The 72,089-nt window shown below is 40.0% G+C and overlaps 1 protein-coding gene across 2 annotated transcripts; it reads right to left on the reverse strand.

The window, feature by feature from the left end:
* Window positions 1-35,014: 35,014 nt before the first annotated feature.
* On the reverse strand, window positions 35,015-48,402 carry INHBA (inhibin subunit beta A). Of its 2 annotated transcripts, none has more exons than XM_033088048.1 (3): window positions 48,313-48,402; window positions 45,295-45,807; window positions 35,015-36,019 (listed from the first exon to the last, which is right to left on the reverse strand). In XM_033088048.1, the coding sequence occupies exons 2-3, from the start codon at window positions 45,680-45,682 to the stop codon at window positions 35,127-35,129; spliced, it is 1,281 nt and encodes a 426-aa protein (XP_032943939.1). In that variant the 5' UTR covers window positions 45,683-45,807; window positions 48,313-48,402; the 3' UTR covers window positions 35,015-35,126. The 2 variants fall into 2 exon arrangements, with proteins under 2 accessions (XP_032943939.1, XP_032943940.1); XM_033088049.1 differs by lacking the exon at window positions 48,313-48,402 and adding an exon at window positions 46,273-46,306.
* Window positions 48,403-72,089: the final 23,687 nt, after the last annotated feature.

Consider the following 72,089-nt stretch of genomic DNA (forward strand, 5'->3'; position numbering starts at 1 on the left):
GAGAATCGTCACCAGTGTCCTCTTTCCTGGCAGCACACTTCCCTGGGGCATGATCACATGCCCAGTACTACTATAGAGGCCTCTCTGGGTTTGTGGATCTCCCAGCTTGGTCAGGAGGGCCATTGGCCTTCACTTCATACCACATCCCAAATGTACAAGTAGGTCACCGGAAGTGGCCCCTCATGGATAAAAGCAAAAGCATTAATTAGAGAAGAAAAGTGGAGAGGGTAGGCAGCCAACTGGTGCTTCTCTGTCTCCCATATCCTGAATCCCTTCCCCAATGTCTAGCATTGAAGTTGACATTTCAAATATCAATAATATGAAAAGTTTATTGGAACACCCAGAAGATATGTAACAGGCTTCAAACACCAAATGTAAATCAAACCAAAGAATAAGATATACACTGTATTGCTGTGTTTTTGCAAAGTTGGGTTGTTTTCATTTTGTTTTGTTTCTTTCCAACTCTCATTGATTCAACAAAAAGAGTCCTCTATTTTACTCCAACTATTCAGCATTTGTGTTGGTTTCTTTTTGTTTCTGCTTTATTTGATATAGTTTTCTAATGTGTTTATAGATGTTGACAATACTTGTGACCATATCAGTAGAAGCACACACATTTCAAATTTAATTTGAAATTAAATTCACCATATAAAATAAAACTGCTGAAATAGATTTTTTTTTTTTTTAAATCAAAAGAACTTCTGTGCTTTTGAATGAATTTCAGTGTACTCCATATCTAGATAGTTACAAGAGGGTTGGTAAGTGCTTGTCATAGAAGTTTACATCTCTAGAGTTTCAAGAGTCACTTATAGTTATATAATATCTCATGAACATTCCTATTATTGTACAAACAAAAATAAATTAATACCCTGTCCTATAGAAGATTGAATTTTAAAATGCATACATAACTTGAAAAATTCAGAACCTTCACTAGGAAAAAAAGTAAAAAACACGTATCCACCCATAATTTAGAAAGTCTAAATTCCATTTCTATTGGTCTTTGCTTTCACTGAACTCACCAATCCAAAGGGTATGTACATATCTACATTTTATTGTGGGGAGGGTAATAAATATAGAGTGTTTGCAGATTAAGATTTCCAGACCCAAAAGAATTAAACTCTAATGGTGCTGCTTTTAAAACTGGGGTTGGCAGTTGGGTGGAGATGCTGGCAGCTGGTACATCTGCCCCCCACTGGAAATGTCAGCCATGTCTGTTCCTTGGCAGAACAGACTGTGGCTTTTTCCCTACCCTCACCTCCATACCGTGGAACCAGAGCCAGTTCCTAGGCACTTAATGAACAATTTCTCCATTATTCTTTCAGGAGGGCACTAGCACAAATCTAAGAAGTTTGGTGGAGAATTTTCTTTGGATGTATTTTAATCCTTCCACACTTAAATGTACACAGACAAGAGGGTCCCAATTCAGCCAGGCATGCATGTCAAGCCACAGTGAAGCACCAGCGTTTCATTCTTTCCTACAGGGGAACACAGGTTGGAAGAAAAATTCATACAGGCAGAGACGATCCTGCCCAAGGGAGGCCTGATGAAGATCTCTACCTTCCAGGCTAGATTCATAGGGGTGACTGCTTTCTTGACTCCTGGCACGTACTCAGCAGCATAACCAATCTCAGGTTATATGATGAAGAAAAAGAATCACAAGGTCAGTCTTAATTTATGAATATGTCCATGTAAAATGAAGATGACAAGTCTATACAGAAAGAAAACGATTCTGAGGTTCTCTACAAGTAGCAAGAGTGTGCTTTTTCCATCTCTAGAGACTGACACAATAATGAGGTACAGCATGGTAATTATCCAGAGCTCAGTTTCCAGTGAGAGCCTGGTAGGGATCTGGCTCAACACATGCCAGGATTCAATCATGCTAAACATTAAAAGCTTAGGTGCACATAGCAGAATATACTAATTGTTGACTGTCCAAAATAACTCTCCAGAAAATACACAAAAAAAGTGGTTTATTTGGGAAAAGAAAAAGAAATGAGACCACCCCAGCAGTGTGTGAACGCACACCTCCGGCCGGGGCTCCAACCAGCTACACACATGCAAAACATATATATATAGAAGTTACCACAAAATTTAACAGGAAGTAAAGACTAGAGACTTAACAAGATGCTCAGCTCCATTCATAGTCCTCGCATCTCTATGGTTAATCATCTTAAGATGCCAGTTCACTTTTATCATAATGAAACATTTCTAGACTCCCTGCTCTTGAGAAACAAACTTTCTGTGGAGACATAGTAGGCAAACTTCTCTTCTATGATTTACCATTTCAATTTAATTTGCTGTTGTAGTGACTGAGAGCAAAAGAGATAAGTGAAGGAAAACATTAATCATGAAAGCTACTTGTTAACATCTTACATTTATTTAGGGTTAGGTTTCTCAACCACTCCTCACTTTATGTCATAAGAATTTTGATTTTGAAAAAATTAACTAATCAGTATTAACCACTAAGATTTCTGCATCAGATTCTCTCAATCATTAGGGAAAGAGAAGAGAGTGAGATCTCTAGAATAATCACAATCAAATGGAAAATGTTCTCCTCCATCAAAGTTCTCTTCCCACAATAAATGTCCTCCAACCATGATGTTATGGACAAGTTGGGGTGGGCAGATGTGTGGACAATCTTCATGGTGTAATGTGTACTCCATCAAGTGTCAGAATTCATTTATCTGCTCTGGTCAGCCAGGCAGGTGTCCTCATCATTTCAGGATGGAGGGCTGCAAAAGTTTGACCCTTCTAGAGAGAGAAGCCTGCACCTTAGAAAAGGGGTCCAAGTGGCACAAGCACTTCCTCTGGGTTTTAACTTCTGTAAGACAGAGAGGAAAGACTACCTTATGTAAATGCGCTAGGAAGCCTTCATCATCAAGGCAACAGAAAACTGATTTTACGGATGACAAAAATGAGGTTGAAGAGGTGATAAACTATTGGGCAAGCTCTTTGATGACATAAATTGTGGGTGGGTATACAACAAAAATACAAAACTATTTCTCCCAAGGGTGAGAATGAGCTAACCTTAATAGTAGAGTCATTAAAATTATGAAATTTAAGGGAAATTACACACCAAACCTGAAAAATAAAAATATGAAAAGGAGAGAGAGAGAGAGAGAGAGAGAGAGAGAGAGAGAGAGAGAGAGAGAGAGGGCGTGACAGTGGAACAAAAGAAAAATAGGCTACGAAATAATTTCCTGGGTCTAAGGCAGTGTTTCCCTGATCCTCATGGTAGAAGATGAGTGATTTTTCAAGCAACGTTTCAAACAATTGTTTCATGTGGTGTTAAAATTCTGCTTCAGTGGCCCCCAAGAGAGGTGGAGGTGGGGTGAAGGATGAGTGGAATGAGTTTCCAGGTCCTGGACTCCACTGCCTTCCAAAGACAGTTTCCACTTTATATATAAATGGTTCTCACAAAATTATTTGACTTCCGGAATATAAAACAGTTTGAAAACAACCTTCTAAATTATCATACCTTGTTGTGGCCGTTTAACCCAATTCTTGAGATGATATCCCTGATGGGGCCTCCTTGGCATTCCTTCAAGTCAAGCGAAAAAAATTAGAAGGCTTACGTCACCAGTCAACTTGTCTCTCTCATCCCCCATAACACCCAGTTACCAGTTACAAGAGTCTATTAACCCAAACAACCAGCATGGTGTCAATTTCTTTGCTTATCTTGGAGGTGCATAACTGTCAGTGGAAATTATTTTAGTGATGTCAATTTTGCAGAGAAAAGTACAAGAACCAGTGAATCCATACTTCTGGAGTCTTACCCTATCTCAGCCTTCAACTTTCTCCCTCAAGAGACGGTCTATGTGTTGTTTTTATATGCCTGGTTTCTAAAGGAAACCTGCACCACCACCAACTTGCATCTTTGCAATATCTTCGCCCAGCCCCATAGAGCAACCACTTGTTATCTAAATTCTAAAATAAAAAGAAAACTGGTATCTTTCTTTTTTACTTGCATGCCACAGGGATTCAGTTACTAAACTTGGTTTAAATAAAAACATTTTCCCTTGTAACTCAGACCTAAATCAGTATGATGTAGAGGACGTGTCAATAATATTGGTCAGAATTAACTCATGTGGTTGAAAAGGGAGTACTACAATTCTTGTTTCTTGAACTAGATAGCGTTCTAGTCCCTTGTAGAACATTCCTAATCCACTATACTTAAGTGTGATTGAGATGTCTCAAAATTTTATGCATTCTGCCATTTCTAATTCATAATAGATTCATAACGTGTTTCTGCCCTATAATTAGAGTATTATAATTCTAAATCAAAAACATTCATCCATTTTCATGTCCTTGTACCAAAATGTCTTCATGTAATTGAATTGCCTAGAAACCCCTAGATCTTTGGTAATCACATTAGTAAATTCTTCCTTGGTACCCTATCTTATTGTGGCAACAACATATGCTTCAAATTTTGGCCACTCACAAGTTATTTCTTACAGGAGAAGGAGTTCATTGCACATGTCTAAATGATGAGCATATGTTAGCACACAGCACACACTTGAACATTCTTTGAGTCAAAGTCTGCTAAAGAGACCATAACACATCTGGCCAATGAAAGTTATAAATGTGCATTTGAGGGCTGGCTGTACTAATTCACATAATTAATAAAGCTTGTTCAAATGGCAAGCTCATAGTGCTAGATTTACTTCTGGTAACTCTATCTTAACTCATAGAGTCATTTACTGTTCCTCAAGTGAAGTTGTGGCTTTCTGTTCCTTGGAAGTTTTCAATCTGAGTCGATTGCAATTTATGGTCACCATGCCTTTGCATGCTGCAGCCATCATGTGCCTAGTTACTATCTTTCTTTGAACTATTGAAGACATCTTGCCAGAAAATGTTTACCTTCAAATAAATTTCACCATTCCTTCAGATATCTGCTAAATTTGACCATCTGTTACATAATGTTGAAATTTCAAGTATTTTCTGCTTTTAAAAATAGGACATGTTAAAAAAGGTGACTAAGTTCTAATCACTTGGTATCATTCTAAAGTGAGCTATTTAGCACATTCTATGCCTTGGCTATAATTTACAGTGAAGAAGGAATATTTGAGTTTGGCTTAGGATGGTTTAAGTGCTGAAGAGCAGACTCTTACCACACTGCTCATCCTGGAACCCAGTGAAGTCTGTTTCTTCCTGAAATTCACATTGACAACATCACATTTGATAACCTACAACTACTGTGGTAACAAGGACCTCTGAGTAGAGAATATACCTCACTGTGGGGACCAAGTGTAATAACTTGAATTGTGGACCCCAAAGAGATATGTCCATGCCTTAATCCCTGAAACCTGTGAATATGACTTTATTAAAAAGGGGGGTGGAGGGATCTTTGCAAACCTAATTAAGTTAAGGACCTTGCGATGAGTTGATCCTGGATTATCTGGTTGGTCCTTAAATCCAATGACAAATATCCTTATAAGAGACAGGCAGACAGAAAAGAAGACACAGAGCAGAAAGTTATGTGAAGATGGAGCCAAAGACTGGAGAAATGTACCACACATCAAGCCACCAGGAGCTGCCAGAGACAAGAAGGATTCCCCTCTTGTGTCTTCAGAGGGAGCATAGGCCTGTTGACACCTTGATTTTGGACATCTGGCCTCCAGAACTGTGAGTAAATATATTTCTGTTGTTTTAAGCTGCCAACTTTTTGGTAAATTGTTATGGCAGCCTTAAGAAGCTAATACACCATGACTTGCTATCCCTCTGAAACATCAGATAAAAAATATAGGCTTATTGAGTGCCAATAAATGTTACCTTTCAGTGTAGAAGAGGAAACGCAAAGCCTGCGTACAGGTGTAAGACTGGAAAGTGGAAATGTTTTTGTTGAATAATATAGAATTGATGGTATGGTAGACTGTTCCATTTCCAAATAGGAGGAAATGACATACTGAGGCCTCAAGAGTAAAGCAGGAGCTTCCAGGTTCGTCAAATAGAGGTGCTGGGAGAGTGGAGCTCCTTGAGTGCATGGAATCTCCTTGTTCTTTCCTCATATGTTGCCCTATGCATCCTTTCCATCTGGCTATTCCTGAGTTATATCTTTTTAAAATAAACTGGTGATATAGTATGTAAAATGTTTCTCTGAGCTCTGTGAGCCATTCTAGCAAATTAATTGAATTCAAGGAAGGGATCATGGGAACCTCTGACTTATAGCCACTCAGTCAAAAGTATAAGTACAGCCTGGACTTGCAACTTGCAACTGAAGTTGGCAGAGGTGGGTGAGGGTGGGGGTGCTGGGGGAGTGCCAGTCTTGTAGGACTCAACCATTAACCTGTGGAATCTGATGCTATCTTTAGGTTGTGTCAGAAATGAGTTCAATTCTCAGAGACCCTGCTGATGTCTGAGAATTGCTTGGTGGTATGTGGGGAAGCTTACCCCCCAATTAGAATTGGGTCCAGGAACCATTTTAATGACACCATTTTCCTCTCACCTCCAGCATCTCATCAAATACCTAAATGTTTCCTGAGTCCATTCACTCTCTCCATCTCCCACTGCTTCCTCGGCACTTGTCCTCTTGGGATAAGGCCACAGACCCTGAACTGAACCGCCTGTCCCTTCTTATTCCCCTCTAAATGATATTCCATGTTGAGGACATGGGGTACAAATATGACCACTTGATCACTTAGCTTAACACTCTTCAGTAATTACCAATATTTCTCAAAAGTAAGTCCAAATTCTACCCCTTATCACATCTTTTATTATCTGACTCCTATTTATCATTTTATTGTCAAATGTCACACTGTCATGTTTTATTTTCCAACTACCCTGAATTGTTTTCATTTCCCTGAATGGTACACATTCTCTTTTACTTCTAGTGTTTTCAAATAGTACCCCCTTCATGAAGCTTCCATATACTCCTCTGTCCCTAGCTTTTACTTATATTTTAAAGTAAAGCTTAGCAAACCTCTATGGCAACGCTTTGAGCTTCCATAAATAGCCTCAACCCTGTACACTATCATTTTCAAACACTCTCTTAAATTATTCCTTAATCTCTTTTGTTCCTCGTTTACTCATATCCAAGAAAATTCCTGGCCTCAATCAATGCAACACTTTGAATTCTCTGCTCCTGTCCTAAAAAAAAAGAAAAAAAAAAGAGTAAAGCCAAAGAAAGATAACTGATTTGGAAGGAAGTTTAACATAATAACTCAGACATATTTAATCATCAGGATAGAAGTTTATATACATGAGCTATAACAATTAAGTTTGTGAACTTGTTGCAACAATGCTAACTAACCTTTCTTTGATATCACAGGGAATATTCATTACAAATGTGTACCAACTGAACAAACACTTAACCAAGTTTGCTATTTGGAAGTGCTGAAAAGGCTGCATGAAAAAGTTAGAAGGCCTGAACTTATCGCCAACAATTCATGGCTCTTACATCACGACAATGCACCAACTCACACGGAACTGTCTGTGAGGGAGTTTTTAACCAATACACAAATAACTGTATTTTTTGTGTGTATTGTGGAACACCACCCCTACTCACCTGGCCTGGCCCCCAATGACTTCTTTCTTTACCTGAAGATACAGGAAATATTGAAAGGAAGACATTTTGGTGACATTCAGGACAACAAGGGTGATACGACGACAGTTCTGATGGTCATTCCAGAAAAAGAGTTTCAAAATTGCTTTGAAGGGTGGATTAGGCACTGGCGTCAGTGCATAGTTTCCCAAGGGAAGCACTTCGTAGTCACCATAGTGATATTCACCGTAGTCACCATAGTGATATTCAGCAATGGGATATGTAGCACCCTTTCTAGGATGAGTTTACAAACTTTATTGTATGAATGCACACGTCCCCTCGAGGTAGTGTATTAGATTTCTTCAGATAAATACCCAGAAGTAGGATTACCGGTCCTTCTTTGTCTCTCATTGTAGTCTTTGTTTTAAAGTCTGTTTTGTCTGGTATAAGTATTGCTACCCCAGATTTTTGTTTGTTTGTTTCCATTTTCATGTAATAACTTTTTCCATCCCTTTACTTTAAGTCTGAGTGTGTCTTTCAATTTGAAGTCAGTCTCTTGTAGGCAGCATGTTTAAGGGTTTTGTTTTTTTACCTGTTCAACCCTCCTATGTCTTTTGAGTGGAGCATTTAATCCATTTACATTGAAAGTAATTGTTGATAGATATGTACTTATTGATATTTTATGATTCATATTTTTTATCTTTTTTGTTTGTTTGTTTTCCATCTTAAGGAAGTCCCTTTAACATTCTTTATAATACTGGTTTGGTGGTGATGAACTCCTTTAGTGTTTTCTTGTCTGGGAAGCTCTTTATCTGTCCTTCAACTCTAAATGATAGCTTTGCTGGGTAGAGTAATCTTGTTGTAGGTCCTTGCTTTTCATCACTTTGAATATTTCCTGCCAATCCCTTTGGCCTGCAAAGTATATGTTGAGAAATCAGCTGACAGCGTTATGGGAGCTCCTTTGTAGGTACTAATTGCTTTTCTCTTGCTACTTTTAAGATTCTCTCTTTGTCTTTAACTTTTGCCATTTAGTTATAATGTGTCTTGGTCTCAGCCTCTTTGGGTTCACTTTTTGGGGACTCTCTGAGCTTCCTGGGCTGTATGTCTATTTCCTTCACCAGGATAGGAAATACATACTCAGTCCCTTGATTTCTCTTTTCTCCTTCTGGTTCCTCTATGATGTGAATTTTGTTATGCTTGATATTGTCCCAGAGGTCTCTTAAACTATCTGCATTTTTTATTATTATTCTTTTTTTCTTTTTGCTGTTCTGATTGGGTGTTTTCTGCGATCTTGTCTTCCAAATCTCTGATTCAACCTTCTGCTTCATCTAGTCTGCTGGTGATTCCTTCTAGTGCATTCTTCATTTCAGTTATTGTATTCTTCATTTATGACTGGTTCTTTTTTATGGTTTCTATGTCCTTTTGTATGTTTGCTATCTCTTTGTTGAGGTTCTCACTAAGTTCCTTGAGCATCCTTAGAACCATTGTTTAGAATTCTGTATCTGGTAGGTTGCTTGCCTCCATTTGTTTAATTCATTTTCTGGAGTTTCCTCCTGTTCTTTCATTTGGGATGTATTTCATTTTGGCTGCCTCTCTGTATTTGTTTCTATGTATTAGGTAGATCTGCTATGTCTCCCAGTCCTGCCAAATGGCCTTATGTAATAGGTGTCCTGTGGGACCCAGTGACACGGTCTCACTGGCCACCTGAGCTGGGTACTCCAGCAGTGTTCCTTGTTGGTGTGTCCCTACTGCTACAGTTGAGCCTTGATTGTTCAACTTGATTTCATGTGAGTGGCTGGGATTGACCCTCAGCCTGGCTGGCTCTGTGGTTTGGCCATGCCCACATTTAAAATACTGCTGTACAGAGGCCTTACTCCATGGAGCAGGATTTGCCCCAGTGGGCTCTGGTGCCTGTTGATCCACGCTTTGGGTGTGCCAATTGTGGAACTAATTACATGGTTCTCTGCTGTGATCTGAAGCCAACTTCCAAGTATGTTTGTTCTGTAGCTTCTTAGGAGAGGGCTCCAGTGCAGGCTCAGGTCACCCACTGCCTGTGACTGGCTGGGGACTACCTAGTAAGAGCTACAAAGCGATCCATGGCTGGCCGCTGCCTGTGCTGGACCTGGAGGTTTGTGGGAGAGGCTACGCTGTGAACTGAGAATGGCTGGCACCGATACTGGGTCTGGGGTAGTTCCACAAAAAGCCAGGACCCTTCGAGGCCTGCTGCCACCTGCCAGCTTGTATAAGGTTCAGTTGCTGATAAAGCCTCCAGCAGTACAGAGCTGGGTGTGGCAGGGTGTCGGTGAGTCCTCTGGATGGAGCAAGTGGAGCTCACCGGACCAATTCAAATTCATATTTAGCCATGGGCAAGGAGGAGGGCTCAACACAGGAAAGATGGCACCCACCTGTCGGCTGCATGGGAGGGTAGCCCAACACAAGAAAATGGCAACTCTCCCTCCAGTCCTTGCCCAGAAGTTACACAACTCAGTCTCTCCCCATGTCATTGTCCCCCTTCCAGAGCCCACAGTGAATGCCTGCAGGCGAGTCTGTGCAGGCCTTTTAAGAGAACATCTGGATTTCCCACAGCCTCCCAATCCATCCAGACAGTCAGAATCCCCACTGTTTTTCACAGATGTTGTGCAAAAAAACATCTAGATGTTGTGAGGGCTCCTCTTCATGGCACCGGTACTCTGGGCTGAGGAGCCTGCTGTGGAGGCATGGGGAACATCTTGGCTGAGATATCTCTCTCAATTTTCAACCACCCTTTGTTTGGGACCAGCCTGTTTCATGTCTCCGCCCCTTCTATCAGTCTCAATGTGGCTTCTTCTTTATATCCTTGGTTATAAAAATTCTGTTCAGCTAAACTTCAGACGGTTCTCCAGTTGATTGTTCTATAATTTAGTTGTAATTTTGATGTGTTTACAGGATGAACACAGCAGTGTTTATCTACTCTACCATCTTTGATCAACTCCCAGGTATTTCTTGCCTGGGAATGTCTTAATTCTTTTTGTTCAGTGGAAAAGAGGAATTTGTAATTCTATTGAACTTAACCACTGTATATGAGGTCTGAGAATCAAGTTTGCAAACTTGTTGCAATGATGTTGCTAACAATTTGTTTGATATCAGTAGGATTATTCATTATAAATTTGTACCAAATAGACAAGCAGTTAACCAAGTTTACTATTTGGAAGTGTTGAAAAGGCTGTGTAAAAAAGTTACACGAAAACAACCTGAACTTTTTGCCAACAATTCATGGCTCTTGCATCCCGACAATGCACCAGTTCACATGGCACTGTCTGTGAGGGAGTTTTTAGCCAGTAAACAAATCACCGTTTTGGAATACCCTCCCTCCTCACCTGATCTGGCCCCCAATGACTTCATTCTTTACCCAAAGATAAAGGAAATATTGAAAGGAAAACATTTTAATGACATTCAGGGCATCCAGGGTAATATGATGACAGCTCTGATGGCCATTCCAGAAAAAGAGTTCCAAAATTGCTTGGAAGGGAGAACTAGGTGCTGGCATTGGTGCATAGCTTCCCAAGGGGAGTATTTCGAAGGAGACCATAGTGATATTCAGCAATGAGGAATATAGCACTTTTCCTAGGATGAGATCATGAACTTAATTGTCAGACCTCATATACAATATGAAGAACGTTGATGAATTGATTCTAAACAAAATAGCAATGTGGCTTTGAGTGAATTTTTTCTGTATGTCTAATATTATGCTTCAGTCACAGGGGAATAATCTTTTTTTTTTTTACCTGGCCTCATTGGGCAGTTGAAAGGATGCAATGAGGTAGGTGATGAGAAAATATTTTCAAAAACCTGATAATAAATTTATTGAATGATATCATAGTAAGAAATGATAGAACACAAAAATCAGTTTGGACATGTTCTTTTCAATGGACTGGATCTGTCAACCAGTCCCCTATTACTTATGCTGCTACTGCCTGTAGGAACACAATGGTCATAAATAAGCATAGAACTTCCTCAATCAATCCTCACAAAAACACTGAGAATCCAATATCATTTCTATTTTCCAGGTAAGAGAAGTAAAGGCCAGAAATTTGAAATAACTCATTTAAGATCATCTAAGTGAGATTCAGTTTTCTATCGCCTAATTTCTGTATGCTTGTTTTTCCATACCGTACAGTAACTCTGGAGATGACAGGAGTTTATTCCACAAATTTATGCATAGAAGTCCTCACCTAAGTGATAGGGTTTGGAGAATGCTCCAGACTGGGAGATCACCCTCCACAGCAGTCATGCGTTAGATGTAGAGACCTCAAGGGGCCTGGAAAAGGAATTCCTTTCATATGGAAGAGATAACACATTAAACCTCAGGCCTTATTTGCTTAACTTAAATTGGTTTATCTCATTAGCTAGTTGCTTCCCACTGTCTCAAAGGAAATAAAATGAACCATTCTGTTTTTAATCAGCAAGGAGTTCAAAAAGGGCAGAATTTGGAATCAGCACTGAGCTCACCCAACCCTTTCAGTTAATATGAGAGTACATTCACTCCTAAGCTTATTAGTTCACGATTGTGATGGATAAATTTATAGGAAGATCCATAGAGAAAGAGGACTATAGATTGGACACTTAACTGAGAATCACTTAGTGTATATTTTGAAGAAGTTTGAAAGTTGATTTGAATGAAATCAGCTTCAAGTGCCTCTTTCCTCTATTTTAACAAATAAATCACATGACTTAAAAAGGCTAGGATGTCTCTGGTCATATTGGATATGATGAAGCGTGATAAGACAAAAGATACTATAAGTTGAAAGAAAATGTTTTTCTGCTATAAAAAATATAGAAGAAAGGGTAATGAATGAAAAGCAGTTGTGGCCATTTGAAAATCTGTCTTTGTCTATAATGCTTGTGTGCATAGATCCACATTTTAAAATAAACCTGAACATTTACCCAAGCCTAAATTTAGGTCTTCTATTATTTTTTCTTGCCTGTCCTTATCATGATTTAAGCTTCATATTTCATTGTGTTGAAGGAGTATGTGGCAGGCTAATGGTCTAAATACCTAAGTCTCATTTTATAAATATTTATTGCCAACTGATGTGCTCCTATCTTTGAAGTCATATGCACGGCTCACTGTGAGCCTGTGCTTCCCTCCTCTGTCTGTGGAGAATAACTACCCAGAACTTTGTTTACACGAGGATCACTTCAACACAGAGTTAATTTTTTTTTTTTATCTACATCTTCTCACATCACTAATCTTTGCTTTGTTATATTTTCTTCCCTCTTGCACCTCACATCTCATGCAGTGAAGGCCAGAAGTAATAAACCAAACAACATGATCTGTACTGCTGTGGAACTAAAGCAGTGATATAGGCTGAGCTGATCATACCCTGCCTGGGGTTGCTGCAGGGGACCTACGAGAAAGAGAAATAAAACAAAACTCAGAGAAGAAACTCAGAATAATACAGGTGAGCATGGAAGATATTGAACACCAAACTAAAAACCCTGAACATTACAGTGGAAATAGATAGGAAGGTGGTGCTAAATGGAGAGATATCAGCACCATAGCATAGACAAAATTTGGAAGTCTTAGATATAGTGCAAAGGTGAGTTAAAAATATAATAAAGAATTTGACTATAGAGAATAGAAAAATGAGGGTGACATTAAAATTTAAATAAGGAAAAGAAGCATGATTAGAACAGAAGATGATATCTATTGTTCACTTTTAGACATTATAAATTTTAAGTGTTACAGGACCCTGAATAAAGAGACATCCACAGAGGTAATGTGTAAGAAAGGAAGGCATGAGTTACATATTTGGGCAAGTAAGACATAGCAGGTGAGGGAAAGAAAGGCATATAGGCATAGCTTCTGACTTCTGGCTTGGATGGTCATGTGGCCTTCATAACCAGAATAGAATGAAAAGAGGGGTGTTGAGGAACAGAGGAGAGAGCCAATACATTCATGTTGAATTTAGGTTTCTCATGGGATATACAGGTAAAAACATTCAGAAAGGTGAACTCAACTGCCTAGAGCTCAGTGGATGGTCTAGTTAAGCAATCTAGATTTGAGAATAACAAAAAGAAATTTAAAACATTGCTCAGGGGAGCAAAGTTCCACTCTGGGAAGATGGAGTAGACATACTTTTCCTAGTCTTCCCACTAATTAGAACTAAAAACCCTGAACACTATATATAAAACAAACCTAACAAGATTCTTAGAGGTGGGAAAAAATAGGACAGATTTATTAGGACCTCAGGATGAGAGGAACATGGTGAGGAGTCCCTAGGTTTTCTTTTTCTCATATATCTCAAACTTGGAGCAGAAGACCTTGGCAACCTGGAAACAACAGACACAGACAAAAAAGCCTGTTCTTCCTAGTCACAGTACAAGAAAAGTGGCAGCCTAGCAAGCCAGAAAACTTTTAGATAATTACTGTTCTATGCAGCCAAAAAATGTCCACAGGAAAAAAAGAAAGAAAACAACTGTAGCTCCACCCTACCCCCCAAACTATGTTACCGAAGGTCACGTGGGGGCGTCTAAGTTTTTACCTTACTGAGGTTGTAATAACGTGCCTTTTCTTGACAGGTTTGGGTCAGAGAAGGCTGAGTAGGGAGCCAGGACTCTCATCCCAACAGTCAGTAATGAGCTCCATCCAGGCTTATGGTGTCAGTGGACACCATATGGGGAGCCTGAACATCCAAACCCACCTGGCAATAATGAGGCATCGCCTCCCTCCCTGCTGGGGGGTGGTGTCAGAGGAAGCCCAATCGTGAGTAAGGACTGTCACCATCACCCAGTAGTAACGAGACCACCTGCCTTGCAGCATCAGTGGAGACTACTTGAGGAGCTGGAGCTCCCACCACACGCAGCAATAACAAGAAATTCCCACATGTCGACAAAGGCTGAGTGAGGAATCTGTACTCTCATCTCCCCGTGGTAGTACCAAGGTAGCTCCCCTTCCCTCCTGCAGAATGGGTATCGGTGGAAGCCAGCAAAAGGAGGAGGTTTAAATAAGCTCCAAAGTCTCATAACAATATAAAAATGTCCACATTTCAATTGAAAACATCAAACTAAGAACCAGGAAGATCTCAAACTAAATGAAAAGAAAATCAATAAATGCCAACATCAAGATGGTAAAAGTGTTAGAGATATTCGAAAAAGAAGATTTTTTAAAAAGCCATGTCACTGTGGAGGACCCCCAGAAGAGTGAGGGGTTCCAGCCCCACACTTGCCCAGGTTTCCAGTACCTGGAAAAGAATTCCCCATATCTTCTGGTGGTGCAAACCAGCAGAAATTGTGGCTGAGTGAGACAGAGGGTGGCTCGAGTCCCAGGCATTTTTCTTAAACAGCCCATGCACAGACTTACTTGCTGACAGACTCACTCACTCTGAGCTCCAATGCTAGGGCAGCAGCTTGAAAGGTATCAGGGACATATATGGAAGAACTGAATTGTCTGGCATCAGATCGAGGATTGCAAGGGCAGTTTTGTCTCAGATAGATGTGAAGCAGAAGCCATTGTTCCTTTGTTGAGCCCTCCCTCCATCCAGCCTATGTGAGAAGATGGGTGCCATATCTGAGTCTCCATCACCCTGGCTAAAACTCTGTGCCCTGTCCTGGTGATTCCCTAAGACCCCATCCCACCCTACTTGCAGGCCCACCCAAGTCACTTCCAGTGGCTTTTCCATACAAACAGCCTGTGTTGGCTCATGCTGTGCACTTTCCTAAAATCTCTCAAAGGTTCACAAAACCCAGACAAGAAGTATCTGGTTTGAGTGTGTCCTATAACTCTTGCTTAAGCAGCCCCAAGCTGGCACTAGAGGCAGCTAGCCTCAGTTCATGGCTTAGCCTCTCGAGGAACCTCCAAGCCCCGCACAGGGGGTGGCTATCTGCAGACTGCTTTATGACACATACCTAGTGAGACCCAGGCAAGGCATAGGCTGTGGCTGATTTTGGCTTGTGCCAGGGTCTCTCCCAGGAAGCCATGGAGCCAACATGCCCAGTGGCCAACATGCCCAGTGACCATCTTCAGACCTAGCCGGAGCACCACCCAGGTGACTCTGCAGGAGACACATTCAAAGGGCAGAAAAGACAGGCACCAGAGTCCTGCTAAATTGAATCCTGTTCCATAGGGTCAGCCCCTGCACAATAGTTCATCCACTGTAGTCACAGCCAGTCCTCACAACCAATCAGGTTGAGAATCAATCCCTCCAATTAAAGAGCAAACAGAAACCAAGGTTCAACTACAACATGAGGGCACACACAGCCCACACTAGGGGCACACCTGGAGCATCCAGCTTAGGTGACCAGGGAGACTATGCTACTCGGCCCTACAGGACAGCTACTACATAAAGCCTCTCTACCAATACCAGGAGACATAGTAGCCCTACCTAACACACAAGGAAACAAACACAAGGAGACAGACAAAATGAGGAGAAAAAATATATGTCCCAAATGAGAGAACAGAACAAAGCTCAAGAAAAATAAACAAAATGAAGACCAGCAATCTACCAGACACAGAGTTCAAAACATTGGTTATAAGGATGCTCAGTGATCTTAGGGCAAGAGTAGATGAACTCAGTGAGAACTTCAACAAAGGGATAGGAAAAATAAAAATGGAGATGGAAAACTTAAAAAAGAACCAGTCAGAAATGAAAAATACAATAACTGAAATAAAGAATACATTAGAAGGAATCAACAGTAGATTAGATGAAGCCGGGGATTGGATCAGCAATTTAGAATATAAGGTAGCAGAGAACCCCAATTAGAATAACAAAAAAGAAAAAAGAATCCAAAACAATGAGAACAGTGGTCTCTGGGACAACATCAAGCATACTAACATTTGCATCATTGGGTATCAGAAGGAGAAGAAAGAGAGCAAGAAATTGAAAACCTATTTGAACAAATAATGACAGAAAACTTTTCTAACCTGGCAAGAAAAGAGGGATACAAGCCCGGGACAAGGTGAACCAAACTGGCCCACACCAAGACACATCATATTAAAATGCAAAAGTTTAAACACAAAGAGACAATCTTAAAAGCAGCAAGACAAAAGCAGTTAGTTACCTACAAGGGAGCTCCCCTTGTAGCTGATTTCTCAACAGAAACTTTGCAGGCCAGAAGTGATTGTCCAGAAATATTCAAAGCAATGGAAAGCAAGGACATACAACCAAGATTATTCTACCCCACAAGGCTATCATTTAGAATCAAAAAACAGATAAAGAGCTTCCCAGACAAGAAAAAAGCTAAAGGAGTTCATCACCACCAATCCAGTATTACCAGAAATATTAAGGGAACTTCTTTAAGAAGAAGAAATAAAAAACGATCAAAATTATGAATAATAAAATGAAAATAACTACATACCCATTAACAAGTACTTTCAATGTAAATGGATTAAATGCTCCAAACAAAAGAATGGATAAGAAAACAAGACCCTTATATATGCTGCATACAGTAAACTCACTTTATATCGAAGACACACAGAGACTGGCAGTGAATGTATTTAAAAAGATATTTAATGAAATTGGAAATAAAAAAAAAAATGCTACAGTAGCCATACTTATACCAGACACAATAGACTTTAAAATAAAGGCTATAATAAGAGAAAAGAGGGACCCAGTAATCCCATTTCTGGATATCTATCCAAAGAAACCCAAAATGCTACTTCAAAGGTACATGTGCATCTATAAGTTCATTACATACAGTAGCAATGAACACATGGACAATGAAATTAAAAATAAAAAGCATTTACAGTCACACACAAAAATGAAATACTTAGGTATTAAATATAACAAAACCTGTGCAGGACTTATGCAGAGGGAAAGACACATAGATCAATGAAACGTAACAAACAAACCAGGAATAGACACACAAAAATTAACTCAACTGATTTTTGACAAAGGTACAAAAGCAATTCAATGAAGGATAGATAAACTTTTCAACAAGTTGTTCTGGAGGACATTTATAGACACAATTCAACTTAAGTCTCATAACTTATACAACAGTTAATTCAAAATAGGTCACAGACCTAAGTGCACAAGACAAAATTAGAAAAATTTTAGGAAAAAAATGTAAGAGAAATCTTCAGGATCTAAGGCTAAGTACAAAGTTCTTAGACTTGACACTAAAAGCATGATTCATAAAAGGAAAAATTGATGTACTGGGCTTTACCAAAATTAAAATCTTTTGTTCTGTGAAAGATCCTATTAAGAGGGTGAAAAGACAAGATACAAGAGTGGGAGAAAATATTTGTAAGCCACATATCTGGCAAAGGACTCTCAAAACTCAAAAAAGCTAGCAATACAGTTAGAACACGGACAAAATACACGAAAAGATATTTCATTGAACATATATTGATATACACATTGAAAAATGTTCAAAATCATTAGCCATCAAAGAAATGCAAATTAAAATTACAATGTGATATAACTACAAACCTATCAGAATGGCTATAATAACATATAATGACAATAAATGCTAGTGGGGATGCGGGGAACCTGGATCACTCATATATAGCTAGTAGGAATGTAAAATGATACAGGTACTTTGGGAAATCAGCTTGGCAGTTTCTTATAAAACTAAACATGCAACAACCATGTGACCCAACAATTATACTCTAGGACATTAATTCCAGAGAAAGGAAGATTTATCTTCCCACAAAAACCTGTGCATGAACATTTATGGCAGGTTTATTCACAATAGCCAAAAACTAGCAACAATTCAGATGTGCTTCAGTGGGTGAATGATTAAACTGTGGTACATCATACAATGGAATACTATTCAGCAATAAAAAAGAATGGACTGTTGACACACACAACAAGCTGGATAAATCTCCAGAGGATAAGGCTGAGTGAAAAAAAAGCCAATTCCAAAAGGTTACATCCTGTATGATTCCACTCATACAACATTCTTGAAATGACAAAACAATACAAATGGAGATCAGACTAACGGTTGCTAGAGGATAAGGAGGGGTAGGAATGGAAGGGAAGTGGGTTTCACTATAAAAGAGCAACAAAGGGATCTTGCGAAATAAAGGTTCTGTGTCTTGACTGTATCCATGTCCATATTCTCATTGTGATATTACACATAGGTTTTTAATCCCCTGGGAGAAATTGGGTAAAGTGTACATGAGATCTCTGTGTAATTTCTTACAATAGCATGTGAATCTGCAAATTTCTCAAATTTAATAACTTTACATGAAAAAATAATGTGCAGGTCAAGAAAATTCATGAGCATTACCTGGATATGGCCTAGTGGGTGATGATTTACAAGTCTCTGGTAAGGAGTGTAACTCAGAAGGCCATCATGGGCAGAACCCTGAGAAACAAGAGGCTACCAGAAAAAGAGGATCCCCAAAGGTGACCGAACCAAGACTCTTTCTAATGTGCAGAGCCAAGAAACAGCCAAAGAGAGAGAGAGGGTCTTAGAAAGTGGAACTTAAGCTTATTTTGGAAGTATAAAATGGATAACAGCTTACATTCAGCAATACCCTTCAAGTGTCCCAAAATTGCCAAGATGTTTGGATTTTTAACAAACTTGAAGGGGGGCTGAGTTTCCAGTCTGGTCAATTCAGTGATAACTGAAGAGAAAGAATGAGATCAGAGCCAGAGGAGAGCATCGAATATAAGTGGTAAATACTCCACACTCCCCATAACAACCTGGGAACCATCTTCAACTGGATCTTATTTTGATCTCAAGAAGCTGGGAAGTTCAAGCTGAAATCTGGGTTAAAACTTCAAATTGCTGAAATCTCTCATGTAAAAAAAGTTACCCCTCCTTTTGTGCTCTTCTCTTGTACTGTCTTTCCCTGCCCTTTACAGTCAAGCTCACTGACTCGGACATATAGGAAACTGATGGTTGCTAGATAGGAGGGGAATGGAGATGGGGGAGAAAAGGAGGGGATTAGAAAGTACAAACTGGTAGTCACAATATAGTCATGGGGATATGAAAGACAGCATGGGGAATAGAATCAATAATGTTGTAAAGACTATGCAGGGTGCCAGATGGGTACTGGACTGATCAGGGAGATCACGTCATAGACTGTGTAGATGCCTGACCAATGCACTATATACCTGAAGCTGAAGTAGAATAATAGTGAATGTCAACTATAATTAAATACATATAGATAGATAGATAGATAGATACATAGATACATAGATAGTCACAGGATGTAAAATACAGCATAGGGAATATAGTCAATGGAATTGTAACAGCTACGTACGATGTCAGAGGGGTAGTAGGTTGGAGGGGGTATCAATTTATGAAGGGGATAAATGTCTAACGATTATGTTGCTTTTTACACCTGAAACTAAAAAAGAAAAAAAGAACGAAATGATATACCCACTGTATTCACCTCTTCATTTTCCATTAACGTCTTAATTCAGAATAATCTGATTTCTGCCTCCACTACTCCAATGAAATGGCTCCCCCAAAACTTACAGATGACCTCCTTCTAGCTAAATCCAACAGCTATTTTTCAGTCAATATCTTCCTTGGTCTTTTTATATTTGTGGCCTTTGCTACTTTTGAGCACTCCCTTCTTTATACACTTTCCTTCCATGATTTCTCTAACATTCTTTCTTACTGTGTTTCCCCGAAAATAAGACCCAGCCAGACCATCAGCTCTAATGCGGCTTTTGGAGCAAAAATTAATATAAGACCCGGTATTATATTATGTTATATTGTAGTACAGTATAGTATACCCAGTGTTATATTTATTACATTGTATTATATTATACCCAGTCTTTTATTATATTAAAACAAGACCGGGTCTTATATTAATTTTTGCTCCAAAAGACGCATTAGAGCTGATGGTCCAGCTAGGTCTCATTTTCGGGGAAAACAGGCAGCATTATTCCCCTTTCAATACCCATATCCTTAGATTTTTCTCTCCTTTTCTACTCACTCCTTGAATTTTCATACTTCCTTGGTTCCTCGTCTCTCAATCTCTCCTTGGAATTGTATACAAACTCTTGATTTAATTACTCCCACTTCTACACTGGCCAAAAACTCTATCTGTGGGTTCAGACCCACATAATCCAACTCCATAGTGGACGTCTTCCTAAGATGTGCCATTCATTCATTCATTTATTCAAGTATTTATTGGGTATTTTGTGTCACTCTTTGGTGTTACAGCCGGTGCTCTAAAGCAGCTAAACAGAGCCCCTGCCTTCAGGAAGATCACACTCTGGATGGTCTACGGCACTTATTGCTTGTCATTTCTGCTTCTCACTTGGGCTTAGGAAAGTTTCCCTCTTCTTCCTCAATACCTCATCCAGATACTTGCCAGGCCCTCCCAGAGAGGATCATCACCAACAGGTACAGGTGTCCTCACTGTGGGAGGTCTTCTCACCCTTGGGAAAGCAGAGCGAACCTTGATTTGGTGACCAAGAACAGGGAAGGAAAAAATGGTCCTCTCCCAAATTCTGTACTTCTGACATCAGATATCTCTGCCTCAAGTCCTGAGGGCTATCTCATCCTATCCAGCCCATCCAATAGTTGAAGTGCATAATTAACTTTTTCCACATTTTAGGGGATTTTTTTTTAACTGAAATAAACAACCAGTGTCCTGATATTCAACTCACAATGGCAAGTATAATCATGTAGCAGCTCCTCTTGGGCTCTCCGTGTCATTTCAATTCCTCCCCACCTGTCAGCCTTTTCTCTGATCCCTCACTGTCGGGGGTCACTTCCTGTCTTACTGGATCACTTTATTTCCACCTCACGGTCAAGCCGAGCCCTTACAACTTCTTACCAAGCCCTATCATGTGTTTTGGTTCAGTTTTAACAACTTTCTTAGCCCTAATTTACCTTGCTGTAAACCTGACAACCTCCCAGACTCTGGGTTCAAATCCACAAGAAGTCCCTGGTTGGTCTTTCTTCTAATGATATAAATCTAGATCTTTACCCATATTGTTAATCAGAACCACTCATCCATGCCAGCACATCTGGCTTCTCTCTCTTTGCAACCATCCTCCTGCTCCCATCCCTCTACCCCCTTCTTCTTTATTCAAAAGACTTTCTAGCATGGCATTTTCTCCATTGCTTTCATTCTAAGTTGATACGTGCTATATTTATTTTCTTCTCTCTCTCTTTTCCTGTAAGTATGCAATTCCACAGAGCTTGCCTTGTCCTTTGGTACTCTGTCTTATGTTGTTGTCATGCATCCCTTTGGCCCAGCTGGAGGTTCCTTCCTTGCAGGGATTACTGGAGGAGAATTACAGAGATTCCTATAATCCACACAAATGTATTACAAAAAGAAAGAAAATTTACCGAAATTTTCTATGGGCATCTGTTTACACTAGTGAACAGTGAACAAGCAATGGTTCTGATTTGTTGTAGTCAATCATAGCCTCCTGTCCTTGTGATTGGTCTATGACAATTTAGGCCAGAAAGTCACTAAGAAAGAATTAGTTGGTCACTTCTGTGAAATTTCTTAATTGCTTTTAAAAGAAAACCATGGGAAGCAATCTATGTTGGATGCAAATGAAGACAAAAAAATGTCCCAGTTTTTGCTAAGGGCTTAGCTGAGATCACAAGCCTGAGGGCAAAGTCAAAATACCGAGGAGGAGAGTGATCAGAGAATATTAAAGAAATAGAGCTGATGTCATGATTATACTGTGCCTGAAATCTCAGTTCCAAGTTATACGTGTAACAAATGTCTTTGTTATTTAAACCTGCTCAGATATATTTCTTTTTTCCATAGCCAAACAGACATTAATTTCTTTTTCAGTGTTTAAAAGATTCTTCTTCAGTTATGAAAAAAATAATTATTTATATTGGGACACTTCAGTTTCTATCAATTCAAGGAAGTTAGCTGCAACTTTAGTTTATACATTAAATGAATAGAATTTGTTACCTCACAAGAGGTGGATTAAGCTAAAAGGATAGCTATGACAGCTTCATTAAAGAAAGTTAAAAACAATAATCCTCTGTGATTGACATCATGGAGAGGAAGCAACAACATCTACTCTAAAAACATCCTTGGGGCCACCCTGACATCCAAAACATCCTAGAGAGTGCTAGAATGCATGGGCAAGGGTCTGATTGCAGAAAACGTTTCTGATAATTCTTGGGGCGTGGGCCATAAAAATATAATTAGATATTTCTAGCAGGGGCCGATGGTAAATTCACCATGTCAGACACTGAGTTTGGCATTTAGATGTCTTTTCACTTGAACATTTCCAAATAGTTCTATCAGACAGATACTATTTTTATACTAAGTTTAAAGAGGAGGAGAAAACATGGTTATTGAATTTAAATAATTTGCCCAGTGTTACAGGGCTTCTCAGTAGATGACCTAAAATTTGTATTACCTAACCGAGAAGCTATTCTCTTCAATACTGTTATACATTTAAATTAATTAATTTATTTTAATTTATAGGCTACAAAAGAAAGAAAAAAAGCTTGGAAGCTAAATATTAGAGACATGCATAACTCTAATGATTAGAAACATCTTCCAACACTTTCCTCTACTTACAGTTAACTCAGCTTCACTTGTTCTGATAACGTGTTCCCTCTCATTGAGCCAAAGGGGCCTTCTGCCTTTTCAAATCAAAGAGTTTTCTGTCATGGGTCTCCAGAAAGCGATAGCTTACAATAAATGCATGTCCGATGACTTTACATTGGCGTGAGATGGTAAATGTGCAGCACATCAATCCAAGGAGACTTTGAGATTGACTCTACTTGAAAATTTTATGGAGAAATACCTTTCAAGGTTTAAAAAAGTATCATCAAAAATACACCTTGACCTAGGTTGTATTTCATGGCCACTATAATTCTTTAAAACTATGTTCATACAGACTGTGCTTCTTTATCATTAACTCATTTCACAGTGGTGCACTGAGTGGTTTGGGTACACCATTAAATTACTGAATTAAAAAAAAGTAAAGGTTAGAAACAAATTAATGGCCTGGGAGATTATATTCATTGATTAAAGAAACTGGAAAAAGCACCCTCATGATTATTTTGATTCTTCAATCACTAAAGCACTTTGACATGAGCTCACTCTCATAGCACCTCAGGGACATAAGTAGAATCAGTATTTGCTCCCCCCTACAGAAGAATAAATCTAGAATCACAGCATCTAGTTCCAGGTCAGATCACCAAGTAAAATGACAGCTTGGATCAAGTACATTAGTACTTACTCCATGACCAACTCAGTTTCTTTATGCATACACAATTTCAAGTAAGGTTAGCACCGCACGTTAGCCATTCATGTGAAACCAAGTTGACTTTTCTCAGAGATGAATTTATATGATTACAAAAATTGTCTTCATATTAAATCTAAATGGAAGCCAAGGAGGTGGGAATATATTACTAAGCCCTATGCATGCAGTTTAATACCCTATCCATCTCTCTTTAGATCAAGGCTACTCATAATATTTCGATGAATGTATCTATATAGGCAGTCATTATACCATGTGCTCACATTTCCCACTCATGTTTCTGGAAAAAGACTACCTGAGTAGAGAAAAAACCCAGACTGGGCAGGTGGGACTTCTAGCCAATTTATGCTAATGAATCACCTACTTACTCCTAGAGAGGGATTCAGAGTCACCAATATGATATGGCATGTCCCAATTTTTCTAATTTGCCTGTCTCCATCCAATTGCAAAACAAAAACAAATAAAAAAAAAAAAACCTCAACCTCATGGAGCCCTTCCCCTGTATTCACTGTATTGACTTCAGTGATTTTAAAAGTGGGAAGCACCAGGCCGCTGTTCCAGAAAGTTTACAAGATATAAATTCCCAAGTCTTATTCCTGATCTGTTGTCTCAAAATTTCTGGTGAGCAAAGTATGGTGATGTATATTTGTAATAATTTTCCCAGGTGATTATGCACACTTAAGTTGAAGAATTTCTGGTTGAGGGCATGCAGCTCCATTTGAAGCTTTCTCTACCAAAATGTCTTACTCTTAAGGACCTCCCGCTCTGGTTTTCCGAAAAGGCCAGGAGAAGAATACAGAAAAGAAAAAGGATAGAAATAAAAACAGAGTAGCAAAAACACAGACTATCTTGGTAGAGAGTAAAAGAGAAAATGGGTATAAATCCAATGACATGCAGAGTAAGACACAGTCCAGAAATATAGAAATGTATGCAAAAAATAGCCAGATAGGTTAAAAACAATGATAAGATGCACATAACTCATCTCTTTGCTTTGACCTCTTCTTTAAAAGCAACACCAATAATTCTGAAGCGATTCTTCTAGCCAATTTGAGTGTTTTTGATTGTTTAATCCACAAGAAGTAATTAAGTCATGTTTTACTACTGTTGCTGTTATAACAAAAGCACTTACTGGAACATCGAAAACAGAATGACAATAATTAAAAAGTATTGTCTCGTGAGTAGGTAGGTCCTTGTGGTCATAGCTGTTATAAAGGGAGATGCAGGTACTTTGACTAAACAATACATGTCTAACCCATCCTGCCAGTTTGAATTTTAGAATCTTGAAACGCACCTGAGAGATTCTAACTCAGGCCTTCCTACAGACGGGGACAACGACACCCAAAGATGTAAATGTAACTTAACATGACAAAGTTATTTAATGACTGAGACAGCCTAAAACTTGGATTTTCTGACACCTGCAGCGTTCTTTCTTCTTCACTCCAGTGCCTCTGCTCCACAGGTTGCCAGCAGCAGTAGTTGGCTGCACCAGTTATAAGCACACAAACCATATGTAGAAGTAGAAGAAGGCAGTGATGTGATATCAGCAGAGTTATGAGGAACCATCAATTCTGTTCTTGGTGGAGAGGCAGTAGAACACATGGCTGAGGGTGCAATGGCTGCTGCGGGACTGTCCTGGGTGGGAACCCTACCTCTGTTGCATCCTAGGTGTTTACCTTGGACCAGTTATTTAACCGCCCTTTGCCACAGTTTTCTCATTCCTGTAATGGTGGCTATGGTCCATCTCCTAAAATGTGGGAGAAAAAGTTCTACCTCATAAAGTTCTTACGAGGCATAAAGCATTCAGAATGGTGCCCAGTAAATAATACCTATCTAGGAGTTTGTTAAATATTGTTAATAAATATGTGGTATACCATTCACATTGTAGGTAATTTCTCTCAGCCACCCTTGCCCAGGAGCAACTGTTTCTAAGTCTTCCATTCTAGTAATTCATGGATATTATTTCCTAGGCCTCATTTTTTTATTTAAAATCTACCTCAGATTGTCAAAAACTAAGTTGCTTTTAAATATTTTCTTTAGTAAGACAAATACTTTTGTGATTTGTTTGAATTTGGTTCAAGTAATATTTCCTGAGGACCTACCACACTTTTCTGTGTCACCATATACAGTTCTAACATAAATTGAATTTCTTCAACTTTTACAAATATGTAAAAGCAAAGAATGTTGTGCTAAATGAAATAGGCCAACGTTCATTAGCATTTGCCCCATCCTCTCAAAGATGGAACATAGTTGATTCCATAGCCTATCCCTAAATTCCATTTTGTTGTGCCTGGAGAAACCTCAGGTGTTTCACATATGTCCATTAACTTACCATTCAGCTTCAGTTCCCACGAGGCCTCTCTCAGATTATTTCAGACCTCCAATGGGGATTCATCAGACCTTGAAAATGCCAAAAATCTGGTGAAGGTTCTACCTTTCATGGCTCCCAAAATTGTTGGCCCATTTTCGATGGAACACCCATGATGCTTTTTTCAATTTATGATTTTTTATTTTTTTATTAGTTTCAAGTGTACAAAACAACATAGTGTTTAGACATTTATATACCTCACAAACTAATAACTCCAATAGGTCTGTTACCCATCTGACACTGCAAATAATTATTACAACATTATTGACTACATTCCTGGTGCTGTATTTCCTATCCCTGTGACTTCTTCTTTTTTTTTTTTTTTTTTTTTTTTTTTTAGTTAGAATTGAAATTTTTTTTCAATTTATAATCGGAGAAAATGGTCCTCTCTCCCATATAGTTACTTGAGAACCAAAAGAGTGCCTCCTTTTTACAGAATCCTTGATGTAAAGTTTCCTTCTTTCCATTGCTGCCAGCAGCTGCTTCTCTCCACTGTCCTGGACCAAAGTCCTTGAAGTCTAACAGGCGGAAGGTGCAATTTTTATCCTGAGAACCCTAATTCCCCTGGGCCCCCCAATTCCCCTGGGCACCCTAATTCCCCTAGTCACCCTAATTCCCCTGGGCACCTATTCTTCCTTCAGGAAAACAACAAAAAGAAACTTCTAGCAATTTGATTCCTAGAGGCCAGTACATGCATTTGTCAGATTACTCCCTGGTAAACCTATGTCACAGCTAAAGCTAGAGAGAAGTACCTGATTTCACCCTCACCATGCCTGGGTTTCATCTACTTTCCCCCCACTTTTGATCATCTGAAAGGTGATTTTTATAGTCATTTCTTTTCTACAGAATTTAATTCCAGTCCGTATGCATGTAGTTCCAATTCTGGGCTTACTACATACTTTGAAAATCAGTTTTCCAGATGATAAAAGGCAGGATCATAATTGGAGACTTGATCAATATAAAATGGATTAAGACTGCATTTTCTGTTTGGTGAAATGTTTAAAGCCCAAAGATAAAAGCTGTTCGCCATTGCCCTATGATACCTGGTAGCTGGAGGGAGCAGAAGTGGCCCCAGGTCCTGGGGTGAGAACTGGTTCTCTGAGGAAAAGAAAGGCACACTTGTTCTGCTTCTTTGTACCTGCTCACATCTGGTTTCCTGGGACATTGATGGGGCCACTTAACATTTCAAGGAGTCACAGGGCATTTCTACCCACTAGGAGCGTTGAGCTTGGAGAAAACTCTTTTGAGTCCTCTGCCAAGAGTGCTTTCATATAATGACTGAATGGATGATTAAATAAACCCAATTAGCTAGAGTTCTCGTTGTAATTCATATCGTATTATCCCAAGTCCAAAAGGAAGGGGCTTTATGTCCTCAATCTGAGGCCATTAATAGTAAGTTCATGGCAACATCAGGCCAGTCCATGATCTCATGGAGACGGGTAAAAATTCATCATTTTGAGAACATAAGGGTTAGTTGTAAACCCCATGATATTTGGCATAATAATAGCTACTAAATATATTATTGCATACCATAGCAAGCCATTTCATCTAGTTGGCAACTTGATCATGTTTAGAATGTGATTACTCAGATGAAAAGTTAGCTTTATCTTTTAAAAATACCCTGTTAAATGACAATCTTCCTTAGAATCTTTGAGGGAAAAATAGATTGACCATGAAACACAAACGTTTGTTGTTGAGATCAATGGTGAGAAGTCTCCCTGGTTCCATTTAGAAGGGTTTGATGAGTGTCATCAAAGTACTTGGAAGCTCTAGCACAATAAACACTTTGAAGAACAATGCTTTGTCATCCTCCTGCCTTAGGCCTGCCATTTCTGGCATAGATTAGCAGTGTTCAGTCTTGTTTTTTTTTTTTTTTCCTTTCTTTCACAATGGAAGAGTTTCCCCATAATGACTGCCTTTATCCCATGTGAGCACTAAGCTTTTCAAAGAGCCTAGGCTGTGGTACTCGACTGTGTTGGGACAAACTCATTAACGAAAGGTGAGTTCGATGGGGTCTCTGTTGCCACATTATAGTATTTGTCTTAGAACATCAGGTCCTCCAAATGACAGTAAGGCAGTCACTACCACTGCCATGACAGTAAGAATTATAACAACAAATTAACTCTTGCCCTGAGTGGTTTCTCCAGTGCTCTTCTGACAGTGGCTGAACCTTCTCTCAACACTACCTCTGACTTCCTCCTCAGCCGAAATCAGGTTAAAAAAAGAAGATTCTTCATTCAACCAGTCAGTCTAATATTTCCCAAAACTACTTTCAGATTTTAACTGCCATGTTTTCTGCGAGAAAAGTACTTGTCTCGTGTCCCTCCTGTGAATCGAAGTCATGGTGGAACTCCCAGGGTTACAGGCTCTTCTCCAAAGTCGGCATAGTCAAGTGGAGCAATTGTCTATTTCTAAGAAGTCTTGAAACAGCTCTGTGGTTCTTTGCTTTTGGATAAACAATTTGCCTTCCTTATTTTAATTACTGGAGGCACTAATTACATGTCATTTAAAGCCTGAAAGGGTGTAATGAGGAATTTCTAATGAATCCTGTCTTTTCATGAACCAAAGAGAAAATTCAAAATTGGATTAATGCAGAAACACCAGAATTCTTTTAAAGGAAATGGTACTTGATTTGATGCAAGGAAGAATTTTTGCACTACTCTGGTCCCTTTTGTTTGGACACATCCTCAGACAACTATTTTTTGAGAAAGGATTAACCCTCTACTTGAACTGGCTTTAGATGTTCCCTTTAAATGATGGCACATTCTCTCTCTCTCTCTCTCTCTCTCTCTATATATATATATATATATATATATATATATATATGTGTGTGTGTGTGTGTGTGTGTATGTGTGTGTGTGTATATATACATGTGTGAGTGTATATACACACACACATATATGTTAGATGTGTAATATATATAACATATACATATTGTATGTTAATATACATAGATACACATATTCAATATACTTTTCTCTACCTGACTTGTTATTTTTGCCTTAGTTATAACAACCATATAAATTTCATAATAATATTACTCATTTGTAATTCAGTAGCCTTTTTATGATTTCCTGACATGCATTCATTATTAAACTTGGCAGGAAATGAAGGCTGATGTGCGTGCTCATGCAACACAAACACACACACACACACACACACACACACACACACACACCACACCACACAATATCACTGGGCCCATAAAGTAAAATATTTTAGACAAAAGATTTCCTCTAGCAAAATATAAGGATAGAAAAATAAGACAAATTAATAAATATAAAACAAAACTACAACAATTCCATTTTCTAATTTCAAAAAATGAAAATTTCCTGCCTAAAACAAATAGAAAGGGTTTACTATGAGTTTACATGAACTTGGCATTTCACTTGGATGTGAGTACAAGTGAACTGTCTGGTGAGCATAAAGTATCTATGTTAAAAAGTTAGAAGTGTCTTCAACACTCAAACCTCACCCCTACCCTCTCCTTTTTTTTTTTCAGTACGAAAGAAAATTAACACAAAAATGGAAGTACAGCAAAAAAGAAAATTAACTTTAGACTTGAATATACACCTGGCTTGGAATCCTGGTTTCAATTAATGTTACTTTATGCCTCAGATTTATCAGTAAAAGCAGGGATAACTGTATCTACTGTTAAAACAATGATATACGAAAGCAAAAAAAAAAAAAATGGATATATGCTTGGTTCATATGGGCATTTACAGAATTTAGTTTATAAAAAAAAGAAAACAAGAACAGAAATAAAGAAGAAAGAAACCTCTGAGGTGGGCAGATACTAGAGAAAAACCTATGAAAAACAAAAAAATTGACTGATCAACTCATTCTTGGCTGTACTTCTGTGATTTCAAATTGGTCCTTTTGGTCCCAGTACTTTTCTTTCCTATGCATCTAGTTCCCTAGTTCTAGTTGCTGTGTGCAATTCCAGATTTCTAGCCAGAAAGGAAAGGAGGAAGAAAGAAGAAAAGGAAGGAAGAAGGAGGGAGAAAGACAGAAAGAAAAAAGTGGGAGGGATGGAGTGTCTATTGCATGTTACTTGTCACTACAGTTCGAGAAATGAGAAATTAACAAAAGGAATAAAATATAAATACTGCTTGTCCAAGCATCTGCAGCCCATTACAAACCTCTGCATAGTAATATGTATTCTTTTTCTATTGAGCTCTCATTCCAGCTTTTTTCTTTTCTCTTCCATTCAATCTGTTTCTCATACTCTCCCAGATAATTACAGTAGAAACAAAATTGTCACCCCAAAAAGGATGTAGCAATATGTGTGTGAACTTGATCTTAGAAAACCAATAAGACATAAAATAAAAATAAAAAATAAATCCCAAACAGGTCTTTTTATTTAACATAAGGCCAAAGAAGCTATCAGGCGTTGCTGAATACTGTCCACTAACTGTACAAAATATTGACTGCATGCCTCGCAAACACCAAAATATCCGCTGGAATGCCATAGAAATAAATAACTTCTGCTATAAACACATGAAAACATATCAAACTGTTATCTCTTTAAACATATTGTAAATAAAAAAATTACCAGTACTTCTACACAATAAATATTAAGAAACCATTGACATAGTTGAAATGCACTCATATAAATTAACAACTTTAATTACATTAGCCAAACAGACATTGGTTAAAGAATTGCATGTAGTATGCCAAAAAACAAAAAACCAAAATAAAAACAAACAAACAAACAACATCAACCACAGAACATAAAAACTTTAAAAACAAAACAGGCTTCAGATTATCTTGGCTTTCATAATTATATATTTCTTTTAAAGAAAAATATCAACCCATTGTCAATGCACTGTTTTTCAAAGCATTTAAATAGAGGGTAAAACCCATTGGAAATGGGTTAATACAGAAGAAATGATTAATACAGAAGAAACAATTCACTTTATGCATAAAAAATAAATAATAATATAGCTGAGACATGTGGTTTGCTTCTGCTCTTGAAGATGTGAACAGCTTCCAAGCATTCATTTTCTCTGACCCATACAACAGCTTCTCAGTGATAAAAGGTTTAATTTAAACACATACAATGTCCACCCCCAAACCTTCTGTCCACATCTACAAGTTTCGTTTATTGTATAGGTTTTCAGGGTGGCTAAGTTTTTCTTTACATTGGAAATGGAAGTTGCAAAAGGCCCACAGAAAATCATTTTTTTTCAAGTGAACACAATAATTTGTACTAAGCTCAATACAACTGAGGCATTCTTCTCCTCCTCCTCTTCCTTCTTCTTCTTTTTCTTTTTTTGGTTTGTTTGTTTTAGTCACCTCGAGGTCCAATCCCATGGAAGTGAAAAAAAAATTCCCTTGTTCTACATAAGAGAATTCAGGCATTCGCCTTGAAAACAGTGTGGAATCAATCTTAAATAAATATTAAATTGACTGGTCTTCAAGGACAAGAAAAATCCCAATTCAGTGTGGTGAAACTTGTCTTACTTTTTGGCAAAAGAAAAAAGTTCCAATCCAATCTATAAAACAGTTACCATTCTTAAAAGATAGCTGGTGACAAACGCTTTTCAGCTTTTAAGATTGGTGTGGGTAGGTTTTTAAGAGCCCAGAAAGAATTGAGCGGTGCTAAGATTAGATAGTGCCACCCTTGTTTCAAGGAAAACCTACTATGAAGAACCCAATACGGTAGAATTTGAAAGACTTTTCTTTTGGCCTCATGCTGCTACATGAAAAGTATTGGTTGTTCACAAGGCTGCATATGTTCCAAGGTTATTAAAGATAGTAGCAATTTATAATTCTATTTCAAGGACATATAAATTTAATGAAATAAGGTTAAAAGTTTGTCAATGTGTGATAACCCAATCATTTAAATTAAAATTAAATCATCCCATTAAAATGTTATCATATGGACTTTTATTTCGCCCTGCTTCTAATTATTTTGGCCACTAATCAAACTCCATCTTTCCCTAAATATGTTGAGGAATTAAAGGGCTTAAAAAGATGGCATGTATATTTGATACAACATACATGTGAGTGGTCTTTGTAACTTCTTGCTTTTTTCCGTGGCCTTGGCCATTTCTGCTATTGCATAGTGACCAAGCACTGGGTCCTCCACTCTGTTTTCATAGGTTGCACTATTAGGTCCAGTACCAAATAAGACACAGTTCAAAAGTATCTCAACATTTTTCGTGAAAATTTGTAAAGTTGAACATCACTGTCTAATCCTCTCTTTAAAATTTCCCTCACCACACCCATCTTCCCCACCTGCTCGATGTCCTGGTCAATGGTTAAGAGTGAGGAAGTAAGTTCCAATTTTGCATGGTCTTCGTCTTATACTTAGAATCCACTCTCTTGCAGTACATGTTGTGTTTCAGGCATAAGAAAGGGTGGTCCTCTAGACTGTAGTACATACATCTGCCAGGTAATAACATTAAAGTGGTTTGCCTACATGCTGCCTAGTGTTCTATTAATAGTATACGGATTTAGTACATTTCTCAAGAAGAGTTAAACCACCTTTTGTAACATTCGGTTTCTTACTGATATACTATTTTCCTACAATTAATTTTTTTTAATCTATGAATTGACATAGGCTTGAAAGTTTCAATATTTTACAAAACATTAATGAATGTAATTTTCCCCAATTATTAGAATGTTTTCAATTTTTGCAATCTTCAAACAAGTCAGTAAAAATAAGGCTCTGTATTTTAAAAAGCACATAAATGAATAACTTATAGCTGTTCTAGGCAAGCTAAATACTGTGAAATAAACTAGTAAAAATTTAGCTTTAAGCATGTACTTTGATATTTTTATAAAATGAAGAGGTTTTTTTTTTGTTTGTTTGTTTTTTGTTTTTTTTTGTTTTGTTTTTGTTTTCCATTTTGCATCTGAATCAATACATACAAACTTTTACATCAAGAGTTTTGGCTGTAAATTGTTAGGGATTTTTACTCCTGCCCCCATCCTTACCTCCTTTTTAAACTGTTGTCTTCCTTACTCCCACTCTCTTAACACTCTCCCCCAAATAATTTATCTTTTAACTAGTGACAACAACATTATTTAGCTTAGCTGTGCAGGTACTATTTCAATCAGGCCTTAATCATTAAAAAAAAAAAAAAAAAAATGCACCCAACATTTTTATTCTGGACTAAATTTTAAATTTTTTTTCTGAAAAAATCATCTGATTTAAGATTGATTCCAATAGATAACAAATAAAAGTTGAAATAAAACAAAATCAGGCTAGAGCTTTGATGAACACGAGTCTCCTGTTTTTCCCTGCAGGGAATAACTTATAGGATAGGGGTGGGGAGCAAGGAAGAAGAGTGAATTGGATCTCTGGACATTTAAAGAGGGTCTTGCTGAATATTCACTGGAATTTCCAGGCTGTTTCCCATCCAAATTGTTGAAATGTGCCCACCTAGTTAAGAGTAAAAGCAAAAACTATAGCCTATCCTTCTTAAAAATACTGTGTTTTGCACACAAACATTCATTGCATTAAGAACATTAAAAAATGACAGCCTGAAGTGCTTAAAATGTGTATGGACATGCTGTGATACATGTATACACACACAGATATGCATATGCACAAGCAATGTATATATACACATACAAGCACGTAGCATTTCATGAATTTGATTGAACATGATATCCAACAGTGTACAACTACTGTACATCCAGTATGAAATGTCCTGTTTCGTGGATGTGAACGGAGTCAAAAACCAAACTTCTCAGGTCTTTTTAGACTGAACACAATCCACCCTACTCAACCGTGAATCCCAACCCCTGACTCATTGATGGTGAATGATACCAACCACAGACAGACTGTTTAAAGGCTCACACAAATGTCTTTGGTGTATGTGTCTATTTTTTAAGGTACAAAATAATAATAATAATTATAATTATAATAATAAAAATAGCTATTTTGTGTGCTGTAGCAGTTCTTTTATAGCTCACATTAAGTGCAGCTCTTAACCCCCCCCACCCCCACCCAAAGAAAATACTTGTTAAATAAGGATTGGACAGGTCAAACACCATTGTAGTGCAAATAGTAAACGATAAAAAAAAAAAAAAAAAAAAAAAAAACATTTACAAAATATAGAAATGTTTGGATCCAACAGATGGACAAACATATTCCTTTCAAGTATCTCTCCTTGAAGAAAATAAAAATTAATCAGGTTACTTCCAATACAAAAAAGTCTCTCTTTTTGTTCTCTCTCAGGTAAACAGTTTCAAACCCATTAGGTTGCATAGTTCTAAGATCATAAGCACCTTAACGAAATGTAACTTTGTATTCTTTTTTCCTTGATCTTTCACTCTTCCCATTTTTGTTCTCAATTTTTTTATGTTGGCTTTTGTTGTTTAGTTTTTTTGTCTTGTTTTGCTTTGTTTTGTTTTGTTGTGAGAGTGGTGCAGAAAAAAGAAAGTGTGACCATCTGCACACTATTGTTCTTTTACTAGTACGTGTACGTATGTGGTGTGTAGAAATGCCTTTGTGTGTGTGTCTGTGTATGTGTGTGTGGTGTGAGTGTGTCTCTGTGTTTTTGGGGGGTTTAGTGTGTGTGTATATGTGTGGGGGAGTGTGTGGTGTGTTTGGGGGGAGTGTGTAGTGTGTGGGGGGAGGTGTGTGGTGTGTGTGCGTGTGCACTGATATACACAGAGAGAGGGTCACGCAGACATACCTTACGACCTGGGTAACTGGGTGGGAAAGTGCCTGTAACTGGCCCTTTCGAATTCATGGCTTTCTAGATGCTATTTGGGTTGTGCTAGCCCACAGTATCGTAGACTAGCCAAGGTGACATTGAGGCTCACCCTGAAGGGGAACTGAAAAGGAGAGGACAATACTCCTGTGTAAGCAACTGATATCATCACTTTGATATCAGAGGAAATGAAGGATACACCTTTCTCCCTTCCCCTCCCAATTTCTGTCTCCTTCACTGCTTCGTCTCTGAGCCCTGGATAGGGAATTTTTCCACATCTTCCTTCATCTGTTTCAGGTTTTGTTTTTAGTTTTTGTTTTCAGTTTTTTTTTTGTTGTTTTTTTTGTTTTGTTTTGTTTTTTTAATTTATATTTTTCTGGTTGTTTAACTCAGAAACCTTAAACATTTCTTCATTTTGCCTCTGTCCTCTCTGGACAACTCTTGTTCCTGTCCCCCCTGAGCTGGGCGCTCTAGGAGCACCCACACTCCTCCACTATCATGTTCTGAATGTCTTTCTTGATGATGTTTTGCCCATCATCATAGTACAGCATGGACATGGGTCTCAGCTTGGTGGGCACACAGCACGACTTGAGGTTGGCGAAGGGGCTGTAGCCCCGCATGCGGTAGTGGTTGATGACCGTCGAGTGAAAGGACAGCGACGACCCCGACGTGCCTGCTATGTGGCTCGGGCACTCACCCTCACAGTAGTTGGCATGATAGCCAGAGGGAGCGATGATCCAGTCATTCCAGCCAATGTCCTTGAAACTAACAAAGAACTGTTTCTTACAGCAGATGTTGACCTTGCCGTCACACTCCAGGCCCCGCCGCCGCCGCCGATGAGGGTGGTCTTCGGATTGCCTGGCCTGCAGCATGAGAAAAGGTCTGTGGGACTGCTCCTTCTCCTCGTCTCCTCCCGCCCCTCCTTCTCCTCCAGCCTTCTTCTTCCCTTCCCCCTCCTCTTCTTTCTTCTTTTTCTTGCCCAGCAGCACGAGGCTGGCGCCAGTCTCATGGCACTGATCACAGGCAATCCGAACGTCCAGCGAGCTCTTGCCCTGGTCCAGCAAGCGCTGGATGCTGCTGGAGACCGGGAAGATGTGCCAGGTGCTCTTCCGAGCGTCCACTGCCTTTTCTGATATCAACAGTTCACTCCTCCCCTCCATGAAGCCCACTGCCTCGGCCTCGTCCCCCGTGTCCACGCTGCCCTGCAGCTGCTTCTGCTGTTGAAAGAGATGGATTGTGACTTTGGTCCTGTTCCTGTTGGTCTTGGGGACTTTTAGGAAGAGCCAGACTTCTGCACGCTCCACCACTGACAGGTCACTGCCTTCTTTGGAAATCTCAAAGTGCAGCGTCTTCCTGGCTGTGCCTGCAGATGAAACACAGCACAAGAGAGAGCAGGGACACTCGTTAGTTCCTGTGTTGGCGAATTTCAGGCTACCGTGGGACCTCTGTTACAGACCATCTCGAATTAGGATCAACAAATTACCGCCCACAGGCCATCAGAATGGTTTTAACATTTTTAAATGGGTAAAGAAAAACAGTATTTTGTGATACATGAAAGTTACATGAAATTTGAACTTCAGCACCGGTATATAAGGTTTTATTGGACGACAGCTCTGCGCATCTCTTTACAGGTTGTCTAAGGGTGCTTTTGCACTTTAACATGGAATTGAGCAACTGCAACAGAGACTGGCCAATGAAGCTAAAATACTAATTCGCTGGCCCTTTACAAAAAACGTTGGTCAACTCTCGCTCTAGAAAGCACAGGGTCTACATCTGAGTGTGTCTGGGGGCCTAGGAGTTCTGCATCTGTTCACTAAGTGCTTAATCTCAGTTTCATCTTCTACAAAGTGGGAATGGCCTAATGACATGTGACCCATCATCCCGTAGTTCAGAAGGATCCAATGGGATAACATAAATGAAAACACTGTAAGCTCTAGCAAGCTGTGGAAATGTTCTTCCCACACAAACATGCAAAGAGACCTCCGCCCTGCCCAGTGCGTCTGTGTGGTATGCAGCCCCCTCTCTGGCCACAACCTGCTCCACTCCCCATCTCTTCTTTCCTGGATCACAGCATCAGCTTTCTCTTTAAGCTGCCTCTTCACCAGGAAGCCAAGCCCCTCTACAATCACTTCTCCACAAAAGAGGAAAGGAATCTTTCCCAAAGGCAGATCTGCTCGTGCCACTCAGTTCTTCACAGTCCTTTACTGAGTTCCTGGTGCCCTCAGTTTGAAACAGAAACTGCCCAGGACATTGGGCTCTGCCTGAACTGCTCCTGCCTTCAGCCTCGGCTCCCTCCCTGCACCCCATCCTGTGGTCCATCCACACGGTGCTTGTTTGAGGTTGTAAGCATCCTATGCACTCTCACTCCTCCAGGCAGTGACACGTGCAGTCTGTCCTTTCTGCCTAGAACTGTCCTGCTCCCAACACACCACCCTCAGGTTTCAGATTGCAGATGGGATGACATCACTTACTCTGGATGCCGTCCCTAACATCTCTTGCCATCCTAATTTAGGACGTGAGGTCTGACGTCCTATCTACCCTGTGCAGTGTCACAGCCCAGGGTTTATCAGAAAGTAGGCAATCGGTTGATTGCTTATAAACAAATGGAGGCATCCTTAACATTGACTTATATTAAGATTAAGACATCTACCTCCTACCTCTGAACCCCCCAATTTTGCCTCCTTCCTTTCATGCAGCTTGATGAGCACCAATTACAACCACTGCTGCCAAGAGAGGGGAATCCCTGCATTGGTTGGGCAACTAGGTTCTGTGACCACTCAGTTCTTGGCTAACTCTAAAATTAGAAAGTCGTCTATTTCCTTCTCTTTCCATTAGCACTTGTATGTTTGTAAATACAAGTACTGTAAGCAGGTGTTCAGACTAAAATTCTTTGATCGATCAAATATTTTCCTACTTCCACTTTTACCACTTGGTATGAAACATGCCCTTTTCTTGACCACCTCCTGCATGTACCTGCTTGAAATTGTCCAGCATACATGCTTTCCCATGCACAAATTGGAGAAAAACCTTAAAGCAGTTCATCTTAGAACTTACAACTCCCTAGGAGGGTCTCCCTGCCCGGATTTCTATAGCTAACGGAAATCCAGCCATACTTATCACTCTCCGCCCTGAGATGTTTACAGTACTATAAATTTTAGGCACAGTTTCAAGTTCTATGCAGCAGAAGGCAGGCTTTTCTGTGCATTGTGCGCTGTAGATCCTGTTCTTAATTTAACACACTGTGCACACTGTGATTATGATAGTGGTAAATTCACAAGGCCAGGGCCAGGAGGGCTGCGTATGTATATGAAAGGCTCTCTGGCATCTTTGTATAAACTCGCTAGGACGCTGGCCGTGATGGTGGTGGTGAGGAGAGTTCCTTTGACCTCACGTCTCTGGCAGGAGTTGAAATGAATAATAAAGCCGGGTTTATGATTAGATCACCAGAGCAAGGAGCAGTTAGAGGGGGAAGCTCTTTTTTAGGAAGGATGATGACTTTTTTACAAAATGTGAATCTAGTATTCCCAGCTGCTAAAAATTGGTGGAGGGGGGAAAGAGGGGGCAGGGTTGTTCTTCTTTGTTTTTAAGAAAGGGAACACAACACTCCAGGAAGGCCAGCTTAATCATTTATGTTTAAGAGGGCAATCAGGGCTGGTTTTAAGGTGGTAGGGTCCTCCGAAGACCAAACGAAAAGGCTGTCAAAGTCCCCCAAGCCCCTGAAGATGGCAGCTGAGGAAAGCCTGCAAGCTCCTGCCGCTGAAGGCACCAGCTCCCTGTTGCTCTCCCTATTGCCCGTGGCAGGCCGGCTTCTGAAACCCTACACCTGCAGGATGCCATTCTGAAGACGGAGATATAGTAGCTGCTAAATTAGAGAAAACAGAGAGCACAAGGTTGTGCTTTGTTTTTCTAGGAAAGAGGATGAAAGTGGAGAATCTGACTTTTCCCCAGGATGGGAGAGCTGGGTTTCCGGTAACTCACTTCCACAGGCTCTGTTCTGCACTGCCCCATGACAGGAGGGGCTGAAGGTGAAGGGAGATGGTCCTCAGGTAAAAGGAGGAGACAGATGGCAGTGTGGACCCACACACGTTGGACTTTCCATGAATAAAATCCAGAGACCTCTACAGATGCTGGGGGGATGGGGGACGAGGGAGGGCTAATTGGCAGACTTGAACCAGTGACAGCACATGCAAATTGCTTTTGTAGGGCCAGGAAGTCCCTTACTTCCAGTAACAGCCTACAGGACAGACCCTCATTTCACAAGAGCAGGTTTCTAATGCAGGAGATAGCCCCACCCCTTCTTCACAGGCAGCTGTACTTGGAAGCAAATGATTTAGTGTTCCTGAGAGAGGATTGTACAAAGAGAGCACTCATGGGGGGGGAGGGCCTCAATCTGTCAGATGCTGTTATATTAGGATCAGAGAGTTATCATAAAATGACTTTCATCCCGGTCCTGGAAGATAATTAACTGTATGGCATCGCCTGGTACTGTGGAGAGGACTGGTGCTGATGTATGTATGCATCAGTTTCATTATCTCGGCTGAGAGACTGTTCCCTGTATTCTCATCCATTGCTTCAGTGTTGTATCTCTCCCCCATAGTTCTGACATTTGGATTTTCCCTTTAGTAATTGACATGCCTGTCGCCTCCTTCTCCTGGTGTCCATTTCTGGAACTGCTATTTGTATATTGCATGATATATTTTCAGGAAAAAAGTAAAACTGAGATCCAATTTCATGAAAATGCTGTTGCCATAATGCTCAGGAGAGCAGGGGGAACAGAGAGAATCAAGTCTTCCTAATGTCTACCTTATATGCAGGTACATTTTTAAAGTTCTATTGTATTCTGACTTTATTAAACACTGCATATTTTTTTTCTTTTACATTTAGCTTTCATTGCAGAAGGAGGTGGGGAGAATGAGACAACTAGAGCTGCGATGGAATTAATATTTACCAGGGCTGTAGGTTTCAGAAAGATATTACAACCCTCAAATTTCTTAGGTATGAAAAATTTAACTAGCCTCTTAATGCTATCCCCTTTATTTGTGTATTACCTGAGAGAAACTGTTATACTGCAGGGATGCTTTCAGGAAGCTCCATTCTTCAAATCTCTACGCATAACAATTTCAAAAGTGGAAGGAGGTTGCCTAAGGCTGAGGTGCTTAAGATCAATTACCAATCAGTTTTGGTTTGACTTAAATACAGCTCCTGCTGTAAGATCCTGAAATGGAAGCCTTCCCGTGATGCTTTGTGAGCAGGTACAGCTCAGTTTCTACAGGTGCACACTGGGTTCCTACACTATTACCTATCTAACCAGATATAGTCAGTTGCTTTGCTAACCTTTCATTATCTTCTCTCTGATAATATTCTTTTCATTCTCTGTGCTATTTTTTCCCTACCAGAGGTTCGTGAGCAATGCTTGTATCACCGCCTGCTCTGCCTGAGTAATTCACTGAGAAAGTGCCACGCAAACCCATGTGGGTGATAATATTTCATTACTTAAACCTCTGTGAGTTCAGTGGACACATACCAAAGGGAGAGAAAAGAGTGCATAAAAAGCGTAGGAGGAATACATTTTGCACCTTACAGGGAAAACCTCTGAAATGTTGCCAGGGAGGAGGGATTAGAAAGAGGAAAGACTGGAAGCTAGAAGTAAAAACACCTGAAAATAGATTGTCCTTTGCTTTTGGAATTTTTCAAATGTTTGTAATAACTCAATCAAGAAAGCAGGCATGCCAAGAGTTAAGCAGCCAAGCCCCTCATTGCTCCCTTCCCCAACACCAGGGCGCTGTTCATGCTCCCAGTCCAGCAACTCAGATTTGTGGGCAGACGGGTGTATGAACATTTCCAATGGAATAAGCAATACTCACCGTGTTTCATTTTTGTTTTGTTTTGTTTTCCTCATTGGGATCCTGCTTAAAGTATGCTGCCTTTCTACATATGGGTAATAGTTATGTCTCTGATGCTAATGTGGAAAGCCTTGTTGTTTATAGAGGATTTAAACCCACGGGGGCGGGGGGGGGGGGGGCGGGGGGCCCCACTGTGAAATGCTGCTGTTACTTTAATTTTCCGCTCTTCACCAGGTTCTTTCACTGTGACTCGATGTGGTATAGAAACTGATGGGAGCACACAAAGCTACCACTCCCCGCACGCATGTTGTCAGAAGCATAACTTTGCTGTTGGACTGCTTCCCGAGGTTTCTGCATAAGGCAGCAAGTGAGGTCATAAAGGCCATGCCACCTTTCACCTACAGTACAGGGTCTCACCTATAGTACAAATGCAGGTTTGGTCATAAATTATCTTGATTCATTTTTTTTTTTTAGCCTTAATATCTTTTCTTAGGATCTGCTATTGAATTGTAAATGCTCAGCCACATTCCTGCAAGTCTATTTAAACGGTGATGAAAACAAAAAGAGTTAAATATGTAGAGAGAAAGGGGTTTTAGGTTCCTAAAAGAAGTAGAAAAATTCTTAAGGTTCAACCCACAGACTTTCAGAGACTTCTCCCAAAGTTCCTGAGAACTTTTACACTTTTGATTTTGGATCTAGGAACCAACCAATCAAGTATGAAGAATTCTGAACTATAGCTCAGAGAGCGTGCTCAAGTATATTTTAGCAAGAGGGCCAAGACAAATACATGTTTTTACAAAAAGTGCCTGGGAAGGTATTCCCAGTTCTCCAAATATGAAAACTGAATTTCTACCCTGACACCTCCCCCACTGCAACACACCTACTTTGCAGGCCCAAACCACTATTCATCTCTTTTCACATAATTTCTCCACCATTTCTCTCCACACTCTCAGTTTGGAAACAAATACATCCTCTGAAGCTGCACACCACGTTCCCACAAGGCATTAAATAAATAGCCTTTTCCCTCCTTGTTTTCATTCACTTGTCATTTGTCGCTGGTGAAAAGCATTGATAAGACAGGCAAACTGGGCAAAAAAAATCAGGGGAGATGGAAGACGTTTCTGTAAAAGCCCAGGCGGCCATATTAGGGGGAGATGTGTGAGCAAATCAGGACTGCTGATGATTCATGGTCACATTTCTCCACACACTGTTTTGTTTGCTTCTAAAATTTATCATTCCTATCTTCCATGGAGCTAGGGCAAGTTCACATGTATCACTAGCATTCTTACTTCCTTTCCTTCTGTCTCCTTTAATGCATTATAGGTAGTCATGTTCCTCCCATCCCATAAAATCCTAACTTTATCTGGAGGATGAGAGGAAGAAGGCGGAAACTGATAATCACTAAGATTAGGGCGCTACAGACTGGGGCTTCCAGTAGGTGAAATTGTGTTTCCCTAGAAGATTAACTGGTAAGGAGCAAATGTCTTTGGAATGCGCCCTCTTGTGGGCGATCATTTCCCATTATTCAGAGAAGAAAGTGTAAGACACCCTTCAGTGAGGTGTAATTCAAAGAAAAGTTCAGAGAGCTGGAGTGGAAAGCTGGGAGTCAACACCATCTCAAGATGGCTTTCTTGAGGTAGGGGAGATAGTCATTCCAGCAAGCCTTCTTAGGCCCCTGTCTGGGAAATGCACATTTCTAACTCAAATCTTCTGTAACTAGACTCTCCAAAAGGGGAGAGTTATGCGTTGCTTTCAACACCACCTAGGCTATGTGAGCATTTTCCAATTCTTAACGTTTTATTTCTTTTTCTTCAGCAAGTTCTATCAATTGCCAACTTATTTACCAGAATGAGCATATAAATTTGGCAGCATATGAAGACTCAGCAATATATTGTCATTGTACATTGACTGACCAGCTATTGTTACAAATCAAAATAAGATAAAATAAGATATAGCAGTCAAGACCACTGATTTTAGCTTCAGTGACAATTGCAGTGCAGGTTGGCTTGACTCTGCCCGTTCCTTCTTACTTTTCTTTAAGGTCTTAGGTAAACACAGAGGATTCTGTGCTGGCCATACAAAGAATGCAGTAACCTTGGTGAGCAATCTTGGGTGACATAAATAAAAAGAAAGTCATTTTTTGTTTGTTGGAATAAATTTCAGAGAGCTTGAAAGTGATTCCTTGCTACTTAGTCTATAACAACTCCTGTCAGTTTTACAAAGATGGGGCACTTTCCACCTGAGCAAAATGGGACCGGCTCAGTTCAAAGCTAAGCTCTTGAGCTTTTGCAGTCCCTCAACTGCTGTGGCTATGTCTTGGCTTTATTCAACCATCATGGGACTAGAGGTGAAAATTAAACATGAATCCCCAACTGAGGAATCTTGAAGTTGAAAGGTGCGTCTCTGGGTATGCATCTGTGGCACGCATGCAGGTGACACTCATCAACTGAAATCTACGCTGTATAAAATAGTTTATAAAGAAAAGAAAAATGAATGCCCTTTGCTATCCTCCAAAAATCTAGATATTGGACATAGTCTGAATTTTATTAAGATTGAATTATTCCAAAAACAACAAGACATTTTTATATACTCCCTATGATCATTCAGATGATAAATTTCTTCCCCAGGAAAATAGCAGCAAAATACTCCCATAGTACTCTACTTAGAGAGTACTATAGCAATCACTAAATCTGTGAAATTATATAAATCAACTTGAAGTTGGTGCGTGAAACTTCTCAGGTGAGCAAAATAAGCCAGGGTAATAACCCTTTTGTAAGAATCCAGCAGCTCATCCAAAGTCAAGTTGTAAACTCAACCACAAGGAGCTTTCCATTATAAACCTTCAACTTTAGTCAACATGTGAGTCAAATGAATCACCTTTTAAAAAAGTAGCTCAATATCTTTCAAGGTAAACACCTAACAGAAAAGTTTTAACAAATGACAAGATTTCATATAATTGAGAAAAAGACTGGCACTGAGATGCAGGCACTGAGTAAGAAAAATGGAAAAGGTCCAATTCTTTCCTGCAGAATCTCCCATGCCAAGAGAGTAGTTTGCTATACAAGACAGATTAAGTGGCAAGCGGGCATATTGCTAGGGGCAATGTATATTAAAGGTGGTCAAAGGCACAGATAGGTGTACTTAGTCATACGCTGTGGTAGAGCCAATTGAGGAGCTGCAATGAAAGCTATCATGTGTGGCACCTGGCCTATAAAAATATGTAGAGGGTCCCCTTTGTGTCAGGACAGAGAGCAGGCCTCTCCACGACTTCTATCCATTGTCTGTGCAGGACCCAATGTCATCAGGCACTATCTTTCCCACCTTGCCATCAGCAAAGGTTGAGAAAAATTGGGAGGCAACTTGAAAACTCCTGACTTTTTTCCTTAAAAAGCTTCAAAAGATAAAGTTATAATTATCATGTCCTTTGAGGTGTATCAAGAAAGAGTGTTAGGGAAAGAAAGTTAAGAACTTCTTTAAAAGGAAGAACCTGCTAGTGACATAGCTAAACTGTCCTTCCAGGAAGCTTGCAGGACCCCAGGCCTTCTCCTGCAGGGAGAAGCCAGGAAGCCAGCAGGCTAGCTGCTCCCCCAAAAGGATGCCCATGTCTTGGAAGGTCCTCTTGAAAACAGAACATCTGAGTCAACAGGTTTTCAGGATTGGAAATTCTGAGTATTGCCTTTATTGTTTGTACTGCTGCCGCAGAAAACTTCTAAACAGAAATGCTGGGAGCCCCTGCACATACTTTACTGGCCATATTCTCTACCAAACAAAACAATGGCACTCCTTTCAAATCGACCTGGCAAGTGATATGATTCCTTAGCCTGGCATTACCATGAAAGTAACACGGTATTAACACATCTGTGTGCCTGGGCGTGCATGGGCTTGTAGAGATGCAAAAGGATCTGTGTCACATAACTGTAAAAATAACCTGGTCCCAGGTCTCCGCCTCCACTTTTGACAGGTATTTTCTATTCAGCAACAGGTTAGTGTGGTCCTGAGCCAACGATTAGAATCTATTTATTAAAGTTCTTCCTCTTAGGATTGAGTGAGAGTTCAGTGTAGTATCTGAGAGCACTTTGTCAAGGTTGCATTCCTTGGCAGAGAGCTCTTAGTAACTTTACAGAGAACAAAACTCTTTTTTTTTTTTTCCTCGGTTCAGAGAGCAAAAGTCAGTGTTCCAAAAGTGACTGCTGGTTCAATGTCAGCTGTCCCCCAAAGTCGCTTTTTACTGCCCAGAATGAGATGCCTGTGCTCTTCGCCTTTCTAAAGGTAAAAATGACAGTCACTAATAAATGTGCCCTGCTTCTCTGATGTGGCCCCTGAATGGACTTTTAAACGGAAGGTTTGTTTAAGACAATGACTGCCTCTGTGCCATTCCACCCCGCCCCCACCCCCGCCCCCAATAAACTTGGGATGGGGTCCGGAAGCCTCCCTGGCCTCCCCCAGCTCCCCTTGCACCCGAACATGCCCCGCCTTTCATCAGGCTGCTCAGACCAGGTCTCACAGGCAGGGCGAGGGAGACTCTCTCACAGAACGGCTTTCAGCTCCAGACTGGCCCTAGAGCTTCCTCCGGATGACCCGCGGAGTTCAGCAAGTGGAAGCTAGCCACCTCCAGCTAGGGCTCAACCACAAGTCCCTTTCTCAGTCCTCTCCCGCTCCCCGGCCTCCCCTCCGCCCGCCCGCCACCGTCACCTAATAACTGCTGACCCTCCCAGGCAGTTTAGAGCTGAAGGGAAAGAAGTTGCTCCGAGGACTGTCAGAGAAACACATCCCCACCCCCCGTGCCCGCACCCACCTGATTCGGCGAACGTGATGATCTCCGAGGTCTGCTCCATCAGTTCATTCATTTCTGCCCTCCTTCCGATGTCATCCTCTATCTCCACGTACCCGTTTTCCCCCACTTTGCCCACATGGAGCTTTCTGATAGCGTTCAGAAGCGCCGCCTTGGGCACCGGCTGCGTGACCTCGGGTCTCTTCTTCAAGTGCAGCATGTTTAAAATGTGCTTTTTGACGGCCTCCACCATCTCCGGCTGAGCGTTGGGTACATCCTTGGGGAGGGTGGTCAGCGCACAGGACGGGCAGGCGAGTTCCCCACTGTGCCCCTCGGATCCCGGGGTGGGGGAACTCCTCACTATAATCCAGCAACTCGCCAACAAAAATCCTCGCAGCCAAAGCAAGGGCATCCTGGCAGCAAAAGTTGTTGTGGTTGCCTTTTTGAAGGCCCTGCTTTCCCCCCTCCCCTTACGCACAGGTTTTTTGTTTGGTTTGTTTTGGTTTGGTTTTTTCCTTCTCCTCTTCAGCAAATTCTCTGGAACGAGAACAAAAAGTTTTCTGTGAAGTTTTCTTTGCAGGTTCCCTCTCTGAATGCAGTCAGTGCTGTAGGTTTGTGGCTGTCAGGGAGGAGAGTTCTGACTGTCTCGGAGTAAGAGAGAAGGAGGGAGGGAGGGAGAGAGGGAGGGAGAGAGGGAGGGAGGGAGGGAAAGACAGGGTGGGGGGGAGACAGAGACAGAGAGAGGATGGGAGGGAGAGAGACAGGGAGAGAGGAGAGAGGGGGACAGAAGAGAGAGGGAGAGAAGGGGGGGAGAGGGAGAGAGGGAGGGAGAGAGGGAGAAAGAAAGGGAGAGAGGGAGAGAGAGAGAACGATTGGCCCTAAGTGAGTGAGTGAATGGGAGAGGGAGGGAGTTTGTGAGTAAAGGCTGTCATTAGGAAGGGGAGGGACAGCCCGTTTTCTGACAGGCTGCTTTCCTTCTGCTCACTGCTCCCTCTCACACACCTCTCTTCAAATATCACCATTCTCGGGAGTGCTACTTTCCCTTCTGAAAGAAATCCTCCTAATTTTGTTCTACTTCCTTTTTTTTTTTTTTTTTCTTTTCCCAGTCCCCTTGCTTCACCTTCTTCCTCTTTTGGAGGGGAAAGAAAAACCCCAAGTAAATACACTGTCTCAATCCTCAGGGATGACTTGATTGAAAGAGTCTGCCCCCACCACCCCACCAACCCCTCCAGCTACAGCCCTACGGGACTCAGAGCCCACAGGCTGGTAAGGTGGGGCTCAGGGTCCCAGAGGTCTGGGGACAGGTAGGGAAGGTCGGAAAGAGGGACTAGAGGCCAACAGTGCTGCAGGGGCCAGTCAATTGTTCTGACCTGAGGGAATCCTGCAGGTCTTCCGTTTCCCCATTCATTCATATTTAAATGTCCAGGGCCGTCTACACTGGCAGGCGATCTGAGGGGAGTGCAATAGAACTTTTGTTTGGGGTCACATAATACACTCTACTTTTCCCAACTGCAAAATGCCACTGGGCATTGAAAGATCCACAGGCAGGCAGGCAGCATTTTACAGGCTCAGGACACAGGAAGCCTTTCCCCTCTCCCTAAGTCACTACCACCTCCTGCCCTGCACATACACACTCACACTGACGAATTACAGCCAGCCACCACTTGCCCCGACTTCACAGATAAAATGCAAAATTCACGTGCCCTTTCCCACATTATTTTACACAGTGTGCTCCTATGACTTGAATAACTGGTCCTATGGGAAAATAATCTCTAAAATATATTGGCAAATTGTTTTCTCTGTCATGTGGGTAGTTTTTTCAGCCTACCCCTACCCCATTCTGGACCACTGTGCTCAAGGACTGATCCCTTGATGGCTTCCTTCAAAGAACAGCACAGATGAAATCATCGTGGATTTCAGTGTTCACAGAAAAAGAAAAATGTGAATTTTTAAACAATGCCTGAGGTTTTTTTTAATTCTCCTCCATCCCCCCCCAGCCCCCTTTTTCATTTTGTCTTATTGCTTTTATCTTGCAGAAGTATCTTTAAGAGGTCCATCTGTTAAAGCTTTCCTTCCCTCTGGGTTTCTTTCCCACACATAAGCCCTCTCAGTTTCTGTAGATATAGTCAGCTTATATCTGACACCTAGTGTGTTCAGAGCATTATAGTCAAGCAATACAGTTGGGGGGGGGGGGGGGGGGGGGAGTTAATAAACGTCATTACTACAAGCACAAGATGTGAGTGCAGGGGAGGAGAGTGAGAAAACTGTGACACTAAATTAAAATTATAGTTTGCACAGGTAACAATGCTTTTCTGAATTGGATACATTGTCCCCCTTTCCCAAAACAACTACTTGCAAGACTTCCTGTGTTACAAGCCATCTATCACCTTTAGGGTTTCACCTCCAGGAATATCATTTACTCTGCTATTATTGTTAAGACTTTGTCAACGTTCCCTAAAAAGTCTCGTTTTTTTTAGTGGGGGATGGTGAAAGAGAATGGGGAAGGGGGGCGTTATAATTGTTCAATAGATTGTCTTTGAAATATAATACTTAACATAATCTAGCTATTTGGCATCACATATACAGTATCCAAAGCATTTTGTAGTCCAATTAAGTTTTACAAGAGAGTCTGAAATAGAACTAAAAGTTTAATGACTCCAAACAACTCAAGGGTCCTAATAGTAGCATTTAGATAAGTGCAACTTATCAGTATGTGGATTCTATGTTCCCTAAATTTATGTGTGTATTCCCTAAATTTCCTGTTTGTGTGTTCCCTAAATTTACTGTTTGTGAATGTAACTGGAAAAAAAAAACAAACAGCTTTCTCTTTAGCATATGTACTTGTATCTATATGCTGAATGGGTTGCATAAACACATAATCTATTTGCATGCTCTACTGTTAAAAGCTGTATTAACTTGCCTGAATAATATTAAAAGGTACAAATCACACAGTACAGGAAAGTGCCAGTAAGTTGCAAATGTCTCCTAACCATTCTGACCATGAATGTGTAAATAGCTCACAGTAAGAATTAAAAGCATTACCTTCCCGTTGCTCTCTCTTTCACCAGCAGCTTCTTGTATCATGTGGTCAGAGCTGTCCGAGTTCCTCTTCATGGTACTGGCACTGTGAAGTTTTATACTGTACTACTTACTTGTACACTCATGCGTTGGTACCACTCAAACAGAGGAGGGCTGGGGCTTTGTTTAGGATTGGTTAGAATCAGCATGACATCAGCAGATGACTGGTTTTTCCAGTGTGAGACATATTTCATAATCATTATCTAATGGAAAGCCATTCTTAGCTGCTGTGACACTACTGGGTGATCACTGAGCCAGTTAAACCTCTAATTGACTAGACTGCTTTTAGAAAAAACTGGAATTGAACAGCTATATCTCATTGAGTGTCCAATTTCCAACTTTTCTTTTACTATTTGCACACACACTTCTCATTATATTCAGGTTCAGTTTTATTCTTCACATAAAACATCTGTTACTTCACGAAGTTGCCTCTATTTACAAAGTATTTTATTGTTTCTTACAGGCAAGAAAATTCACAGTGCTCTTTATAGGGATTCTAATTATACTTTTAAAAATAAGATATTTCATTGAGAAAAAAATAGGAAAATATGTATATCTATATGATGATGATCTCTCCTCCCCTGAGTTACACTATTATTTTACATCTTGAAATTGAATGCCTGCTTCATAAATCATTTATCACCAAGAACTTTGGAAATAGTCATTCTGTTCAAGTGAACCTTATAAGTATCCTTCCCAGTTCTTTAGAATCCCAATCTAACTAGGAAAAAAAGAAGCAAAAAACAAACAAACAAAACCTCTCATACATCGTTCTTTATCAGAATTACAAGTCCTATGATTTCTAAATTGTTACAATTTCTAAATAACATGAGATTAATGAAAAGAAGTGAACATTCCTTCAAATAGGGGTTAAATTGGTCAGGGTCTTCTTGGCTGGGCTGGAGGGGTATTAGCAAGTCTGGGAAATAACACAGGAGGAAGGAGTCTTCAGACAAGGATGGTGAAGCTTAGTTTGGAGGAGTATACCTACAGCATAAGCTGGGTCCTCACCACAAGTTGAATAAAACGTGCAAAATTGTTTGGACCTAATGAAAGCCATATGACCAGATATGTTGTTTTGTATGCAGGATTTAACATGCATAAAATAAACTTTTCACTGTGCCCACAAGCAAAATATGGAGCCTCTGGCCTCCTGATGTGTAGTTTAGGCAGGTTCCTTTAGGACACCAAAAGTTTTCTGTGTAAGAGGGTTTGCCTTGGCTAAACACAGAGAAAGTGTGGATGCCTAACAGTATATGGGGTTGGGGAGCCTTCTAAGAACTGTATATGCAGAAATGAAGTAGGAAATTAAATCATTAGGTTGTAGAGGAACAGAAGGAATCTGAGAGGGAAAGACAGAAATAGGATCAGCGTTGGTTAACTGCATACCTGACCATCCGTTTAGAATTGGGTGGACTCAGCCTCTTTGTAAGAAAGGAATTCCCCCCCCCCCATTGATGAGCCCCCACGGAGAGCAATGGCCTGCAGGGCATCTCATCTCATCTCCTCCCCCATGCATGAACCCTAGTGTCCCAGAAATGCCACTGGATGTATGAGTTTGGGGCACACAACCAACCAGGATGGAGATCTGGGTCCCACTGCTTACTAACCATGTAACGTCAGCCTCGGTGTTCTCATCTATAAAGTGGGATCCATTTCTGAGATGACTATCTAAACATTTATGTCACAGGATTCTACAGCTCCCGGACTAGAGAAGCCACCCTAAATGTGCGACTCAGACTGGCTGTGCCATCAGATGCCCACCTGCCAGGTCAGCCCACCAGCTGCGATGTAGTTCTCTACCTGAATCCCCAAGCTCAGAGCTGAGACACACTGGAAATGCCTCCTCACTCAGTGGAAATTAAGGTGGGGGTGGTAGAGGAAGCAGGAAGGTCAAAATAACTTCAGTCGAATATTCTGGACTGGGAGTGCTCTTTTCCCTTCCCAACTTCAGAGCCCAGGGGGTGAGCAGGCTAGCCCAGCTCCCGACCAGCATCTCCCGTTCCTCCTTCGGTCGGTTTCTCTTTCACTTCCTGCCCCTCCCCCAGCAGCTCCCACCCCGGCCCTGCGCCCGGCTGCTCTGCTGCCACCGTACCTTGAGCAGCACCTGCTGGCAGCTCGCAGGGATCACGCCAGAACGCGACCGCCAGGCCCTGCACAGCGGCCGCCTCTATTTTTACCCCGAGCACCAGCAAGGGCAACTGTTTCCAGAGCAGCTTTTTATTCTTTCCCCCTTTGGCAGCTAAAGAATTCGGGGGGGTGGGGTGGGGAGGGGGGTTGGAAATCACTGTTCTGTAAGTGTAGCTGGGAATCTCTGAAACAGCCCTCGGTGCCAGGGCCGAGAGCGCAGCCAGTCTCAGGGACCCGCTGGGGACCTGCGGGCCGGCTGCGGGGCGGACTGAGACCCGCCGGGGGCGTTGACGCCGCAGGAGCCGTCCCCTTCCCGCGGGGGGCATTGAGTCCTACCGGCTCCTGCGCTAGCACAGCGGCCTGCTGCCAGCCGGTTTTCCGCCTAGTGCGGGCGGAGGGATTGACCCGCCACTTCTCAAAGCTACCAGCTTCTCGCCGGAGCATTTGCAGGGCTCTGCTCTCGCCTAGAGGAGCTGCCCCTGGAGAACCCGGCAAAGCAGCTTGCTGCTACAAGAAGCAGGGAAGGAAACTGTGTGGTACCTTATTTTACTGTAATTGCAAAAGGCACGATGTGCCAGAGATGTATATTTAGAAGTTGTATGTTTCTACTTTTATGTAAATGGCACAATTAGGGCCTGCCTTACTGCTGCTAACTCCAGGGCTTGTGCCTTGCTGCAGAGCTGGTGTTTTCAATCACAGTTAGTGAGCTGGTCAAAAACAAAGTTCATTTAAGGATAAGAGCTCAATGGTGCAACCAGGGGAGAGACCAGCGTCCCTGTGCCTCCCTGTGGCCAGCGGTGACACACACCTTCGGGCATGTCTAACCTATAGTGGTGTTTACCTATGGCAGTAGCTGTCCCCCTATGAAGTTGGCATGGAGCAAGAAGTGAGAATGTTCATTTTTCTTCTCAAGCAAACCGTATGTCCTTCAGCTTCCATCCATGCTATTAATTTGGTCTCTTTGCTCACTACTCCTGGAACAAGGAGACAGCCCTAGAAAAGGAGGTTGTTTTCATGGCTCTGTTATTTTAGCTGCAGCTCATGCATTGCTGTTATTCACTGAAAAATACACGCCAGGAGACGTGAAAAACCCTAGCAAGTGACTGGGAAATTGTCCTCTGATTCAGCTGAAATGGCACGAGTCTGGGTGTTCAGAGCACGGACTAGCCTGCTGACAACTCAGGGTGTTTGAGTTCCTTCTTATGAAAAATCTGTTTCCAAAAAAGCATGATTTCTGGTTCATCCTGTCTGGGAAACTGAACATAAAACGTGACTATGGAGAGAAATCAAAAGGACTCGAGGTGTTCACAACAGCTGACATGTTATTCTGGGCTCAAGGCAGGAAAACCTTGCGGAGTTGAGGGGCGGTGACTCCTTTGGGAGGCAGCTCAGAATCCAGAAAATCTGGGCAGGATCAGAGTGATATCTGCTGCAGTGAGATTTCAGGAACCTCCTCAGATGGTGTAGGCTGCTAAGGGATTGGCAAATCCTGCCTGTTCCCTGGACAGCCAGAGCTTGCCCATCACCTGGGCTGAACATTAGGTAGAGAGATTTGGGACGAAGAAGGACCAGCATGTCATGTTCAAAATTGAACTGAGAAGCTGTTCGCTTTTAAGTTAAATCAATAAATGAAGAGAGAGAGAGAGAGAGAGGAGAGAGAGAGAGAGAGAGAGAGAGAGAGAGATTAAAATTCTTCCAGAATTCATTAGAAACTAAGAGTCAGAAATAGTTCATCCAAACTGTCTTCCTAAGCCACCATTTCTTTGAGAATCCTACATTTCTCTGCATAGCCCACAAGGCCTTGTGCTATGTATGTGTGCTGTGTGTTCAGAATATTTGGAATTGCCTTTTCTGAACAGAAGGAACCCAGAGGCTAGAACTAACATGATTAGGGAAAGAATAAAAAAAGTAAGTAAACTGTTATCCTTCACTCTAGAGCAGTGTTTCTCAACAGGGGTGATTTTGCTTCCCAGGAGACATTCAGCAATGTCTGAAGACCTATTGGCCTGGCAAAACAGGATGGGGTGGGGGTTGGCGCTAGTGGCATCCAGTGGGTAGAGGCCAGGGATGCTGCTACACATCCTACAATGCACAGGACTGCGCACACAACAGAGAAAATGTTGCTTGTTCCACAGTTGAGAAACCCTGATTTAGAGTTATACATTTAAGTTTTATCTAATTCCCTTCCCATGAAGGTCCTAAGAGGCCTTGACAACTATGCAAAATATTCATAATCCTAATGATTCTTCCTCCGCATGTGTCTTGTGCTTCCTGATTAATGGAGGCCCACACCATCAGCAAAACGGACACAGTAAGAGCACCTCTTCGGCAACGTTGCTGTTGTCCCAACCAACTTTCCAGTGTGGCTTCAGTAGGTTTCCTGCTGGCTTTGTGTTCTAACCAAATGCAGAATCTTGGTGATCAACAACAAAATGAGATGAGCTGGCCCACACCCGAGTTGTCAGGAGGCAACAGACTCATGGAGAAGAGTAAGCGAATGAGGAATTGAGTTATTCACTTTAGCAATTCAGTATCTGATAAATCTATGCAATAGAGAATTCCCCAAAGTAAAATTCACAAAAAGTGAGATTACCATGCCTTTCTCCCAGAGCAAGTGAATATGATGTAGCTTGATTTTATTTGTTTAATATGTTAGGGGAATGACACACAATCAATATCCAAAGAGATAAAACAGAGCGCTTTGCTAAATCCTAATGCATTTTCCAAGCAAGATTATATTCTCCAAACTTTCTCTTTAAAAGGAAGTGGTATGACTGTTGAAAGAAGACCATGCTTCTTCAGATGTTGCTCTCCTGTGAGTCCTAGAGAAACTATTATGAAGGACCCCACATCATGGAAAACAATAATAATCAACAAATGTTGGTGAAGCACACAAAAGAGAATTTGCCTGGATCACTAGCTTAGGTGTGACGTGCCATCCCCTGCATGCTGAGACCAACTCCCCTGAGTCATCACTTACTCTCAGTGACCTGGATCATCCAGAAGGAGAGAGTCGGTCAGAGCCTGTTGTAAGATGAAGGGAGCCATGAGGGGAATGTCTTAGACACTCTGACGCCGTCTCATCGACTGTAGCATGTGAATCAGTCTCCTCAGGTAAATGGTCAGTTTGGAACCAAAGACCTGATCAACTACCAAATGATTCAGAAGTGCCTGGATTTCCTCCCAAGAAGTAACTAGTTAGTACTTGTGAAAAACTCAGTACATAGAGAGAAATCATCATTTATAACCTCTATAGAAAAACATATACTGAAAAAAACAACAGTAACACTAACTCAAATGAATAACTACACCCCCAAAGTCCTTCCTGGCCAACGTATATTTTGAAGTTGATTATCATAGCTCAGTTCTGATCTAATCAGGAAACATCTGCCACAGCAGTTGATCTTCCTGTTGCCCAGAAGATTATGAGAAGTACTCACAAAAGAACATATAACAGCTGTTGCAATAGTTTTTCTCACCTGGATCCCCTCGGGTAATAAGTTCCATGTTGCTGACTTAAGGACATATAGGTTTAGCATCTAGATTCCACTGGGCTTAGATAAGAGAACAGGAATCCAGTTTCGCCTGTCCACAAAGGTATCTCACAACCTGTTCCCAAATTATAGCTTTAGAGGGGAAGACGGAATAGGCTGGGGGCAGGCCTGGGTTTGTGTGTGTGTGTGTGTTTCTTTTAATTGGTGAGTTGCTGTCTCCCTCCTGTGCTGATAGAGGGTCCAAAGGTTCTGCCCTGTGTTACAGCGCCTCGCACGCTGGAACGCCTGTGTACTTCCATGGGCACTGACAGTGTGCTCTGGCAGTGGCTCAGCTCGGTTAGCAAATATTTCCAGGTGCCCCACTCTAATTTTAGGAAGGTCAAGTTTGCAAAGGTGAAATTGCAAGCAGGACTTCTGTTAGTTTTTATCAGCTTGGAAAAGCAAACTAATTAAGCACAATATTCTGAGTGTTTAACTGGAACCACTGGATTCTACAGCTAGTCTTGAACTTTCAAAAAATAATTTATGGCCACAGCTCCTTTTCTTAACACGCACTGAGTTTCTCTTTAAAGATGAGATAGAATGATGAATGAAGGAAGAGCCATTCTATTAGAGGGAAAAATCTTCAGAAAACCTCTCTCCCAAAGGCCAGGGGTTAATTTATGATGACTTAATAAACAGGGGCAGAAAGCCAATCATGTCATTTTGGCCAATTCCAACATAATTTAACTATGAAATGAAAATAATTAAAATGGTGCTCCCTGTAGAAAAGAGTTCAACCAATAAGTTCCCCAAATTTCAAGGAGCTTTTGTTTTATTAGATGCTATTAGCTTCATGTTAGTCACAGGGAAAAAAAAAATGCCCACAGACAACACGCACGACTAAATGTAGTCAGTTTGCTCAGCTGCTGCTGATGTCACTGCTGCCCACTAGGAGTGAGTTACTGTAATAATCCCCCTTTTATTAATCATAGACTGGAGGAAGCAGAAAGTGGGTGACATCATTAGGCAAAGGACTGGCTAACTCATGCTCCAATTTACTCAGCTTTATTATAACATTTCTCAAGTGTCATATGAAAGCGATTACCATTTCACACTTTCCCTCTCTGAGCAATCATCTCTAACCTTCAATGCAAACTCCCATAGAAAAGTTTAGTTCACATGGAGGTGCACAAAGGCCAAATCTCATCCCTCTCTGAGCAATCATCTCTAACCTTCAATGCAAACTCCCATAGAAAAGCTTAGTTCAGATGGAGATGCACAAAGGCCAAATCTCACCACGAGTCCTTGTCCCAAGAAGGCAGGTCCTCCTCAGAAGAGCTTCTTACTGGACCTGAGACGGAGGCAGTCTCTAGAACCACAGCATCCCAAATGACTCTTGGTTTACTATGGCCCTGGTGGCATCGGACTGGAGAGGACTGGCCATTGTAAAGAGGACCTGAATAATCTGGGTGGCCTTATGGTTACCAAGGCTACAGGCTCTGCACCCTAGGGATCTGAAATGTGAAAAAGTCCGTTTGAAGATGTGCTTAAAGGTAGTGCTTAAGAATGTAGGTCCTGCAGCTGGACTGCCTGGGTTCAAATTCAGCATTCACCACTTTTACATACCTGATAAACAGCCGAAAAAGTGGCATCTCCATAATGTGTATTTATCAGGAAAATATGTTTTTACCACTGTCTGAGCTATACTTCATCCTCTTAAACTAGCGTCTTGCAGCCCTTGCATAAGCAATTTTATAGATGTCTTCACTTATCCCTTTACTTACAGTCCCATCCTGAGGGTATTTGAAGGAGTCAAAATAAAGCCTACTTAGGCATGTGTGAGAGACAGAATGGAAGACCAAAAGAGAGGCCAGGGCTTTGTAATATTTAGATAATGATGACACTGGCTCAGCTAAGGCAGAGTGCAGTAATTACACAGGATAATTCATTACTTGGGTTCGCCTTTGCTCAGTATTGAATTATAGGCATTCTGTTAGGTTGGTGCAAAAGTAATTGAGGTTTTTGCAGTATTTTTAACCTTTAAGCTGCAATACTTTTGCACCAACCTAATAATGCACAAACCTAAGTGAGTGGTTTGGCTCTCAAAAATGATAATCATCAGCTGGTGCAGGAAGGAGGTGCCAGACCATGTTACATGGTAAGCAATGTATTAATATAGTACATAGCAACTTTAGGATCTCCGAATTGGAAGTGCCCTTTAGATAGTAAAGGATGCCAGGATATCTACTGCCCCCTAACTGATACTGTGAAGAATAGAAGGGACCTTTTAAGAGCTAAGTAAGGGTTCAAGTAGAGTCCATGACTGTGTTAGGTTGTAGGTGTGAATTTGGCCACTTCCATGGACTTGTTTGTAGCCAGTAAGGCACAGCCATCGAATTGAGTCATGTTTTGCCTCACTCTTCTCCCATGAACAGGGCCTCCAGATTTCTAGCAGCTGCCTAGGTGGAACTGTGGCAAAAGGGTGACCAAGCACAAGCCATCAACACTGGGTATTTGTTAAGAGTGTGACCAGAGGAAATTCTCACAGTGGCATTTGAAACTGCATATCCTACTTCTATACAAATTTCTGGGAGACCCAGAAAAGGAATGTGACCACCAGAGAAAGTGAGACATCTCCAGTGAGAGTCCTCCTGACTTGTGGAGCATCCCTGACCTACCAGTTGAAGGAGCTATTGCCAGTGGGAAGAGACTGAGGCGCCCTCTCCTGGTGCCTCCGTACAGAAAGAAAGCCTATTAAAGTAGCAGCAAGGGGCATCTTCTCCCATTACCGAAATTGTTGCTTTTTAAAGGGCATCTATCCTGATTTTAAAGGTAACACACATTCATTGAGTAAAATGTGGAAAATATAAATGAATACAAAAACGTAAATCATATATAATCATACCTCCCAGAAATAATCATTATTAAAATGTTGGTATATATATAATGAGTATGCATCAAACAAAATTGAAATCGTACTGTAAATATAAGCTTGTATAATGATACTTTTCACTTATCATTATGTGGTGAGTATTTTCAATGGCCCAATTAGTCCTTGAAAATATTAATGACTGCGTGTAATCTATCATTATAGGTGTGCCTTGATTTTGAAACCAGTCTACTATTGCTGTACACTGAAGTTGTTTGCAATTATAAATAATATTGCAGACATATTTTTAATGCATCTCCGATTATTTCCTTAAGATAAATTCCTAGAAGTTGAATTATTGGATTTAAGAGTATGGACATATTTAAGGTCTTCGTATTCATTGCCAAATTGCCCTCCGGAAGGTTTTTACCTATTTATGTTACAACCAATAGTGTAAGGGCATGGCTCTTTCCCCATGTTCTGGCCTGGATATTATCATAGTTTTTCCCAAAGCCAAATATGGTATATGGTTTGTTTTAACTTGCATTTTTAAATTATTAGCTAAGATAAAACATTTTATTGTCCATTTGAACTTTATTTCAACTAGCTGTTCATATCCTTTGCCCCTTTTTGTTTATGTCTTTTATTGATAAAACTATAGTCATATAATTTTATATTTTAAATAAAATTTTATTATATGCAATTTGCATTATACATATTTAAATGTATTTTATTATTGATGAGGACTCTTTATAATAAAAGAAGCCTATACCCACTGTCTGCTACATATTATTTTAAATTGTTCCCCATTTATTCTTTACACTTTAATTTTGTTTGTAGTGTTTCTCATCAAAAGAGAGTTTGCATTTTTAAGCAGCCTAAACTAGGAATCTTTATCTTTATGCTGAGGTTTCTTCTCTATCAGGAAATCACATAGATATTCCCTTACATTTTCCTCTAAATATTTTTTGGCAAATTTCATTCTTTATTCCAAAATCTGGAATATATTTTGGCATACAGAACAAGGAAGAGCTATAACTTCTAAAAGTTTTTTCCAAAGATTTAATCAGCATCATTTATTGATTTCCCCTTTTAGAGTGCCGTTTTTATCACTGATTGAATGTGTACAAATAAAAGCTTTATGCTTCATTCCATTGATCTGTTGTTATTTGTTGTTAAGCTTTCTGTTCTATTTCATTCATATATTTTTCCAATTTTAATATTGTTCTTTTAAATCATTATTTTTAATTTTAAAAATAATTTTATGCTGTCCATTATATCCCTAAACTTATTTGTCTTATAACTGAAAGTTTGTACCTTTGACCACCTTCACCCTTTTCCCCCACCCATACTCCCTGCCTCTGCCAAACAAGCAACCTGTTCTGTGTATCTATGAGTTTGTTTAGATTCCACATATGTGATCATACAGTTTTTGTCTTACTGTGTCTGATACTTCACTTAGCATAATGCCCTCAAGTTCCATCCATGTTGTTGCAAACGGCAAAATTTCCTTTTTTATGTCTGAATAATATTCCATTGTATACACACATTTTATTTATGCATTCATTCATCAACAGACATTTAGGTTGTTTCCATGTTTTGACTATTGTAAATAACGTTGCAATGAACATGGGGATGCAGATATCTTTTTGAGACAGTGATTGTTTCTTTCAGATATACACCCACAAGTGGAATTGTTGGATTCAATGGTAGTTTTATTTTTAATTTATTGAGGACCCTCCATACTGTTTCCATAGTGGCTGCACCAGTTTACATTCCACCAACAGTGCACAGGGATTCCCTTTTTTCCACATCCTTACGAATACTACTTATCTCTTGTCTTTTAATCATGGCCATTCTAGCTGGTATAAGGTGGTATCTTATTGTGGCTTTGACTTGCATTTCCCTGATGATGAGTGCTGAACACCTTTCATGCACCCATTGGCCACATATACGTCTTATTCAGACAAATGTCTATTCAGTTCCTCTGCCCATTTTTAAATTGAAATTTGTTGTTGTTACTGACTTGTATGAGTTTTTTTTTTTTAACATATTTTGGATGATAAGCCCTCATCAGATATATCATTTGCAAATATCTTCTCCCATTCTGTAGTTGACTTTCCATTCTGCTGATAGTTCCTCTGCTGGACAGAAGCTGTTTAGTTTGATGTTGTCACACTTGTTTATTTTTGCTTTACTTGCCTTTGCTTTTGGTGTCAAATCCAAAAAAATCATTGCTAAGGAGCTTATCCCGTTTGTCTTCTTTTAGGAGTTTTAGGGTTTCAGGTCTTATGTTCAAGTCTTAATCCATTTTGAGTTGATTTTTGTGTATAATGTAAGATAGGAGGTCAGTTTCATTCTTTGGCAAGTGGATGTCTTGTTTTCCCAGCACCATTTATTGAAAAGACTGTCCTTTCCACATTGTATATTCTTGGCTCTTTCATTGTAAATTAATTGACCATATATGTGTGGGTTTATTTCTGGGCTCTCTAGTCTGTTCCATTGATCTATGTGTCTGTTTTTGTGCTGACACTATACTGTTATACTATAACTTTGTAATATAGTTTGAAATCAGTCACTTGATTGCTTTGGATGTTTAGGATCTTTTGTGGTTGCAGACAAATTTTAGGATTGTTTGTTTTATTTCTGTGAAAAATGCCATTGAAATTTTGATGGGGATTGCATTGAATCTGTAGATTGCTTTGGCTAGTATGAACACTTTAACAATCTTAATTCTTCTAATCCATTAGTACAGAATATCTTTCCATTTATTTGTGTCTTCAGTTTCTTTCATTAATATCTTATAGTGTCAATGTTCACATCTTTCATCTCCTTGGTTAAATTTATTACTAGGGATTTTGTTCTTTTTGATACAATTATAAATGAAATTGTTTTCTTAATTTCTCTTTCTGATAGTTTGTTATTAGTGTATAGAAACACAACTGATTTTTGTATATTGATTTTAGGTCCTGCAACTTTACTAAATTTGTTTATTAGTTTTAACAGTTTTTTTGTGGAGTCTGTAGTATTTTCTATACATAATACAATGTTATCTGCAGATAGACAGTTTTACTTTTCTTTGTTTTTTAATTAAAATTTACTGGGGTGACAATTGTTAGTAAAGTTACATAGATTTCAGGTGTACAATTCTGTATTACATCATCTATAAATCCCATTGTGTGTTCACCACCCAGAGTCAGTTCTCCTTCCATCACCATATATTTGATTCCCTTTACCCTCATCTACCACTTCCCTCCCCCCTTACCCTCTGGTAACCACTGAACTGTTGTCTGTGTCTATGAGTTGTTGTTTCTCATTTGTTTCTCTTGTTCTTTTGTTGTTTTTGGTTTATATACCACATATCAGTGAAATCTTATGGTTCTCTGCTTTTTCTGTCTGACTTTTTTCGCTTAGCATTATATTCTCAACATCCATCCATGTTGTCACAAATGGTCCTATTTCATCTTTTCTTACTGACAAATAGTATTCCATTGTGTATATGTACCACAACTTCTTTATCCATTCATCTATCAAAGGACATTTTGGTTGTTTCCATGTCTTGGCCACCGTAAATAGAGCTGCAATGAACATTGGAGCACACGTGTCTTTATGTGTAGATGTTTTCAGATTTTTTGGGTAGATACACAGGAGAGGGATTGCTGGGTCATATGGTAATTCTATTTGTAATTTTTTTGAGGAACCTCCACACTGCCTTCCGTAGCGGCTGCACCAGTCTGCATTCCCACCAACAGTGTATGCGGGTTCCTTTTTCTCCACAGCCTCTCCAACACTTGTTACAATTTGTCTTGTTGATGATAGCCATTCTGACTGGGGTGAGGTGATATCTCATTGTGGTTTTTATTTGCATTTCTCTGATGATTAGTGATGTTGAACATTTTTTCATATGTCTATTTGCCATTTGTATGTCCTCTTTGGAGCAATGTCTCTTCAGGTCCTCTGCCCATTTTTCAATCGTGTTTTTTTTTTTTTTCGTTGTTGTTGAGTTGCATGAGTTTCTTGTATATTTTGGATATTAACCCCTTATCGGAGGCACTGTTTGCAAAAATCTTGTCCCATTCACTTGGTAGCCTCTTTATTTTGTCGACGGTTTCATTTGCTGTGCAGAAGCTTTTAAGTTTGATATAAGCCCATTCATTTATTTTAGCTTTCACTTCCGTTGCCTTTGGAGTTAAATTCATAAAATGTTCTTTGAATCCAAGGTGCATAAGTTTAGTACCTATGTTTTCTTCTATGCAGTTTATTGTGTCAGGTTTTATGCTTAAGTCTTTGATCCGTTTTGAATTAATTTTGGTACATGGTGACAGATAGCAGTCCAGTTTCATTCTTATGCACGTGGCTTTCCAATTTTCCCAGCACCATTTATTGAAGAGGCTGTCTTTTCTCCATTGTATGTTTTTGGCTTCTTTGTCAAAAATTATCTGTCCATATCTATGGGGGGTTATTTCTGGGTTCTCAATTCTATTCCATTGCTCTACGTGTCTGTTTTTCTGCCAATACCAGGCTGTTTTGATTATTGTTGCCCTGTAGTGCAAGCTAAAATCAGGGAGTGTGATACCTCCAGCATGGTTCTTTTTTCTTAAGATTGCTTTGGCTATTCGGGGTCTTTTGTGGTTCCAAACAAATCTGATGATTTTTTGTTCTATTTCTTTAAAAAATGCCATTGGAATTTTGATGGGGATTGCATTAAATCTGTATGTTTCTTTGGGTAATATGGCCATTTTAACTATGTTGATTCTTCCAATCCATGAACACGGAATGTTTTTCCATTTCTTTGTGTCTTCTTCAATTTCTCTTAAAAATGTCTTGTAGTTTTCAGCATATAAGTCTTTCAAATCCTTGGTTAAGTTTATTCTTAGGTATTTTATCCATTGTGCTGCAATTGCAAAAGGAATTGTGTTTTTTGGTTTTTTTTTAAATTTTTTTTTCTGAGATTTCATTGTTAGTATAAAGGAATGCAATGGACTTTTTTACGTCGATTTTGTAGCCAGCCACATTACTGTATTCGTTGATTGTTTCTAATAGCTTTTTGGTGGAGTCTTTAGGTTTTCTATATACAGCATTATGTTATCTGCAAAGAGTGACAATTTGACTTCTTCATTCCCAATTTGGATGCCTTTTATTTCTTTCCCTTGCCTGATTGCTCTGGTGAGGACTTCCAACACTATGTTGAAAAGCAGAGGTGACAGGGGACAGCCCTGTCATGTTCCTGAATGTAGAGCAAAGGGCTTCAGTTTTTCACCATTAATTATGAGATTAGCTGAGGGGTTGTCATATATGGCCTTTAGTATGTTAAGGTACTTTCCTTCTATACCTATTTTATTAAGTGTTTTAATCATAAATGGATGTTGTATCTTGTCAAATGCTTTTTCTGCATCAATTGATATAATCATATGATTTTTGTCCTTTATTTTGTTTATGTGATGTATCACATTGATGGATTTGCCTATGTTGAACCATCCTTGTGCCCCTGGGATGAACCCTACTTGGTCGTGATGAATAATCTTTTTAATGCATTGGATTTGCTAGAATTTTGTTTAGGATTTTCACATCTGTATTCATCTGAGATATTGGTCTGTAGTTCTCTTTTTTTGTGTTGTGCTTGCCAGGTTTTGATATCTGGGTAATGTTGGCCTCATAAAATGAGTTAGGGAGTGCTATCTCTTCTTCAGATTTTCGGAAGAGGTTGAGCAGGATTGGTATTAGATCCTCTTTGAAGGTTTGGTAGAATTCACTAGTGAAGCCATCTGGTCCCGGACTTTTGCTTTTGGGAAGGTTTTGGATGACTGATTCAATTTCCTTACTGATGACCGGTCTGTTTAGATTTTCCAGTTCATGGTTCAGCCAAGGAAGGCTATATGTTTCTAAGAACTTGTCCATTACTTCGAGGCTATTAAATTTGGTGGCATATCGTCTTTCATAGTATTCTTGTATGATCCTTTGTATTTTTGTGGCATCCGTGATAACCTCCCCTTTTTCATTTCTGATTTTGTTTATTAGTGTCTTCTCTCTTTTTATTTTAGTGAGCCTAGCCAAGGGTTTGTCAATTTTGCTAATCTTTTCAAAGAACCAGTTCTTTGTTACATTAATTTTTTCTATTGTGTTTTTGTTCTCTATTTCATTTACTTCTGCTCTGATTTTTATTACTTCCTTTCTTCTGCTGACCTTAGGTTTCATTTGTTCTTCTTTTTATAGTTCTTTAAGGTGTAATGTGAGGTTATTTATTTGGGATTCTTCTTGTTTCTTGAGATAGGCCTTTAATGATATAAATTTCCCTCTTAAAACTGCTTTTGCTGCATCCCCAAAATTTTGGTAGGATGTATTTTCATTGTCATTTGTTTCTATTTCTACGTATCTTTTGATCTCTCCTCTAATGTCTTCTTTGACCTGGTCGTTCTTTAAAAGTATGTTGTTTAATCTCCATGTATTTGTGGTTTTTTCTCCTGCTTTCTTTTTGCAGTTGATATCCAATTTCAAAGCTTTGTGATCAGAGAATGTTCTTGGTATGATTTCAATCTTCTTAAATTTGGTGAGGTTAGTTTTATGTCCCAATATATGGTCTATCCTTGAGAATGTTCCATGTACACTAGAAAAAAATGTAGAGTCTGATGTTTTAGGATGAAGTGCTCCATAAATGTCAATTATGTTCATTTCATCTAATGTGTCATTTACGGCTGCTATTTTGTTCTTTATTTTCTTTTTGGATGATCTATGCATAGCTGTCAATGATGTATTTAAGTCCCCTAGTACAATTGTGTTTTGATGAATTTCTGCCTTTAGTTCTGTTAGTAGTTGCTTGGTATATTTTGGTGCTCCCTGATATGGGGCATAAATATTGATGACTGTTATGTCTTCTTGTTGTATAGTCCCCTTTACCATTATGAAATGTCCATCTTTGTCTCTTGTTATCTTTTTCACCCTGAAGTCTGTTTCATCTGATATCATTATGGCTACAGCTGATTTTCTCTAGATACCATTTGCTTGGAGTGTCAATTTCCACCCTTTGACTTTGAGTCTATGCTTGTCCTTGTGGCTGAGATGCGTCTCTTGGAGACAGCATATGGTTGGGTTTAGTTTTTTGATCCAATCTGCTACTCTGTGCCTTTTTATCGGTGAATTCAGTCCATTTACATTTAAGCTGACTATTGTTTTCTGGTAAGATTGTGTCTCCATGGTTTCTTTGCTTTTTGTTGTTGTCTATTATTTCTGTGTCGTGGTATTCTATGATTCCCTCTGTTTCTTCTTTTATTAGAGTATAAATTTCAGTTCTGGATTTTTTTTGAGTGGTTACCATTAAATTTATGTAAAAGAAAGTTTGATATTTAGTGTATTCCATTTTCTTCAGCACACTTACTTTCTCCATTCCCATATTCTGGTTCAGGCCTTTACTCTCCCCCTTTTTATGTTTTGGTTGCCACAAATTGTCCCTGTTGATGGTGGTCGAATAGCCTCCTTTAGTATTTCTTGTAGTGCAGGTCGTGTATTAGAAAATTCCCTCAGCTTCTGTACGTCTGGCAAGGTCTTTATTCCTCCTTCATATCTAAAGGATATCTTTGCTGGGTATATTATTCTTGGCTCATGATTTCTCTCTTTCAATAGTTTGAATACTTAGTTCCACTCCCTCCCGTCTTGTAGAGTTTCTGCTGAGAAATCTGACGATAATCTAATGGGCTTTCCTTTGTAGGTTACCATCTTCTTTTCCCTGGCTGCCTTGAGGATTCTTTCTTTGTCGTTGATTTTTGACAGCTTCAATACAATGTGCCTTGGAGAAGGCCCGTTGGGGTTGAGGTAATTAGGTGTTCTATTTGCTTCTTGGATTCGAGGATCCAATTCTTTCCACAACTTTGGAAAGTTCTCATCGACAATTTGTTTGAATATACTCTCTGTTCCCTTCTCTGTTCTCCTTCTGGTATGCCCATTATTCTTATATTGCTCTTTCTGATGGAATCAGAAAGTTCTTGTAGACTTCTTTCATTTCTTTTCAGTTTCAAGTGTCTTTCTTCTTCCATCCTTGTCATTTCTAGGTTTCTATCTTTGATGTCACAGATTCTTTCCTCCATCTGGTCAACTCTACTTCCTAAGCTGGCTATTTCATTCTTAATTTCTTCTGTTGAGTTCTTAATCTCAAGAAATTCTATTTGGTTCTGTTTTAAAATTTCAGTCTCTTTCGTAAAATGCTCATGTTGTTCTTTGATTGTGTTTCTGAGTTCATTAAACTTCCTTTCTGTGTTTTCTTGCATCTCGTTGATTTTTTTTCAGAACTGCAATCTTGAATTCTCTGTCATTGAAGTCACATATTTCCATATTTTAAACTTCGTTTTCTGGAGACTTTTCACTTTCTTTCTGAGCTGTCTTGTCGCCTTGGTTATTCATGGCAATTACTGATTTATTATTTCTCTTCCTAGACATCTACAGGAGTGGGTTTTGCAACCGGTTGATAGGAAGTGGTCTTTCTTTTGTTTTTCAGTAGATGTTGGTAGAATGTTTTATTTTCCCTCCAACTGCAGCCTTTTATTCTCTCTCACACTGTAGTGTTATGTTTTCTGTGCACTATTCCAGCTTCTCACACAATGGGGGAATTCCCTGGAAGGCGGGCTTCTCCTCTGTTAACAGTTCACTTGGGTCATAGGGCGCCACGTACCTGTGTGGATGATGAGAGCTTTTGATGTTCTAAGCTCTTCCTCCACCAGATTCAGAGCCCATGTGTTTCAGCAGTTCTTTTTACTCCTGTAGGGATCCACCCAGATAGGTGGAGACAGGGGCGGGATGAGTTGTGAGAGGCGGCCCAGAGCAATGGCAGCAACCACCACCACAGCCAGTCCTACTTTCACAGCTCCCTCCCCTTTGCCGGAACTACTTGGGCTGCGAATCTGTGTCTGCAGACCACAGTTCTCAGAACTGCAGATATTCTGTTTTGTTGATCTGACACTGCTACTGTTCTGTTTCTAGCACTGGGCAGGTGGGGGCAGGGTGAGTTCTGGGAGGGTACGGAGGGGGCGGCGAGTCTCAGTGCCCATGGTGCCTGTTCTCTGCTTGGCAGTAAGGGCTTAAGCCACCATTTTCAGCCTTTTCCCTCAGTCTTTGATCAGAGGTCTCTGCCGTGAGCGTTGGGTTCAGCCGTGTTATATGCTGTCCCCTCAGCCCTGTGGGCCATAAATGGAGCCCTAGCAGTCTGAGTTCTTCCCTCTCCCACAGCTGCGGTAGTTCCGGGATGCAGCGTGCTCAGAGCACTGAGGTAGGTCTGTGCCTGAGCCCGTGTGGCTCCGTCTCCGCTCTTCTCCCTTCCCTCCTCCCATGCTCGCGCAATTTGCCCACCTTTAGGTGAATTTTGTAGTGTGCATCTATGTCTTGCCTGTCTGCTGTGCAGGGAGTCCTCTGTGGAGTTATAGCTGTTTAATTTGTTGTAAATTCCGGGGGAGATTTCCAGAGGCTCATCTCACGCTGCCATTTTGATCGAGATTAGTTTTACTTTTCCTTCCTAATTTTGATGCCTTTATCTCTTTTTCTTGCCTAGTTACTCTAAGTAGGACTTCCACTTATGTTAAATAAAAGTGGCAAGAGTGGGCATCCTTGTCCTGTTCCTAATCTTAGAGAAACTTTTAGTTTTTCACCATGAGCATGATATTAGCTGTGGGTTTCTCATACATGGTTTTTATTAAGCCGAAGTATGTTCCTTCTATACCCCGTGTGTCCTTCCATACCCACTTCATCATTTTGTTATGAATGGATGTTGAATGTTGTCAGATAGTTTTTCTGCATCTATTGAGATGATCCATATGATTTTCGTCTTTCAATTTTTAAATGTAGTGTATCACATTGATTGATTCACAAATGTTGAATCATTCTTGCATCCCTGGAATAAATTCCACTTGATCATGGTGTATAATCCTTTTAATGTATCATTATATTTTTAATTTTAGTTCCATCTTATCCCTGGTCCTTTTATGTGTCTGACTCAAGTCTGTATCTAACAGTTATCTTGATTAAAATATCAGTTCCTGTGTACAACTGTAGATAATTCTAGGTTTTTCTACCTGTAGTTACTTTTTTTGTCATTTAATTATAGCATGTCATTAAATAACATTTATTTTTAATAAAAAATGTTTTTCATGATTATAAAAATCATAGATGTTCATTTTTAAAAATACAAACACCATGAAAGGGAGAGAAAGAAAGGAAGAAGAGAGAGGAGGAGGAGAGAGAAGGAAAAAAAGCAGTAAACAAAGGTCCTCTGAAATTTAATCATTCAAAGAAAACCAGAAACAAAATTGTGGTTTATGTTCTTCCAGAAATAGAGAGGTCCTTTCACATCTTTAAGAATTTTTTTTTTTTTTGACAATTGTTTTCGTCAAATTTGTAATTTGTCTCTAAAATTTTCTTGAGTGTGTAAATTAATTATTGACTTAACAAGTCTTTAGCTTTGGAGTGTGCCCTTTAGCTTTCTGTGCAATTTTATTTGTTTCCTTCTTGTTAGTTGCAGCATTTATGGATAAAGCCTATGTCCCTGTTTTGGTCTTTCCTTTTAACTCATTTTTTGAATAAGACAGCTGAGGCCTACTATTTGCTCCCAAATCTTCCTTTCCACTTCACTAAACACCATTTAAATCTTATGAGGTCTGACAATTAAGTTTGCAAACTCATCCTAGAAAAAAGTGCTACATACCTCATTGCTGAATATCACTACAGTCACCTTCAAAGTACTTCCTTTGGGAAGCTATGCACCAATGCCAGTGCCTATTCCACCTTCAAAGCAATTTTGTAACTCTTTTGCTGGAATGGCCATCAGAGCTGTCATCATATTACACTTGGTGCCCTGAATGTCATCAAAATGTCTCCCTTTCAATATTTCCTTTATCTTAGGGTAAAGAAAGAAGTCATTGAGGGCCAGATCAGATGGGTAGGAAGGGTGTTCCAATACAGTTATTTGTTTGCTGGCTAAAAATTCCCTCACAGAGAGTACCGTGTGAGCTGGTGCATTGTGATGATGCAAGAGCCATGAATTATTGATGAAAAGTTCAGGTCATTTTCATTTAACTTTTTCATGCAACCTTTTTAGCACAGGCAACTTGGTTAACTGTTTGTCCAGTTGGCACAAATTCTTAATGAATAATCCCTCTAGTATCAAAAAAGGTTTGCAACAAGTTCGTGAACTTAATTGGCAGGCCTTTGTATAATCCTCCAAGAATCAGAGGTATTGATACTGTGAGATGGTATGTTTGCAGCGAGATAAGGAGAGATGACAGGAAGTGGCTCTCAGCGAGTGGAATACTGAAGTTTAAGATTTCAAAAAGCAAATGGTTGTAAATGGTGAAAAAGTGCAATTAGTGGCCATAGGATGGATTTCTTATGTGAAAGGAGTGTGAAAGGTCCTTGGCATTAAGGAATTCGAACGCCTATAGGAGATGGCTGAATTAATAAAGAAGCTGAGGTGCCATAAGGCACACGGCATGTGCAATTGGATAGCCAAGGTCTCAAAACCCTGTTTCTATATGAGAGTGAAAATGTGATGGAGATGATGTCATTTTTACTTATCAATCAACAAGCACTCACTTCTACTAGACATGGGACAAAATGCTTGATATAATCTCCTTTAATCCTTGAGCAACCTTTTGAAGTAGGTTTTCTTATTATTGCTGTTTACAGATAAAGCCACTAAAGCTTAGAAAGACTGTATAACTTATCCAAGGACATATACTGAAAGTGTGATTGAGCTAGGATCTTAATTCAAACAACTTGACACTAAATCTCATATACTTTAGCTCTAAACGCTGTTCCCTTCTTAGTTGGAGCAGCAGTAAAAAGAAGTAAGAATCCTGAGTGGCAACTGTCCACCCCCATCTCTCCAGGATGTGGGAGCTGCAGGAAAAGATGCATACTTGCTTGAGTCCAAGGAGAACTCAGTGTCAGAGATTAGATGGTGGAGAAGCAGAGTGAGTGGTAGTTTATTCATGGTGAAGCCAGGTGAGTGGAATAGTAGGAAAGGATGAAGGGAGAGGAGGAGGGGTGGAGGCACAGAGCCCATTGGATGGGATGACTGGAAAGGACATATTCTTGGAAGGTCTTGATTTGGGATGGTGCAAATGGCTGACAAGCAAACATTAATTGATTTTAAACTTTCATACTTAAAATACAATGTATATGGCATGTATAGACTCATTTCTAACACCATAAGAAAACTTTTAAGTAAAATTGTTACCTATATTGATAGATATTAGAAGAGCACTAAAGATGAAAACTTTTTTTAAATTTTGGAGGCCTCATTAGCATAGTAGCATTCAACAGGTTCTTGCTACGCTTGCTCTCATGAGGATTTTACACAAGGTAAAGTTTTCAGAAGCATTGAAGGAGGAGGGTGAGGAATATTAACCTACACACAGGTGGTCAGGATAGGCACCTCACTTTGTTTTTCTATCATTGCATTACATTTCTACCTGAGCCTTCAATTTACCATATGCTAGCAAACGATCCTCACTCCCTTTGGAGTCTCCCAGTTTTCCCCTGCACCTAAGTCCTGGTATGGTGAGGGGTGACAGAGCTCATGTACTTTCCCACTTCGGTGGGCTGGGGAGTATAAGGTGTGAGCAGCTTCTGTCTGGCTTGTGTCCACTCATATTACTTGGTCTGTGCAGGTCATGGCTAAATTGTTCCTCCTTTTTAACCATGAGGCCTCTTAATTGTTTTTGCAAGTTCTGGTCAGTACAATGAGGCAAGATATAAAAATAATGAGCAAAACTCAGAAAAATGGAAACAAAATTACATCTAATTTTTTGTTGATGGCATTCATGTACTATGGATATGGATTTTCCGTGCACAAATGTGTAAGACACATTACATTCCTTTAGTTCCCGAATCAACACAAATCAGTGGAAATCAAACCTCGTTATGATTTTTGCCCTCCCCCTGTTCCACTCTTTCCTAGGTCTTAGCCAAAAGAAACCCCTCTATTTCATAGGTCATCTCACCGGCTGGTGCTGGGACACCAGTATCTTAGCCACAAGGTCTCATAAGGACTAACACTTTGCTACTTTCTCAGGCACTGTCCTGCCTCCTGCAAGTCTCCACTGCTCCTGCAAGGTGGGTGTCGGCCTCCACCCACCTCTCCTTCTCTTCCTGTGGCCATGTCACTCTCCCCATCCTATTGCTGAAATGCATCATTGCCTTTTTCAAATTTAGGAAGTCTGCCCTGCAGAAGTCTACCTTTCATATGGGGAAATGAGATCACTAGGGAGAATAAACCCAAATCAATATGAAACCAAAATGTATTCACCATTATATTGCCAGACAAACCCTAACGTATCAATTCATATACTAATATGAGAGTTCCACTAAGGACAGAACACAAATATTCACAAAATAATATACTATTCATAATAGGAAAAAACAATAGGTAATACCTAGAAATCATTTTAGAGGGTAGATGCTTCTTTATCCCCCCTCCACCATTTTTTAGATGAAAGAAAAGACAGTGACAAAAACAAAGTGACTGGTCCAAGTTTACAGAGCTATACAGTGGCAGAGCTAAACTCAAAACCTACATCTGTCCAGGTCCAAAATCCATGCCACCAATCACTGTAAGACACTAGTTAAGCAAATGTATAGATATAGATAGATATAGATATAGATATAGATATAGATATAGATATAGATATAAAGATATCCTGCATTTTATGAGTGTGTACTATGTGTCAGGCACTTTGCTAAATACTCTGCAGACGTTATCTCGTAACCCTACAATATCTGCTGGTATAGGCATTATTCATCCATCTCACGCATGAAGCAGATGAAGAGTTCGCTGAACTCATTTCTCATTCATTCTTCAGCTTTGACTTGGCTTGTTCCCAGAATGTCATTAAAATTGTTCTTACAAATACTACTTACCAATAGTCCTCTACATAGAAAATTCCAGTGCATCTGTTTCCATCCTTGGCCACTCCCTTCCCACCTCACTTGTCCCCACTCACTGCATGCTTCTTTCCAGCCTGTCCCTTGGCTCCCTTCTCCTTGGCCTTCTGCTCTGCCTATACTCAGACTCTCTGAGAGATTGTATCCACTCTGGTTTTAACTGATATGAGGGTGATTCCTAAATCTCTCTCTGACCCAACCTTTTCTCTGAGCTCTAGATTCATACAGCCAACCATCCATTTGGATATCTTTTAGGCACCTTCAACTCAGCATCTTCTTTTGCCTACAAATCAACTCCTACTTTTGCATTTCTGATCCCAGTCGTTGATGTCCAAGCACCCAAGAGTTATCTCTTGACTACTTTCTCTTTCCTACAACTAAATACAACCAATAAACCCACTATAATCATTTATGTTGTGAATATTTCTCTGGTATATTCTCATGGTTTCATTTAAAAAGTGGTAGGGTAAGAAAACAAGACATTGTGGGTTAGGACCTACGCCCAGGTTCCAGCACAATAAAAACCCTCAACAAATGTTAGCTATTATTTTTACTAATACACAAACAATAACAATCACCACTACCACCACAACAGAAGAAACTGTGCCACCACACCCACGACTGTTCATTAATCAGAGGTTGGATCTTTGGGATTAATGCTCCTGTTGTTTCCTTCTCTCTTTTTTTCTTTTATATTTTCCATATCTTTGCTTGCTCTTTATTCTGAGAGACTTCCTCAAACTTTACCTTCCAGCCCTCCCTTTACTTTTATTTTAACTGATATTTTTAATTTGTAAAAGCTTAGGTAGTATCTCTGTTTCTTTTCTGTCTTTGGGTTTAATTTCTTCTAAAATAGTTCTAAGGGCACTTTTTTAAAGTGCCTTTAGAAAAAAACTCTTTCTGGTCTGTCCCTGAATAATTTGTTTTATCCATCAGCCATTTTTCTATTTGTTCATCTTGCATACCTTTGGTTTTCCTCCTGCCTGGTGACTCTAAGTCATCCCTTCATATTTAAGATGGTATATGTTAATTATTAATACCAGAGCCAGGATGGATACCCTTTGCTGTGGTCTAGGTAGGTCTGTTTTCCAAAAAAGCTCTCCTCTAATTCTAGGAGACACGAGCACGTGATCTTGTTTGGTTTCATTCTCTGTATCTTAAGTCCTAGTGCCTAAAACAGTGCCTGGCACATACTAAGGATGCAAGAAATAAGAACCCAAGGTTGTTGAAGGCCTTTCCCTTCCGTAGTTCACAAGGCTATTAGTGGAATCTAAAGAAAGCTTCTAATGAAACATAGGCACTAACCTAATCCTGAGAAAGAGAAGAGGAATTTAAGTATGGTCAAC

This window comes from Rhinolophus ferrumequinum, chromosome 20 (genome assembly GCF_004115265.2).
Source record: "Rhinolophus ferrumequinum isolate MPI-CBG mRhiFer1 chromosome 20, mRhiFer1_v1.p, whole genome shotgun sequence".
Lineage (NCBI taxonomy): Eukaryota > Metazoa > Chordata > Mammalia > Chiroptera > Rhinolophidae > Rhinolophus > Rhinolophus ferrumequinum.

Excerpts from the sequence above, each read along its gene's own strand:
- INHBA (XM_033088048.1), bottom strand. The coding sequence starts at position 45,682 with ATGCCCTTGCTTTGGCTGCGAGGATTTTTGTTGGCGAGTTGCTGGATT. Across the intron at positions 36,020-45,294 it reads CATCACGTTCGCCGAATCAG|GCACAGCCAGGAAGACGCTG; the intron begins GTGGGTGCGGGC and ends TTTCATCTGCAG.